The following is a 72,089-nucleotide window of genomic DNA, read 5'->3' as shown; positions in this document are numbered from 1 at the left end:
TTGCTTCTGAGTTGCTTAGATTTTGTGTTACTTGGACAGATGTTGACCACTTTCCCCTGGCAGCTTATGTAGGGCCTTCCAGCATGAGATGGGCTAATTGTCTAGGGACTGGCTGTCTTCCAGATTCCAATCAGGTCCTCTCCATGGTCTGTGCAAACAGGCATATTGTGGCTTTAGCAGTAGGATCTTACCATTAACCTCTGGTGGGTAATCAAGTGCTCTGACAGAAGTCTGTTTGAGGAGATCTAGTAGTTCTCTCTGATCAACAGCTCATTGTACATGTAAACTACATCCTGGTATAGGGAATTACAGGCCAGCACCAGGGCAAAGAAAAAAGAAAAAGACAGAGAGGAAAGGGAAACAGGAGAAATTTAAGGTTTGCTTTCATCTCACACTCTCCAGGGCCCTTCGATCCAGGTGCTCCCCCTAAGGTCCTCTTGAAGGTCCCACCTTTTAGTCTAACTTCCAAGATACAGGATTTTATGGCAGCAGTTCAACTTGGGCTCAGTTTTGTGTCCCCAGCCTTCCCCTTCCCCCAAGCCCTACCCTCCCTATTGTCCAAGCATCAAGATGCTATTTGGGTATATCAGCAACTCTGGCTGATCCAGGTTCGGAACCACAGATGAATGAGACTATGGGACAGTTTTCTTCCTGTGATTGTGTGAGTTCACTTAGAATGATCTGTTCCAAGTCTGACCATTTTTCTACAAATTTCAATGTGTCAATTTTTTATTACTGCTGAGGAGAATTGCATCATGTAGATATACATTATCTTGGTTATCCATTCATACAATGATGGGCAACTAGGTTGATTCCAGTTTTTGTCTATTATGAATTGAGCAGCTATAAACATGGTTGAAAAAATATCTCTGAACTGGGATGTGTAGCCTTCAGGGTAAATGTCCAGTAAGTGAATAGCAGGGTCTGTTGATAACTCTATATTCATTCTCTTCAGGAGTCTCCATATTTATTTATATAGTGGCTGTACCAATTTACATTTCTACCAATAGTAAATGAATCTTCCTATTTCTCCACATTCTTGCCAACATTTGCTTTCATTTGATGTTTTAATGTTTTCTATCCTTACTGGGGTAAGGTAAAATCTCATAGCTGTTTTAATTTGCATTTCCCTAGTGGTTAGGGATGTTGAACATTTTCTTAAGTGTGTGTTAGCAATTTGTAATTCCCTCCTTTGAGAACTTCCTATTTAGTTCTCCGCCCCACTTTTGGAGTGGGTTGATTGATGTTTTTCTTTTCTTTTGTTTCTTTGTTTCCTTTTTTTTTTTGCTTTGTTGTTTTGAGGTAAATTCACACTCTAGCTCAGGCTGACCTGGAATTCACTATGTAGTATCAGGATCAGGCTGGCATTGAACTTATGGCTATCCTCCTACCTTTGACCTTTGCCTCCTGCGTGCTGGAGTTAAAGGCATGCACTACAATGCCTGGCTCAATTGTTTGATTTTTTTTATTATTATTTAGTTGGTTTTTTTTAGTTCTTTGTAGAGTATAGTTGGAAAAGGTTTTCTCCCACTCAATGGGTAATATATTGGGTCTACCTGTGGTATGTTTGTCTGTGCAAAAGCTTTTTAGCTTCATTAGAATCCATTAATTGAGTATTTGTTTAATTTCCTGGGCTACTGGATTTTGTTCAGTAAGTCTTTTTCTAATCCTGTATCATGGAGAGTACCGTTTATTTTTTCTTCCAGTAGTTGAAGACTTTTAGGTCTTATATTGAGGTCTTTAATCCATTTGGGTTTGATTTTTGTGATGGCAAAATGAGTGGGTCTAATCTTATTTCTCTATATATGGTCATCCAATTTGTACAGCAACATTTGTTGAAGATGTTATCTTTTCCCCAGTCTACATTATTGACACCCTTGTCAAAAATCAAGCAGCTGTAGTTACTTGACCTAAGGACTGGGTCTTCAATTCTGTTCCATTGGTTCATGTTTCCAGGTTTTTTTCTCAATTTTTATTAACATTTTCCATGATTATAAAATATATCCCATGGTAATACCCTCCCTCGCCCCCCACTTTCCCCTTTGAAATTCCATTCTCCTTCATATCCCCTCCCCATCTCAATCATTCTACTTATATATATACAATACCAACCTATTAAGTACCCTCCTCCCTTCCTTTCTCTTCCCTTTATATCTCCTTTTTAACTTACTAGCCACTGCTACCGAGTTTTTTCCCTCTCACACAGAAGCCCTATCATCTGTAGCTAGGATCCACATATAAGGGAGAAAATATGACTTTTGGCTTTCTGGGACTGGGTTACGTACCTTAGTATAATCCTTTCCAGATCCATCAATTTTTCTGCAAATTTCATAGCTTCGTTTTTCTTTAGTGCTGAATAGAACTCCATTGTATAAATGTGCCATATCTTCATTATCCACTCATCAGTTGAGGGACATCTAGGCTGGTTCCATTTCCCAGATATTATAAACTGAGCAGCAATAAACATGGTTGAGCATGTACGTCTAAGGAAATGAGATGAGTCCTTAGGATATATGCTTAGGAGTGCTATAGCTGGGTCATTACCTGTTTTAGGAACCTCCACACTGATTTCCACAATGGCTGGACTAGATTGCATTCCCACCAACAGTGTAGAAGGGCTCCTCTTTTTCCACATCCTAGGCAGCATTTATGATCATTTGTTTTCATCATGGTAGCCAATGTGACAGGAGTGAGATGGAATCTCAATGTAGTTTTAATCTGCATTTCCCTGATGACTAGTGATATAGAACATTATTTTTAGATGCTTATATGCCATTCATATTTTTTCCTTTGAGAACTCTCTATTTAGCTGCTCCATAGCCCATTTTTGATTGGCTTATTTGATTTCTTAATGTTTAAGTTTTTGAGTTCTTTGCATATCCTAGATATTAATCCTCTATCAGATATATAGCTGGTGAAGATTTTTTCCCGTTATATAGGTTGCCTCTTTGCTTTATTCACAGTGTCCTTTGCGGTGCAAAATCTTTGTAATTGCATGCAGTCCCAGTGATTAATCTGTGGTTTTATTGCCTGAGCAATTGGGGTTGTAGTCAAAAAGTCTTTGCCAAGACCAATATGTTGAATGGTTTCCCCTACTTTTTCCTCTACCAGTTTTAGTGTTTCTGGTCTGATGTTAAGGTATTTAATCCATTTGGACTTAATTCTTGTGCACGGAGAGAGAGAAGGATCTATTTTCATCCTTCTACAGATACATATCCAGTTTTCCCAACACCATTTGCTGAAGAGGCTGTCTTTTCTCCAAAGAGTATTTTTGGCACTTTTATTGAATATCAGGTGGCTAAAGCTACCTGGATTTACATCTGGGTCCTCTATTCTGTTCCATTGATCTACATGTCTGCTTTTGTGCCAGTACCACACTGTTTTTGTTAGTATGGCTCTGTAGTATAGGTTAAAATCAGGTATGGTGATACCACCAGCCTTATTTTTGTTGCTCAGAATTATTTTAGATATTCAAGGTTTTTTGTGATTCCAAATGAATTTTTGGATTGTTTTTTCTATTTCCATGAAGAATGCCTTTGGAATTTTGATGGGGATTGCATTAAATGTGTAGATTGCTTTTGGTAAGATTACCATTTCCGCAATATTGACTCTTCCAATCCAGGAACAAGGGGTGTTTTTCCACTTCCTAATGTCTTCTGCAATTTCTTGCTTCAGTGTTTTAAAGTTCTCATTGTAGACATTCTATACTTCCTTGGTTAGGTTTATTCCAAGCTACTTTATATTTTTTTTGAGGCAGTTGTGAATGGGAGTGATTTTCTGATTTCATCCTCTGTGTGTTTGTTGTTAGCATATATGAAGGCTACTGATTTCTCTGTATTTATTTTGTATCCTGCTACAAAATGGCTATAGGTTTTTATCAGCTCTAGTAGAGACTTTAGGGTCCTTTATATACATAATCATGTCATCTGCAAATAATGATAATTTAATCTCTTCCTTTCCAATTTGTATCCCTTTTATGTGTGTCTCTTGCCTTATTGCTATGGCTAAGACTTCTAGTACTATATTAAATAACTTGGGGACAGTGGACACCCTTGTCTTGGTCCTTATTTTAGTTGAAAAGCTTCCAGTTTTTCCCCATTTATTAATATGTTGGCTGTAGGCTTATCATAAATAGCCTTTATTATATTGAGATATGTTCCTTCTATTCCCAGTCTCTGTAGGACTTTTATCATGAAGGGATGTTGGATTTTGTCAAACACTTTCTCTGCATCTAATGAGGTGATCATGTGATTTTTGTCTTTCAATCCATTTATATAATATATTACATTTGTAAATGTTTTACAGTTCACAGAAAGCTTTTATGTAACATCTCACTAAATTTTTCCAGTTATAATACATCATTGTGTGGTATTATTATGTTATTAGTACTCTACATAACATATATTGTATAATTATTATATGCGTGTTATTTTATTTTTGTTTTTTGGTTTTTCAAGCTAGGGTCTGATTCTAGCCCAAGCTGACCTGGAACTCATTATGTAGTCTCAGGGTGGCCTTGAACTCATAGCGATCCTCCCACCTCTGCCTCCCAAGTGCTGGGATTAAAGGCGTGCGCCATCATGCCTGGTTTATATGCATGTTATTTTATATATGTATATAAATGATCAGAAGATAATGAAGTTGAGACTTATGTGACTAAAGCTACATCCTCAGGAATGCACAGCATATTTTGCTCAGTGGTTAAAGGCATTTGCTTGAAAAGCCTGATGTCTCACAGTTAGATCTCCCAGTAACCACATAAAAGCAAATGAACAAATTGGCACATGTGTCTGGAGTTTGTTTGTAGTGGCAAGGCCCTGCTGCAGTGATACTCACTGTCGCTGTCTGTGTCTCCCAAACAATAAATAAGAATTTTTTTTTTAAAGAGTGTACCATTAGTAAATGAGATAAAAAAGGAGAACAGAGGCTGGAGAGAAGGCTTAGTGATTAAGCGCTTGCCTGTGAAGCCTAAGGACCCCAGTTCAAGGCTTGATTCCCCAGGACCCACATTAACCAGATGCACAAAGGGTGCATGTGTCTGGAGTTCATTTGCAGTGGCTGGAAGCCCTGGCGCGCCCATTCTCTCTCTCGCTCTCTGCCTCTTTCTCCCTCTCCCTCCCTCTCTCTCTCTCTCTCTCTCTCTCTCAATCGCTCTCAAATAAAAATAAACAATAAAAAGTTTTTTAATAAAAAGGAGAACAGTTAGTACTTACTCAATTCTTTGGCTCTTGTTAATCACACAAAGCTTTGAATATGAAGCCAGAGGAACTGAGACATTGAATGGGGTCAAAAGCAGGGTTATCAGCAGCAGTGTGATGTGCATAAGACTGGCCATTGATAAACTTTTCTGCAATCAATGTCAAAGATAGATTACAATCAGAATTTGTAGAGACATGGATTACTCTTCTTATGGAATTCATATCAGAGGTAAGGAGCCCCTGATACGGTTTTCATGAAGGAGGAAATAGGTGCATTTGGAAGCATTGTGTGGTATAATTGACCACATCTGGACAAGAAATGACAGATTTTAAAGCTACAGACAAGATTGTAAATATAAGTGAATATAACATTGACATTAACAGTGGGGAAGGTTACAGCACCACCACAGTGAGAAATAACAGAAGAAGACAAGGAGGAAGAGGGGAAGGAGAAGGAGGAGGGAGAGGAAGAATAACAAGGAGGAGAATGTGTGTGTGTGTGTGTGTGTGTGTGTGTGTGTGTGTGTGTGTGTGTGTAGGGTTATGTAGTTGGTTTATTTCTTTATAGCATATTCTTTTAAGTTTTGGGAACTATTAGCAAAAAAGTTAGGATACTTTAGTGTGTTGGGGATGGTGGTGAGGCCATGAGTTTTTTATTTCATTACCTGTGTTCTTCATTGCTAGTAATTCTGACTGTTTTGTCTTTATTATTTCTATTTCCTTATTTATGTCTTGTATTGACTTCTTTATTTCACTATATTGATGTCCTGTGTCTTCTTTGATTCCTTTGATTTCCTCTTTGATTCCTTTGATTTCTTCTTTGACTTCTTTGAACATATTTAGAATCATTTTTTTTAAATCTTTCTTATGCATTTCCTCTAACTTGTTCTCACTGGAGGTCATTTCTGATGCATTAATACTTTTTGGTGGATTTATATTGTCTTGATTTTTGTGTTTCTTGTGTTATAATGTATATATTTTTGCATCTTGAATTAAGTTAATGCTTAGATTTTCTAGTTAGCTGGGTATTGTTAGCTGTATCAATTGATCTGATGTTATATATCTTCAGTGTAGGAGAGTAAGATATTAGGTGTGGCTCTTAACACTCTTAGAGTATCTATAAAAGTGTTCCTAGGTGTATAGGTTGCCTGCTATGGGAGTATTCAAGTATACTGAATGCAACAAAATACAGGTAGATTCTAAAATTTAACTAAACACTGTACACGTTCAATCAACAACAGCACCAAGTATTTATGCAAGAGTAGGTATTACAACAACCAGATCCTCTATCAACAAAGGGATTAAGATTTCTGGTCTGTTGAGGGTTCTAAGTCAGCTTGTGACCAAGTGAGACCCTTCCCTGGTGCAATCCCAGTTACATTTTTGGCTGATTTTGGTCTCAGTCAAGTAGGCTGGACTGCTGTTCTGTTTTCTGGAGCTGGGTACTGGGTTTTCCTGCAGGGAAAACTAAGCCTGGCAACTGTGGCCCTGCAGATCGACACCCCAACTCCTGGAACTGCCGCTGCTGCTGCTGAGGCTGCCGCTGCTGGATCTGCTGCTACTGCTGCTGAAGCTGCTGCTGCTGGGTCCACCACTGCTGGAGCCGCTGCTGTTGCTGCCAGAGCTGGAGCTGTGGCTTCCACCCAGCTGCTTCAGCCTGCCTGTGTGGGCTCTGGATGCTCTGGGTCTTATTCTATGGTATTTAAATTTTTTGTTGCTATTGAAAACGGAACAGCCTCACTGATTTCCTTCTATGTATATATCCTTTGCATATAGAAAAGCTACTGATTTTGTGCATTGATTTTTTTATCCTTCCACTCTGATGAAGGAATTTATCACCTTTATATGGAGACTTTCAGGTCATTTATATATAGGATCATGTCATCTGCAAATAGGGCTAACTTGATTTCTTCCTTTCCAGTTTGAATCCCTTTTATTTCTTTCTCCTGTCTTATTTTTTGGGCTAGTACTTCTAGTACTATGTTGCAGAGCAGTGGTGAGAGTGGGCACCCCTATCTTGGTCCTGATCTCAGTGTGAACTCCTTGAGTTTTATCCCTTTAAGTATTATTTGAGCTTTAGTAGCTTTATATGTAGCCTTTATTGTGTTGTAATATAAATTCTCCATGACTCTTCTTTTCAGTGCTTTGATCATGAAGTGGTGTATTTTGTCAAAGGCCTTCTCTGTATCAATGGAGAAGATCATGTGGTTCTTACGACTAACTTTATTTATGTGATGTATTATATTGACCAACTTCCATATATTAAACCATCCCTGCATCTCTGGAATGAAGCTACTTGATCAAGGTGAATATTGCTTTTGATGTGTTGTTGAATTTGGTTTGCAAGGAATTTGTTCAGGATCTTTGCATCTAAGTTCATTAGGAACAGAGGCTTATAGTTTTCTTTCCTTGTTGCATCTCTATCTGGTTTTCATATTAGGGTGATGCTAGCTTTAAAAAAAGAGTTGGGAATGATTACCTGGTCCCTGATTATGTGGAACAGTTTGAGATAAAATGGTTTTAGTTCTTCAATGAAGGTTTGATAAATTCAGCTAAGAAGTCATCCAGTCCTGGACTTTTCATTTGGAGGCGGTTTGTGATTACCTTTTCAATCTCTGTGGATGTACTAGGTTTGTTTAGGAGTTTAATCTGCTCGGAGTTTAGTTTGGTAGGTGGTATGTGTCTAGGAATTCACCCATTTCTTCCATATTATTTAATTTTGTGGAGTAAAGTTTTTGGAAGTATGCCCTAGTTTTCCATCTTCGTTGATGTCTGTTGTGACCTCTCCTTTTTCATTTCCAATGTTGTTAATTTGAGACCTCTCCTTTTTTTTGTTTGATCACTTTGCCCTGGCATTTGTCAATATTGTTTATTTTTGCAAATAACCAGCTCTTCATTTCACTGGTTTTTTAAAATTGTTTCTTAGTTTCCAATTAATTAATGTATGCTCTAATCTTGATTATTTCTTTCCATCTGGAGCTCTTGGGTTGGGTTCTTCTTGTTTTTCCAGTGCTTTAGGTTGGCAGTCAGGTTATTGATTTGGGATCTCTCTGTCTTTGTAATGAAGGCATTATGAATTTTTCCATTATGACTGCCTTGATTGTGTCCCATAAGTTTTGGTAGGTTGAGTTTTCATTATCATTCAATTCTAAGAATTTTAGAATTTATTTTTTGATTTCTTCCACAACCCATTCATTGTTTAGAAGTATGTTGTTTCAGTATCCAGGAGCTGGTGGAGTTCTTGATGTGTCTCTTGTTAATTTCTAGCTTTAAAGCATTGTGATCTGACATGATGCAGAAAGTTACTTCAATTTTCCTGACTTTATGAAGGCATGCTTTATGGCCTAATATATAGTCAATTTTGGAGAAGGTTCCATGGGCTGCTGAGAAGAATGTGTATTCTGTAGAGTTGGGATTGAAAGTTCTGTAGGTATCTGTTAGGTATAGTTGATTTGTGATGTTGTTGTGCTCTATTATTTCCCTGTTGAGTTTTTGCTTGGAAGGTCTGTCTATTGATGATAGTAGAGTATTTAAGTCTCCAATTATGATGGTGTTGGTGTTTATTTCTGCTTTATTGTTGGATAGATTCCGTTTTATTAACTGTGGTACCCCTGTGTTTGGTGCATATAGATTTCTGATCGTGATGTGCTCATGTTGGATCATTCCCCTGATAAGTAATAAGTGGCCTTCTTTTTCCTTTTTGATAATTTTGGTTTGAAGGTTATTTTATTAGATATTAATATAGCAACACCCACCTTTTTATTTCCATTTGCTTGGAATATCATTTTCCAACCTTTCACCCTGAGGAGGTGTCTGTCTTTAGTGGTAAGGTAGATTTCTTGAAGACAGAAGATAGGAGGGTCCAGTTTTTTGATCCATCCTGATATCCTGTATGTCTTTTGATGTGTGAGTTAAGACCATTACTATTTAAGTTTATTACTGTGAGGTTTGAATTAATCCCTGTCATGAAGAGGTGTTTTATGGGGTTTGGTGCTTTCTTGTTTTTTGCATGATTTTGAGCCTGATCTACTAACTCACATTCTTAAAAAACCTCTTCCCACACAGAAAACTCCAATCTCAAGTGGCTTCACTGATAAATTCTATCAAATAATTAAAGAAGAGATAGTTGTATACATTGTAAACTCGTTTAAAAATATAAAGGAATAGAACATTACCTAATCTTTTTTAATAAACCAAAGTTATCTTGATTACATAACATTAAAATATTACAAAACTTAAAACATTACAAAAAGAATTAAAATGTCTGCCGTTCACACAGATACAGCAATCATGAAGAAATTATTAGCAACTTCAGCAAGATATAAAAAAGCTAATGCAATATGATCTAGGGCTTATCCCAGAAATGCACAATTGTTTCAACATTAAAAATAATATCATTATATTTCTACATATTGATATAAAAAAATGAAAATTATTTTATTGTCTTGTTAGTTGAAGAAGCATTTTACTAAAATTTGCACCTAATTGCAACTATAATCATAAGAACATTAATATAAATGCCAATAAATAAACTTCAATCTAATAAAAAGTATTTATTGGGCTGGAGAGATGGCTTAGCGGTTAAGCGCTTGCCTGTAAAGCCTAAGGACCCCGGTTCAAGGCTCGATTCCCCAGGACCCATGTTAGCCAGATGCACAAGGGGGCGCACGCGTCTGGAGTTTGTTTGCAGTGGCTAGAAGCCCTGGCGTGCCTATTCTCTCTCTCTCTCTCTCTCTACCTATCTACCTCTCTCTCTCTCTCTCTCTCTCTCTCTCTCTCTCTCTGTCACTCTCAATAAATAAAAATGAACAAAAAAGTATTTATTTTCTAGTGTATAGATGATTATTTAATAAGAAAATATTGAATGCATTCCCCTTCCTTAGGAAACAAAGCAGTGCTGAGTGGTTATACCCCCCACTTTTACATCATTGTCCCGGAGATCCTAGTCAGTGCAACAAGCAATGGAAAGAAAAAAAAAGGATAACAACTGAACAGAGAAAATTCAATACTGTCTTGAAATGTGCACAGTACATGTAGAAAACTATAAGCAATTGACCAAAATTTCTAATGCTAATAAATGCATTTATCATTATTATAAAATACGCAGAAGTCAATTGATTATCCTTATATTGACAAGGAATTTTGCATTGAAAATCAAATTTTAATCATGCTCATTTACAATAACACAAGATGAAAGAATATAAAATGAGGACAGCTTGGTATTCATGTCATAATTAATGAATATACTTGTGAAGCAGAACTAGGAGTAGAAAGTAGATCCATATTTACATGTTTTAATTTTGAAAAAGGTATGGAAATAATTGAATAGAAAAGGAAATTATTCTCAGTGAATAGTACCCAAATAAATAGCTATCTATATAGGGAAGGGATAAAACCAAAACACAGACCTCATGCAAGATACAAAATTTATATTGATTACAGACAAAACCAATACAAGTCTATTTGCTCTAAACCTTGTTTAGAGAACACACTCATGAATTGTGGATAAATATTTCTTAGCTTGAACTCAAAAATATAAATTGTAAATAAAGATATTTCAAAAAACAAAATGAAAGCAAAATACCTCACAATGTGGATGAGAAGTTGGCACATAAAAGTGTTCAATGTCATTATAAGGAATGCAAATTATCATCACAATGAAGATCCCCTGTATACTTAGTTGAGGGTCTAGAAGATCAGTCACACTCACCATTGCTGGTGGGGTACCCAGAGACTCATGTATTATTGGTGGAGGTATAAAATGATACAATTTAAAATTCATCTCTTGGCTTTCACAAAATTATGCATCTATTCACTCTATGATTCAACAGTTTTACTCCTGGGAATTTACCTAAGAGAAATAAAAGCATATATGTACAAACATATTTGTGCAAAATGTTCATAAGAGCTTTAGAGAGGATAGTACCAAACTGGTATCAACATAATGAATAACAAGAAATATAGAATCACAGCGTATTGTATATTTGCGTAATGGATTATTCCTCAGTTGTAAAAGGAATGAGCTATTCAAAACAGCAGCAGGACTGAACCTTAAAGTCCTTTTAGTTAAAGAAGCCATGTTCAAACAGACAGACTGCAGAATTGCTTAGAGCATGTGAGGGCCCGAAAGAAGAGTAGTCTATGGGGATAGAAAATGGACTGGTGGTTGCCTCTTGGAGTAGGCATTGGAGATTGGGGCAGAAGCATGAGGATCTTGGGAGCTTATCAAAATACTCTAGAGTTAGTTCTGATATATTTGTTTTGAAAATGCCAACTTGTTTCCATGCAATTGATATACTAGGGAGAAATTTGGGCAGGATACAGATTTTTCATTTGCTTATGCATGACTTTTGTCTGCTGGAAACATTTGATGAATACAAAAGACTTCATTCAGCTGAACACAACTGTACAGAATACAAAAATATCTCTCACACACTCTGCAAACATGTGCTGGCTACCTGACCTCATCTCTGATTTTATGCAGTTTCTATCCCACTTCAGATGATACCCTTGCTCCATTTTAAGACAACACATGTTGCAACCATCCGGTGCCCACTTTGGCACAAGCCAATGTTAGGTCTTTTCAAGACAAGGGGCATACTAAGTATTTGAAAACTTGTTAATTACCAAATGTATAAAGCTCACTTCTCTTTTTACTCATAATTTTATACATTGATGAAGTGCTTTGCCCATTGTTTTTTGTACAAACCTTATGATGTGATGTTTATTATAAAATTTTACATGGCAATGGAGATTTTAAAGAATGTATATGCACTTCAGAGAACAACTGACTGATCTTATCAGGATGTAAGTTATGTAAGCGAGCTCATTTGTCAAATTTAGTAAAGCTGTAACTTAAAATTTGTTATAGGTGAAAGTAAATAGTGACATGACATCAATATTGACACTTTTTGTGAAATGGAATTGTAATTTATTGAAAGGCATTTATTTTTAGAATCCTTTTTATTAGTGGGGCATAAGCAAGCCCCCTTTAAGCTCTTAAGTGCCTTCCTTTAGGGTAACAGGCCAATTTCCTCACCAGGATTCTTTTTTTCTTTTTTAAATAGTGTCAACTAGTTTTCTTTTTTTTTTCTCAATTTTTATTAAGATTTTCCACGATTATAAAAAAATCCAATGGTAATACCCTCCCCCCTCCCCATTTTCCACTTTGAAATTCTATTCTCCATCATATCCCCTCTCCATCTCAATCTTTCTACATACATATCTACAATACCAACCTATTAAGTACCCTCCTCCCTTCCTTTCTCTTCCCTTTATGTCTCCTTTTTATCTTACTGGCTTCTGCTACTGAGTTTTTCCTTCTCACACAGAAGCCCAATCATCTGTAGCTAGGATCCACATATGAGGGAGAACATGTGGCGCTTGGCTTTCTGGGCCTGGGTTACCTCACTTAGTGTAATCCTTTCCAGATCCATTAGACCGGAAACTCTAAAACTGCTAGAGGAAAACATAGGGGAAACCCTTCAACATATTGGTCTTGGCAAAGACTCTGAATACAACCTCAATTGCTCAGGCAATAAAACCACAGATTAATCATTGGGACCACATGAAATTACAAAGATTTTGCATTGCAAAGGACTCTGTGAATAAAGCAAAGAGGCAACCTACAGAATGGGAAAAAATCTTCGCCAGCTATATATCTGATAGAGGATTAATATCTAAGACATACAAAGAACTCAAAAAGTTAAATAATAAATCAAAAAAGCCAATCAAAAAATTGGCTATAGAGCTAAATAGAGAGTTCTCAAAGGAAGAAATACAAATGGCACATAAGCATCTGAAAAATATGTTCTACATCACTAGTCATCAGGGAAATGTAGATTAAAACTACATTGAGATTCCATCTCACTCCTGTCACATTGGCTACCATCATGAAAACAAATGATCATAAATGCTGCCTGGGATGTGGGAAAAGAGGAGCCCTTCTACACTGTTGGTGGGAATGCAATATGGTCCAGACATTGTGGAAATCAGTGTGGAGGTTCCTAAAACAGGTAATGACCCAGCTATAGCACTCCTAGGCATATATCCTAAGGACTCATCTCATTTCCTTAGAAGTACATGCTCAACCATGTTTATTGCTGCTCAATTTATAATATCTGGGAAATGGAACCAGCCTAGATGTCCCTCAACTGATGAGTGGATAATGAAGATATGGCACATTTATACAATGGAGTTCTATTCAGCACTAAAGAAAAACGAAGCTATGAAATTTGCAGAAAAATGGATGGATTTGAAATGCATTTTTAATAGATTTTACCACAGATGTTAATAGAGAGGAACTTGGGGAAAGAATGGTGACCCCAAGTATGAGCATTGTTTTAGACCACTATGTTTATATTTGTTAGTGTATTCATTGGTGATAGAAAATTAGAAAACTAGGCAAGTATCCATATACACATCCAGACAGTGAGGTCATTTTCAGGTAATGTTATACTTTGTGGATAATGCCAGGTGAGTAGCAAACTACTCAGTTCTCTGGATATGTCTTTTGCTCATGAATCCCTGACCTTACATTGTTCACATTATTTGTCTTTGTCAAATAAATTGTTAATAGCCATTTAGATTTTACTTAAAATGTCCTTCTAGTCCCTCCTCAATCTGACTAAATGTCCTTCATGATGTGATTTCAGAGCATTTTTTACATAGTTAAGTCATAGATGTTTGCCACAATTTGAAGGAACTAAATGATTAGATATTTCTTTGAGAGCATTCAAATACTGTGCTTGGTCCTGAGTGCCTGCCCAGTGCCTGGCACATATTAACTACATAGTATAACATTATCTGAAAACTTACCTGACTACCTGAACATATATACTGCTTCTTGACTAGCTTACTAGTTTTCTATTACTAATGAATGAAATAACATTTCCATGCAGAGGCTTAAACTCACACTTATTACCTTGCTTCTCAGAGGTCAGAAATCTTACTTGGGTCTCTGTGGACAACTGGGGTATTAGCAGGGCTGTTCTGTAGGCAGAAATCTGGGTGAGAAATTATCTTCTTTGCTTTCACTGGTTTATAAAGGCTACCCTACTCCTTTGTTCACAGTCCTTTTCCATCTTCAAAGATGACAGCCACATTGGTTCATCTTCTTTAAGCTTCCATTCTTGCTCTCCAGAGAACGGGGTGCAGCAGTGATATCTGGGGGCAGGGTGAAGTGGCTAGGGAGGGAGACTTGGAGCTGAGCAAGCTGATGACTCCAAACTGACCTTTGTGGATTTTATCTTCAGACACTGTACCTGCTGAGTAACCAGTGTTGCTCTTTTGTTAAGGTGAAGGAGTCAGATCTCTCACTTTATCTACATCCCTAAGCATAAAGATGCTTGTGATTACCTGGATGATCCAGAATAATCCCCCCATAGCAGGATCTTTCAACAAATCCCCATCTGCATAGCTCCTTTGCAAGGCAGCATGCACAAATTCTAGGAATTAGGATATGACCACTCTCCTTTGGGCCATGCCACGGCTATTCCAGCATCCTGGAATACCCTCTCCTGTGATTTCATGAATCTAACTCTACTCAGAAGCTGTGTAATCTCATTTAAAATTATAGCCTCTGCCCTTCTTTGTGATGACAGTTTTAAATTCTTTTATTTTCTTATTTGTTTTTATTTGAGACAGAGAGAAAGGGAGAGAGAGAGAGAATGGGGACACCAGATCCCCTAGCCACTGCAAATGAATTCCAGATGCATGTGCCACCTTGTGCATCTGGCTTGCATGGGTCCTAGAGAATCGAACCTGGACCCTTAGGCTTCACAGGCAAGTGCATTAACTACTAAGCCATCTCTCTAGTCCTGTGATGACACTCTTTAAATATGCTTAGTTTGATCTTTTACCCCTTCTTCCATACCTCATTATTACCTTTCTCATGTTCTTTGCATTGCTAAATAGATTACATGAACACTTCATGTATTTGTATGTACCAAGCCCCTATTCAGTGGTGATTTGAATCAGATTCCTCCTATAAACACATGTGCTCTGTATGCTTGGTCCTTAGCTGGTAGCAATTTGGAAAGTAGAGGCTTGCTGGAGGAGGTGTATTTTTTTGTGGGCAGGCTTTGGAGTATTATAGACAGCTCCCCCTTGTCAGAATTAACTCACTCTGCTGCTGCTATTTTCCACCTGCTGTGGCAAGAAGGTGAAGTCAAGCTTTTGCTCACGCCATGCTTTCTCCTGCCATCATAAAGCCTCTCCTCAAGACTAAAAGATAAAATAAAAATCTTTCCTCCCAGGTGAGGTATTTCGTCCCAGCAGTAAGAAGCTAGAGACCACATAAACTATAAACAGGAACATAATAATGACTAGGGAAACACTTGATGAAGGATTGTGTGGAACAAGGCATGCATGATTGGTTAAGACTCTGTTTCATTACAGATCATGGGAGAAGCAGACAAACAAGGGTGAGAGCTTCACACATACCCAGAGAAGAGTTCTTTGGCAGAATTAAAAATGATATACTTTTTGCAGAGACTTTCAAAAGAAAGTTAGTTCCTCAGAAGTCAAATAGTTATGACATTGTATTGACAATATCTGTGCATTGAAAAATTGCAGACCCACAGATGGAAACTTACTTGAAATGTTCTGATAAAGGAGCTGTCTTGGCATGGACTGTCCAGGGTCATATGCAACAAGAGACACCAAAGAAGAGCATCATTGATACAAGCCAACTACTTCAGACTAGATCAAACAGTGGTGTAACTACTCAGCTAATATTTTTTGTTTGTTTGTTTTTTCAAGGTAGGGTCTCACTCTAGCCCAGGCTGACCTGGAACTCGCTATGGAGTCTCAGGGTGGCCTCAAATTCATGGCAATCCTCCTACCTCTGCCTCCCGAGGGCTGGGATTAAAGGCGTGCACCACCATGCCCGGCTCTAAGCTAGTATTTTTGAGACAAAGCCTAGATAGATCTGGAATTTAATGATCATATTCATGGGTTTGATTAACTATAATTTAAAGAATAAAATTAAAATTTTTAACACTTGTACTTAAACTGTGTATTAACTGAGGGTGGTTTTCATGTTAATATTACATGTCTCAGCATTGTCAAATAGTCTGTTTGCTGTACTTGTACATTCTCATGTCAAAGAAAACTTTGAACTTCCACTAAAGATACAGACAGCGTTCTTGTCCTGAGTGGCCACTTAAGCAGTATTTATGAGGAGCATACTATTTTGGGACTAGAGAGATGGCTTAGTTGTTAAGGTACTGGCTAGGAAAGCCAAAGGATTCAGGTTTGATTTCCCAGTGCCCACATGCATAAGATGGTACCTGCATCTGGAGTTTGTTTATAGTGACTAGAGGCCATTTCTCTATCTGCCACACTCTCTCAAATAAATAATTTAATTAAACTAAAAAACAACCAAAAAGGTATACTCTTTATAATGTGAATTCCACATAGTATAAGTGGTGTGTGTATAGTCATACATTTGTGCAGCTCATATATGTAATCATATATTTAGGTCTCCTTGGTTCTGATCATTGTATTTTGAAAAAAAAAACCCTGAATCTTACTAAAATTTTAAAACCTAAACATCCAGCATCATATTATTATTGGAAGTTAAAATGTGAATGGAACTGTTATCATCAGGCATAGTGGTGTGCTTTATCCTCTCCTATCTTGGCAGCAAGAAGGTAAACCTTTTCCTTGATTTCATCATTGCAATCCTGAGCCAAGCACCCACTATGTGTCTTCATACAATGAGAGATGGCAAAAAGATAATTCAAAATAGGGGGATATAACCAATGTGGCTTAAAAAATTAGAGGGCTGAGATCCTACCCATAGCTGCATTGTGTTTATTCCAAATACTGGTTTTAAAATAATTGCATCCTATTGGATCAAGGGTAAGCAGAACTGTACAGGCACCTGACTGGCTCCCTTATCTCTCTGGTTCCAATTCATTGCTTTGAAACTTTTCTGGCATCTGTGCTCTGTATTGCTGTCTGAAGTTAAGTTTCATCCTCTATTCTAAGGGAGATACTTTTTCCTTAGTTGAATAATGCTTGTCAGATGAGACCTTATTTTATATCTGCAGAAATGGGGACAGATCCTGTCAAATAACAAAGAAACACTAATCTGGTAGTTGAGTAACCTAAATTCTTGCCCTGGTTTTCTCATCAGCTTAAAGTTTGAAATCTCATCTGTGAAACTAAAGTGAATGACCCTGTATGTCTTTAAGGTCCCTTCCAGTTCTATGCTTCTAGGACTATCATTAACAAACATTATTGAGATCCCTCTGATGTAGAATACTTAATATCAATGACTATCTCTGAGTCAGGTTCTCACATAGTCCACACTGGCCTGGAACTCTCTATATATCTCAGGCTGGCCTCTAACTCATGATCCTCAAGAATCAGCCTCCCAAGTGCTGGGTTTACAGGTGTGCACCAACATACCTGGTTCTGTCTTGATCTTGTTGTTATTGTTGCTGTTTTGTTTTTTAGCACTGGACACTAAGCCCAGAGCCTCACATGTTCTAGGCAAGCACACTACCACTGGAATATATCTCCAGCCCTTTCTATCTACATTTTTTTGAAGTAAGATAAGGAGACTCAGGAAGGTCAAGTGACTTGCTAATATCACACCTTCCATAAATCACAAAGCACAAAGTTACTTGCAAATCTTTTCCTCTAAACAAATATCTTTGAAATGACATATTGCTGTCCTTAAGAAAAATAGCTCTCTGGGGCTGGAGTGATGGTTTAGCAGTTAAGGCACTTGTTTTCGTAGCCTAAGGATCCAGGTTCCATTCCCTAGCACCCATGTAAGCCAGATGCCCAAGGTGACAAATGTGTCTGGAGTTCGTTTGCAGTGACACTAGAGGCCCTGGCGTGCCCATTCTCTCTCTATGTGCCTCTCTCTCGCTCTCTCTCTCTGGCCCTCTCTCTCTCTCTTAAGTAAATAAATAAAATATTAAAAGAAAGAAAAGCAGCTCTAGTGTTATACATTGCAACGGTCTCAGACCACCCATACCTGGTGGCCCACCTCAAATGTTCCCAGTTTCCTTGGGAGTGGCCATACTTGATAACATCCTGGCAGCTTAACTTCTGCTGAATAGTTCAGGTGCAGAAAAGACCCCAAGGATTTAGAACTATGAAAGAAAGTACAGCTTGATGAACCTGAGTGAACCTATAAAGTAGAAAACTTGGGAGATATCATTGGCAAATTTTTGTTGCCAAGTGCAGAAAGCTAGTTTTCTCAAGCTAATGTTTTCTCAAACTAATGAGGGTTGGTAAGGTAGGTCGGGAAGAAGGTTGTTACTGCAGAAATTGAGTTTTTGTTGTTAGTGAGATAAAGTCACATGTGGACTGTATGTACCCTTGAATTCTGTCTGCTAATATGCCTCTTTTGCCTTAATTATTGAATGATCCTATCTTTGTTCCTAGGGCTATTACAGCCAGTTGCCATAGACTGATGTCTTTTTATTTTTTATTTTTATTTTTTGGTTTTTCAAGGTAGGGTCTCACTCTGATCCAGGCTGACCTGGAAGTAACCATGTAGTCTCAGGGTGTCCCTTGAACTCATGGCTATCCTCCTAGCTCTGCCTCCCAAGTAATGGGATTAAAGGTGTGCACCACCGTGCCCGGCCAGACTGATGTCTTGAAACAAGAGTAATGTATTTTCAATAGTTCTGGAGGCCCAAAGTACAAAACCAAGATCATAGCAAGTTCAGCTCATGCTAAAGGCTCTTACAGAGAACCCATTCCATCTCTCCCAGCCTCTTGTAGCTATTTATATTAGCAGACTTTTCCACTGAAGTTTGTTACCTCAGCCTCTTTTCTGTACCCCCATAGCCTTCGCTATGTTCCCATGTACCTTCTCCCTGCCCCCCCTCTTAAGATGAGTGGGCTCATGCTTACCAAGGATGATCTTCTCTTGGGACATGATTAGCATAAAATCCAAATATTCTCTTTCCCAACAAGGGCCCCTCAGAAGTATGGGTAGTTCTTTAAGGGAGTCACAATGGACCTGTAGGTTTGGCAAACCCTACTTCTATATATGTTTTCATATATTGAATAACACTTTCCCTGCTGCTACCATGTCTCCTCACCCTCTCCTTTTACTTTCTGAAGATCATGTTGATGCTTAACAAATATAGCACTCTAACTTGAAAAAAATAATAAAATTGTGCTAAAACATAGATTCAAAATATTTGAGATTTACCTTAGTGTTTGTGTTAGAAAGACAAGCAAAATGATCAAGTGGGGCTGGAGAGATGGCTTAGCGGTTAAGCGCTTGCCTGTGAAGCCTAAGGACCCCGGTTCGAGGCTCGGTTCCCCAGGTCCCACGTTAGCCAGATGCACAAGGGGGCGCACGTGTCTGGAGTTCTTTTGCAGAGGCTGGAAGCCCCGGCTCGCCCATTCTCTCTCTCTCCCTCTATCTGTCTTTCTGTCTGTGTCTGTCGCTCTCAAATAAATAAATTAAAAAAAAAAAATGATCAAGTGATCTTAATCTGCCGAGTAGAAAGTCCTATTTTGCTTAAGTTCTCCATGGGAAACTGAAAACTCGTTTATTTAAATGTTTCGGGATTGGTCTTATAAAATCTGGAAGAATGACTTATGGGAGTGCTACATGTCTAGACATAGGTGTTTTTGTTTGTGAGCTAAAAATAAGTGAACAACTGAGAAAGGAAATATGTTGGAATTTGCTCTTTTAACTCATATAAATTGCCTTCTTTTCCAAGGAAATGCACCCTGTTATGTGAAGTCAATTCACATAGAACCAGCCATTTGGTAGGGTAACAAATTTACCCCATCCTGGAATCTCAAATAAAAAATCCATTGTAATGCTATTATATAGCTGGTTTTATGTTTACTAGCAGCCGTCTTCAAATCTTCACTATTGCAGCATAAAACTGTTCTACTGGTATTAAAAATATATTCCCATACCAACCACAACAACAAAAACACAAAGACCCAGGTTTATGAGAGGTGTTTTATTGGGAAAATACTAAGGGATGGATTCAATAAAGAAAGGAAACCATGCCTTCTGTTCAGTATATTCTAATGGATGCCTTCCATCATCTGGATTCATGGCAGACATGTCATTTTGCTACAGAGGATAGACACAAAGTTTAAGTTTTGTTATTTCTGTGTTCCAGGTTAATCCAAGGCAACTTTCCATTGCATATAGTCTTTAGAAATGAAGTTGAATTCACACTGAACCAACCTTGAATTAGTTCCTCAGTTATTTGATCAGTTCATGATACAGGGACTTCCAGAATGTATTCAATGAGACCTCATCCGCATATCCTCCACCTTGCTAAGTTGTAATCAGTCTCTTGGGTGTTACAGAACACTATTTTAACAAAGTAAATCTAAAAATAGGAATGCCGAGCTCCTGCCACGTAAATGTTTCAATGTGGCACTAAAAAAGAAGATACAGCTTTCATAGAGTGACACAAATGCTGTAAACATGTGATGGCAGATTTGTTTGGGGGAGAGCTAATTACCTCCTTGTTAATTTCTGATAGAACTTAGAAGGCTCTTTAACAGCTTACATTTGGCTGTTGACATATCTTTTTTCATAAGTTTTTTTTTTTTGTTTTTTTTTTATCTGCACTTTTCTTTGTAGGTAACAGTTCTACCTGGTCTTCAAAATTTTCCATCCTTAAACTGACTTGATCCTTTTTAACAATCTTCATGTGCTTAATCAAAGCTATATAAACAATCCATGTTGCAAATATCATAAAGACATATGTGAGCATTTAGCAGGCTTTGGGAGACATGTGCAGTTTAAAATATCTAGATGGATTTTCTTTCTTGGAGATTATCCTGTACTAGTAGCAGGCAGAGAAAATATTTCCCATCCCTGGGACTATTGAGGAGTTTCTTTGTGCGCCTAGATCTTTTTCTTTCAGAAAGGGGAAGTGGTGGGCACTGGGGGTGGGCAAAAGAAAAAAAATGACAAGGCTGAAACACTCTGCTGCTGGAGGGTCAGATTCCAAGCAGAATTCCTCCATACACTTCCATGTCTGTGAAAGTGCAATGTGGTGTTCGCTTTCACTGTATCTGCTCCCTTAATTGTTTCTGCCTGTTCATTTCATTCTTCAGTGAAAACATTAGCCTAAGGGACATTTGAAAATCAAAAGGTAGGTTTGAAGTTTAACAGGAAATGAACAGTGGTGTTACTGCTATATTAAAGTTAAAGTTTAGAACCAGAAAGAAATAACCACAATTCTAAACCCTACAAGCCTTCTCTCTTTTCTGTTGTTTCCTTTTGCTCTCCGAAATGTCAAGATTAAAAGAAAACATCCCATGGCTTCGGCATGTTGACACGGCAGGGTATATAAAGGATACTGCAAGGTATGCAGTAATGAACTTAGCTTATAGGCGATGAAAACCAGGATATTTTGAATTATTATGCAAGAATTTATAATATCTAGCATGGATTTCCTGACAGCTATAATTATTCGATTCCTTTAGAATTATCCTTTTCCACCCCCAAACCTCCTCTTGCCAAAATTATCCAGATAATTAAGGAAGTGGTGGGAAGGTTAGAATCTAAACCATCTTAAAACCCAGACTGACCAGATAATTGTCCCACTTTCTGCTTCCCTTGTTAGGTAGGAATAGCAATTCTGTGTTTCCATGTGTGTTCTTAGTAAGTTTGACCTCTAGCAGGAAATTGTCTTCAGACAGAACAGAACTTAAACTTCAGAAGTTCATTTCTCTTCATTCTAGTTGGCAATGAAAGACTTAATCCCAACAATCACTAGCTACACTAAATGTAGTGAGATCACCAAGCGCAGATGCAATGGGGACATTTTCCATCTCCTTCCCATCACAGGAATGGAAGACAAGATGGTCAACAGCTACTCTCAGAGATCCCAGCTTTGAATCCTACCCACTTTATAACTACATCAAGGAAATCAAACCATCCCATTTGCACAGAGCAAAGTGGTCAGCCAACTTGTTTAACATGGCCCAGCTGGATAAGGCATCTGAAGAGTTGAATAATGAGGTGGAAAATATCAGACTTTAAAAAAATAAACAAAAGCCTAGGTGTTTGAACATACAAAAGTTATGAGACTGTTTTTGAATTTTTTGAGGGGGGGCAATTCAAATGGAAAATAATGAGGAATGAAGAATATTCAGATAATAAATAATCACCTTTTTCCTACCTTTGAGAAACAGTGGATTTAGTATGGATGCAAATAAATAAAAAGCAATCATGATTTTTATTTCCAAGTGTCTAGTGCAGCAATCATCATCACTTTGTGTTGGCTTGCTACTACTCTGTTTCATAGATATTGTCCACTTTGGAAAAATAATTTCATCACTAGATGCACATATTCATGGATTATGTATTGCCTTCAGTTTTAAGAACAGCACAACAGAACTGTTGACTACCAGACACCATTTTAGGAGAAGAGCTAGCTCCACTCGCCACCCTCACAGTGATCACCCTGCATGGAGAATGCAGTCCTTCGGCTGTTTCTATTCCTGGAGCAGACACAGCATTTGTGGCAGCAGAGTGGGGGCACGACACTAGGTATAGATCTGAAATGGGAAAGCCAAGAAAACGGACAAATTGCAAGTTAAATACTTTGAAGGGAGGGGATGAATTTTTACAGGTATCAATTATCACTGTTACAAGTAATAAATAATGCTAAATAAAACATGCAACTAAATGGGCATTAAAGGCCCTTTACATACACAGAAGACAAGAAAAGATTTCCCCCCTCCACCCATGCTGCAGACTGCAGGCATTTTCCTCTGCCTCTGTCAAGTGCAATTCTTTCTTGATGAATGACAAGGCAGGATAATAGGCTATGGTCGTCATGGCGACCAGACAGCAGCCGCTGTGTGCCTAGCATTTTTTCATCTGAAAATGAAACCAGAAGCAAAGAAAAGCTGAACATGTAACCAACAGATTCACTGATACAAAAAAAGAAAAGAAAGGAAGGAAGAAAAAAGGAACACAAAGGCAAGTTAGATTACAAGCAATTAAAATTACAGTACCTAGTTTTTCTCTCCTTTCTGTGTCTCTCACAACACACCGACTAGATATTTTAAAATACTATTTGATAAACATGAAACAATCACATTTTTTCTTTATTTTCCAAAAGGCTTTTCTCTCTAAAATCTAGAATTAACTGAGTTTTGTTTTTAAACAGGCAGTTAATTTCATTAAGCACTGCAGTTTATTAAGCTTTAAGCATTGTGCTTGTACTAGCATTTCTAAATTCCTTTCCTCTCTGGTGCCCTTCCCTGAACTCTCCGGAGACCATGAGCTTGATGTGCAACAGTTTTATCTGGGGGCTGGGTGGGATGAAGTGGGGAGGGAGAACTGGAGCTAAGCAATCAGAGGGCAATTCTATATTAACCCTCAAAGATTCTATAGGATCTACCACTGTGTATGTGCAGGAACCTCTGTTGCTCTTCCACTGAGTTAAAAGAAAGAGGCAGTTCTTTTGTTCTATCTCCATTCCTAAGCATTAGTTGCTGAACCCCTTTCAGAATGTTGTATATTCTGACCATTCACTTGATTGCCAAAAACCTTTGTCACCGTTTTCCTCAGAAATGTTGTCTGTCTCTATTGAATACAAATAAAAAGACCTGACAGCAATAGCCCCTGCATTGGAAACCTGGGACAAGCAAGGAACCTTGAGCTGGAAGTTAGAGGACAAATGACCCCTCAGCTCAGCCTTGCAGATTCACATAGATGAGTACAGGAGAACAAGGTTAACAAGTCTTGTAACTAAAATACTTGAATTGTAGTTATGTCTCAGTTCTCCCCTTTGATAATATGATAATAGATATCAATGTTTATTATGAATGAACCAGACAGTTTCTGGGCTTCAGTATTGTTTGCTTCTAAAATGAGTAAGTTTTGCCTCTCACTTCATGTGAGTGAGAGGTCATCTGTTGAAAGTGTCTGGTATATAGGAGAAGGCAGTTAAAGATTCTTCCTCCCTGTGATCAGAGTGCACACTGTGCATAGTGTGCACAAGGGCAATGAAGGAGACGAGGTCTATATAACCTCTTGCTTCAGAAGGCTATGGTTCAAATAAAGTATTCTACATGAGGTGCTTTGTTTTGTGCATATATGTGTAATATTGTGATGTAGTAGGTATGGTGTGTATATGGTATGAGTGTGTGTTTGTGTGTGTATGTTTGTGTGTGTGTGGACATGCTTGTGCCCTGTGTGAACTGTTGTGCAAGTCACAGGAAGACTTAAAGTATCATCCTCCTTCTCTATCACTCTTTCATCTTCTTTCCTTGAGATAGTCTGCTTTTTAATTTTTTTTTTCTACTAGATCACCTGACCATCAAGCCCCAGAGATTCTCCCTCTGCCTCATTTCTGGAGTTACTGATGTACAGTTTTTAATTTGGCTTCTTGTGATCAAATCCATGCCCTCATACTTGCTAAGCAACTGCCCAGCCCATGGGGCACTTTGAAAGTGTGATAGTTCTCATAGAAAGAAAAGATGTAGGAAAACTTCTTTACTAGAGAAACAGAACAATGGCTACCACTTGTCCTGGGGCACAAGAAAGGACTGACCAGCTCAGGACTTGCCTTAGGAGCTTGGGGACATGGAGATCATGATAAAAACGAGGCCTTTAGAGCAAGTTCACAGACACTGGCCAGAGCACAGGACATCTGAATGCTGACAAGTGTCCAATATGTGTCAGTCCACAGCCCTCCCAATTTTCCTCTCACATGCCCAGTGGTTGCACTGGCCACCCACAGCAAGGCCTAATAAATCCTTCCTTTGTCCCCATTTCCCCAACACACACAAATGCAAAGTAAACACTTGGATCAAAGCTTTTAATGTGCTTTGTACTGTTTTATTTGAAAAGATCAGGTCTGATATTTGAGAGGAAGAGTCCATCTGGCTGGGCTGAGCTCATGAAGCCTCAGACAAACTGTAAACAAGACCAAGGGCACAAAATCCTAAAGGCCCACAGCCTGCTGCTGCTGCTGCGGTCAGAGCACCATTCCTGCTAACCAGGCTTTCCTGACCATGAGTGCTAAGGGAGTTTAGTGGACTGAAATCAACCCTCTCCCGAGCTTTTTCTAGAATTTGCCACATAATCTATTGCTGGTTACCATTGCCACTTGGTTTCAGTTTCTGTTGGCCTAAGACTGGACCTGTTCATATCTTTTAAGTTTCTAGGATTTGCTTTGCATACCATGAAGCTTCAGTTGTTCAGATAAACTCCTTACTAGCTGAGAGGAAAAAGATGATGATGGAGATGAAGACAAAGAATCATTGTTTCATTAAGTCATGATATGTATCTTACACACACGTGTGTGTGTGTGTGTGTGTGTGTGTGTGTGTGTGTGTGTGTGTGCGCGTGCGCACGCTTGCTTGCTTGCTTGTATAAGCATAGACATGCAGGTTTATAGGCCAGAAGTTGATATCAGGAATCTTCCTCAATTATTCTGCACCTTTTTTTGAGACAAAGTCTTTCATGGGACTGAGAGCTCACTGATTCTGCTAGCGAGCAAGCCCAGACATCTTCTTGCCTTTGAGTCTACAGTGCTGAGATGAGAGGCACACTCCACCAGTCCTGGATGCTAGTGATCCAAACCCAGGTCCTCATGTTAGTGCAGCAAGCACTTTACCCACTAGGCCATCTTTCTAGCCCTATGATAGATATATTAAAGCTTTTTCCCGGCCTTGAGATGTAGAGAAGGAATGTAGTGATCCTGACTCCATCTTGACATTGATCATGCTTGGTGTTCTCACTGATCACATATCTGTTCTTATTGCACTATGAGCTCTTTGCAGGCAAGAGGTGCAGCCATCTTTCTATTTTGGCACCATCCCCAGGCAATAATAGAATGTTTGGTTCTTGGTAGGCATTTAAAATATGTGTCAATTAATGATGAGCTTTGAAGTCAGACACATGTGAATTCATATTGAAGTTGTCCCTGTACCACTTCTGATTGGGAACAACTTTCCTGTTTTTGAGCCCAATATTTCCTCTGTAAAATGGGGAGAAAATTATTTTACTAGATTGGTGTGGCTCCTAAAGAAAACATTTGTGAGAAGGCATAGTGTGTGGCATAACACAGTCCATATGCAATAGCTATTAGTTTTATCTTTTGAAATTCAATGTCTTTCAGTAATACTTAGGATGTATGTATGCTATCTATAATCACCTAGATCAAGGTAGGTATAACATGATGAGAAACCCAGAACAGGAAATGGGCATTGAACCTAGCATTGCAGGGGGTGGAACAAATGGAAGTGTGTAGTAGTAGAGTCATCAATCTTCAGATGATTTCCTGAGTTGAGCATATGATGAACAAGTCACAGATGGCAAAAATGGTGTGCATAACAGTAGTTAAGATCAGAGAATGAACCAATATGTGAACACTTATTGAATACCTATTATATATGAGATAGTGAATGAGGTCATCTTATACTCATCTGTATCTTAGCTGGGAGACTGTGACACACAAGTTCAGCTCAGACTTGAGTCAGACTGTCAGTGTTTCTATTCAGCCTCTTCTGCTTAATGGCTGCATGAGTATACACTACTTAAGATTCCTATCACAGTTTTCTCACCTGTAAATGGGGATTAACCATAGACCAACTTCACCAATGGTTGTGGCTTCCAACGTGTTCAATGTATATAGAAGTCTTTGGAGTATGCACACTATGGAAGACTCCTTACATATTTTAACTGGTATAGCTTAAGTTGTAATTTTTTTTAAAGGTAAGAGAGTTAAGAAACTTCTGACAACAATGAACTAGGTTTGGAAATCAATCTACCATTTGTTTTCCTCGCATGAAAATGGAAGTAGAAGACCAAGTTCAAAAGATGTGTGATAAGGGCTGGAGAGATGGCTTAGTAGTATGCATGCTTGTGAAGCCAAAGGACCCAGGTTCTATTTCCCTATACCCATGTAAGCCAGATGCAAAGGTGGTACATGCTTTTGGAGTTTGTTTGCAGTGGCTAGAGGCCCTGGCCCACTCATTCTCTCTCTCTTTATATGTCCCATCAAATAAATTAATAAACAAAATACTTGAAAAAAAACATAAAAAGATGGATGATGAGCCACCCCATTTTTTTAAAGAGACCAAGAGTAAATGTCAACAGGGACCATGCAAATGTGTATCAAAGTTTCAAACTGTCAGCAATGAGAATCAGGCTGATTCAGCAGCTGACTCTAAGCTAGGGCAGCAGGACTTACAGCCTCGGAGATGACAAAAACTAGGATCCACTCTACAGTCATGCTACCATGAATGCATCCAATCTCATCAAAATAGGGACCTAAATATCCCTGATGGAGATCATCATGACCAACCCAAAGGAGAACTTCATGCTGAGGTACAGAAAGGCTGAGTGAATCTTCCACATTCATAATTTATTCTCACAGGCCTCCAGTGACTACCCTCGCCTAAGAGTAAACACCTGAGCTCCTACACAGGATCTACCTTCTTCAAGTGTCTGCTTTCTTTCTTTACTTCTTCACTTTCAGAACTCTCTTCCAATCAAGGTCACTGAGGCAAAGCTCTTTCCTGGGCATGCACATAGCAGTCTGGGAGAGAAACATCAACCATTTGTCTCATGCCTTCCTTCACCTAGAACACTACTACTTCTCACCTCTGCCTGTCCAAGTTGCCTATATCTTTCATATCTCGGCTATAGAATGCTTCCTCTGTGAATATTTCTGTGCACAACCCATAGGGAACAGTTTCTACATTGAATTAGAACCACACATTGTCTTTTCTTCCCCAAACAGTGACAGTTTGTTCAAGCATAATTCTTAACTATTTTATTTTGTGGGATATATATGTATGTGTATGTATACATGTATATGTATATATGTGCATGTATTTGTACATATGTAGTGTATATATCCATGTTAGTATGTCAGTGTGAACATGTGTGTAAGGGAGTGAGTATGCATGAAGACTTGAAGACCAGAAGTCAATATGTTGTCTTTCTTGGTCACTTTTCCCCATATTCTTCAGGACAGGGTCTGTATCTCCCTCTCTCTACCCAGTCAGAGCAGGGAGTAGAGGTCTGTGTGCATGTCATGTCACCATTCCCAGCATTTTGTGTGTGTACCAGGGACCTGAACTCAGATCCTTATGCTAGTGCAACAAGCACTTTACCCACTGAACCATCTCCTTAGCTACTATTTTCTTAGACATAGTAGTCATACAATATGTATTCGTTGTTTGTTTGACAGCTGTATAGAGTAAATGCATGAAAGAAAGAAGGAATGAAAAAGGAATTCTATATACTTCAAAATATAAATTTACATACCTCTTACCTACAACCAGATTTGGCTCTACAATGATGACCAGGCTGACCATAAATGTTTGCATTAGCAAAGATGAATGTGATTCAGCATCTACCAACACCAGCTGTACATCAGGAATGCACTACAATTTAGCAAGACCTTGGTAAGCAAAAGACTCATATCTGTCCTGTCTGGATCCCAGAGCCCTATGGACAGGTCACTTATTTATCAATTCACAACCTAGATTAAAAAGTTACCAGTCATAAATGGTAGAGAAGAAAATATCACAGTATGATATGAGAACAAAAACAAAGGGACAAGATCTAATTGAGATCGGGTCATGGGAGGCTCCCTTGGGGAGTTAATGTTTCTATTCAGAAATGAAATAATGATAGCAGCTTCTCATGGCAGCACTGTGGCTTGATGGCAGGGGACTGAATGGAGTGGCCATTAATGACATCCTGCCCTGTAATCAGTTTCCAGGATGGTGTGAAGATGAGAAGTAGCTTGGCATCCATGCTAGTAATTTTGAATGTTTTTGAAGGCAATTTTGAAGGAAAGCTAGCCATAAGAAGGATGGTTGAGAGAGGAACATGATAAAGGAGAGAGGTAAAGCTTAGGGGGAAAATAGCTCAATGAATAAACAATAAGCCTGAACAAATAGAGGAAAAGTACATGGGCAAAAATGGGAAAATGTTGAATATATCAATATCCATCTTGGTTATCACAAATAAATTCTTTGAACCTTTTTTTTTAATTTAATTTATTAGTTTTCTTTTCAGTAAATACAGGCAGTTTGGTACCATTATTTAGGCTCATCTGTGATCTACCCCCTCCCATTAGACCCTCCTTGTTAATGAAAATGGGTCGTGCATTGTGGAGTTAGCCCCCAGTTATTGGTATGATAAATGTCTCTGCAAATCATGACCCAACATGTGACTCTGACATTCTTTCCGCCCCCTCTTCTGCAAGATTTCCCTGAGCCATGTTGGGTTCATTTTTGGTCTGCTTCAGTGCTGAGGTGTTGGGGGCCTCTGAGGCTCTGGCTCTCTGATTTGGTAGGATCTTTGAACCTTTTGAACTATAAGTACATTTTACAGTTAAGCCATTTGCATTTGGACTTGAAAGAAAGATTTAACGAAAAGGAAATCCTAATATGCCTCATATGATAACATGCTCATCTGTGTCTAGATCCCGGGCCACTGTGATGCGTGGTGGGATGCGGATGCCTGGGATGATGGAAGTGGAGAAGAGCAGAGCAGGGCAGAATGAAAGAAGTTAAGCCAGTGTCTCTATGTCTTTGGCCCAAGCTGGATTCTATCTTCCAACATAATTGTTGTTTGCCCTTATGAAAGTAATTGTGTTGCCCATGGAGGAGGAAAAGACAAGTGGCATTGTACAGATGGCAGCAAGGCTCTTTTTCTGGACGTTAATATATTCAGAGTTGAAATAGGAGACCTCTGTAAGGCTTGTCAAGAATTTTGACATAGGCCATCAACAGCTTCATATCCATGGTGAATGGTTTCCTGAGTGGTGGTTGGGCTTCAAGATGCTTCTTTTATATTTTAAAGAAGTAGCATATTTTCTGTTCCTTCCTGTAAGTTTTGCATAAGTTCATGTGTAAGTTTAATGAAATCAGCCAGATTACTGGCAGCACAGTTATGGAGATGCTTACAGGAAAAAGAATGCCTGATTATGGGATCCATGTGGATTTAAACTTCAGCGAGTTTGAACTTGAGGAAATAGGAAAAACAGATGGAAGAGACCACAAGTGCTGCGTGTCTAGATTACTGAGAATAAAGCATGGAGAAAGTCAAACCTGTGAGTACAAAAGATAAGTTTTCCCATTTTATTCATTTTTCCACGATAAATGATGTTGAGAAATACTAGTCGCAGTGACTTGGCTTGGACTGCACTCCTCACCATCACATGTCTGCTATGACGTCAGAAAGCTGCCTTGGGAGAATCCTTCTCTGTGCTGCTAAACCTTTCTCAGTCTGTAAGTCTCCTTTACTAGAACAAAAATATCCAAAACATGAAAATACCTTATTTAAATACGTGAAGGAAGGATTAGTCATCAGTTATTCTCAAATAACTGGTACAGAGAGGAACCCCAAGGCCTAAAGGGAGGAGACACATGAGAGGACTGAGGGATGGGCAGAGGCACTATGGAGTTGTAAGGATGCCAGGGGAAAATTTCACCCAACTCTTCATAATTGTGGAAGAGCTTCTGTTGGTATCTACTATCTAGTTCCCGATCTGACCCAAAGTCACTGTGCACACAAATATTTTATCATACAGGAGGCACTTGTATCACTTATACAATTAAAATACTCCACAATTTGAGACATTTGCTAGTTAGTATTCATGGAACTTCGCATGATTAGATATTTAACCAGATGCAAGAAAGGTCAGCCAGAATTTAGTAATGCCTTGATTTCCAAACCTCTCTCTCTCTCTCTCTCTCTCTCTCTCTCTCTCTCTCTCACACACACACACACACATACACACACACACTAGGATTCATAATTCATAGATTAAACTTTTCTTTCTTGATACTGCAAATTTATAAGTAACAACAACAAACATACATTTGGAAAAAATGTATTAATTACTCAACTGAGGATAAGACTATAATTGTTTTGTTTTGTTTATTTATTTGAGAGTGAAAGAGAGAGAGAGAGAGAGAGAGAGAATGGGTGTGCCAGGGCCTCCAGCCACTGCAAACGAACTCCAGATGCACCCTGTGCGTCTGGCTAACGTGGGGAATTGAGCCTCGAACTGGAGTCCTTAGGCTTCACAGGCAAGAGCTTAACCACTAAGCCATCTCTCCAGTCCAAGACTATAATTGTTGTAAAACCTCCTTGTAGGGTACCTGTAGATAGGGAATCTTAAAATTAATTTAAATGGCATATTAGATTTAGGGGTGCCTTTTATCTATTTAATTGGTGTACATTTTCTTTAGAGACAAGGTCTCATTAAGCAGGCCTTAAACTCATAACATTCTTCTTCTTTCAACCTCACAAAAGCTGCAATTTCAGGTGTGAGTCCCCATGGCCAGGATGGGGTTATGTCTTTAAAATAAGACACTGAAAATTTAAAACCAAGAAGATAATTCTCTCAGTCTTTATGGGAGTCTATGATCACCTGATCTAACCTTGGTGTTTGTGTGGTCATGTTCAAGCCCTACATCACCGAATAGTTTCTACTGTACAGGTATCTCTTGTCTGTCTTCACAACATATTGTGATTGTGAGCTCAGAGCATTCAACAAAAAGCCAAGGAGTCACCTAGCAAATGCCACTGATTTTAAAAAGCATGGGTCTTAGTACTTAGGTTTGTACTATAACTGAACATGTACATCTTTGGATAAGTGTAGATCAGCCAGGCCATTTTGACATGTCAAAGAATGAGCTTACCTACATGAGTAGATGTTCATAGGGAAGAAGCTTGACTCAAAGATTGAGAATGTTTCTTCCTCACCAATAATTCTTTTGCAAATATGTTTTTAATGCATTTGACATAATAAGCCACAAGAACAGATGGAATGGAGTCAGAGGTGACTCAGATTTCTAGAGTCTGAGAGCCAGGTCCATTTGTCTTTAGAGTACAGTGTTCCTTATTCCTACAGGAGCTCACCGCTCTCATTAAAAACCTGCAAGTACTAGCGAAGCTTATTAGAATACATTGGAGATACCCCTCTTATATGTAGGCTCTGGCAAATTTCACCTTTTACTGTCCTTTACATATGTCCCCCATCACTTCACATTTTCATCCCCATTTCACAATGAGGTAGAAACCTGCATCCTTGGCTTTTCATCTGGATGCTCTTGAGGAGCACCATGGCTTGACATTCCTGCCACTATCTGCTCACTGGGTGAGAGCTTTGAGGACCAGGAGTACACATTATTCATTCATGTATTCTCAGCATGTAATAGGTCCTCAGCTAATGTTTATTGGATGAATTACATAGAAAAGATGGAACAATCCATCAAATATCTTGCCTGTTGATTTGTGATTTTTTTCAACTGTTGATCTACCAAAAAGCATGTCATTGCTTTGGGCAAGCAGGCTACTTACAAGGCAGATTTATATATAATGGTTATAATGTATTCTGATGACTTAAATTGATTTTGTTAGTTTACTTTGGATAAAAGACACTGTAGTCCACTGGCATTATTCGTTTCCTTGGTGGTAATAAACGAGGTTCCTTCTAACACCTTGCCTATGGCACTTTGTATACCAATCAGACAGTCAAAACCTTTAACTTCTTAATTTATATTATTTTGTTATCTGTATCTGAGGTAGAGAGAAGGGGAGGGAGAGAGAGAATGTGCACACCAGGGCCTCTAGTCACTGTAAACGAACTCCAGACCCATGTGCCTTCTTTTGCATCTGGTTCATGTGGGATCTGGAGAATTGAATTTGGGTCCTTAGGCTTTGCAGGCAAGTGCCTTAACTGTTAAGCCATCTCTCCAGCCCAAAGCCTTTAACTTTTGCAACAATTGTTTAGGAGCAAATAATAAAACCCTTAAAATCAAATTCGAGTTTATGGTTTCATAAGATGTTACACTATTCATTTTGTTTGTCATGATGGGAACATAAGAAGGCATATGAAAAACATATAGAGGGGCTAGGGAGATAGCTCCATTGGTGAAGTCTGCCTTGCAAGCATAAGTCCAGTAAAAAGGCTAGGCATGGTGGTGAGCATTTGGAATCCCATTACTGGGAAGGCAGATTCTGAGGGCTCACTGCCCTCCCATTGTAGCCTAATTGGCAAGCTCAAAGCTAATGAGAGACTCTATTTTAATAAAATTGGACAGCATTCCTGAGGAACTACACCCAAGGTCACCCTCTAGTCTACACACACACATGCATGTGTGTGTGTGTATAAAAAATCAGAGAAAAAGAAACATGGATCCCATGGGGTTAACGACTTTGAAAGCACATAAAGAAAAAAAAAATGCCCTACAAATCCTTCTTTGCCACCATCAGTGGTGGAAGAATGTACATAAGAAAATCTCAATTCTTAGAGTCCAATTTTCAAATGAACATTATAAATAGGCTTTTTGGAAAAATAAAAAAAAATATCATAATCAATTTGCATAAAGCTATTTTCCTAATGGAGATAAAATCTGGGGATAGACTGCACCCTAACTAATGTCTAGTAAACAAAAGCCAAGGATGGGATGATAATTAAAAACAAAATTCCTAGCTGAGTGTGGTGGTTCATTCCTTTAATCTCAGCACTTGGGAGGCAGAGGTAGGAGCATAACTGTGAGTTCAAGGCCACCTGAGACTACATAGTGAATCCTAGCTCAGCCTGGGCTTGAGTGAAACCCAAACTCAAAAAAAAAATAAATAAATAAATAAAAGATTTCTCAAAATTATAAAAATTCAGCTCAGGGATGGGCATGGTAAAGCATGCCTTTAACCCCAGAACTTGGGAGGCAGAGTTAGCAGGATCACTGTGTGTTCAAGACCAGTCTGAGACTACATAGTAAATTTCAGGTCAGCCTGTGCTAAAGCAAGACCCTACCATAAAGGGGGGGGGGGAAAAAGCTCAATGAAAAGTATTCAAATTTTTTATAGTGAGTGAAATTCTTTAAATGAGCCTTAGTTTGTGTCTGTACAACCAATAGCAATCTGAACTCAAAATTAAGCAATTTTCTATTTTCTTAATACTATATGAAGAGACCAAAACAGTTAACTTTGCTTCATTGACATATACTGGACTCTGGATTTTAGAAATTAAGAAAATTCCTCCAAGAACTCTGACAGAGCTGTGCACTAGGAGTTAGAGAGCTGGGTACAAGCGGGTTCTGCATGTATGCCTTCATGTTGCTGTTCAGTATCTCTCTCCAATGCCTCCTTCACCAAGATGAAGGAATACCTCAGATGTTGTGTGGGCAAGATACTGCATGGGAACAGTCCACTCTGATCCTCTGGGAGAAGTGGTTCCTAGGCATGCAAAGGGCTGTTCCTTCTCTTATGTGAGAATTAGCCACAGACCCATATCCAGTTCTAGTTATTAAGCTAAATAGCTTTAGAAATAGTCCAGGGAAGAGCTACTCCACTGATTAAAAGTTCTGCAAGCTGGCTGTGGTGACTCCTGTCTGCAAGCCTAGTACTTGGAACTGAGGCAGGATTGCTGCAAGTTCAAGGCAAGGCAAGCCTAACTATACAGTGAGACCTGTCTTAAAAATAAAAAAATAAAAATTCCAAGAAAAGAACCTTGTAAATAGCTGCTTTGCAAGTTTAAGGAGAGATGGCTCATCACTTAAGGGACTTGCCTCCCCCCGCCCCTCTCTCTCTCTCTCTCTCTCTCTCTCTGCTTGCAAATAAATAAAACTATTTTTAAAAATTAAGGGACATTTGCTTATTTGTCTTACTGAAGGAATGTTGAAGGAATATGAAAGTGGTCCTCATTGTGTATATCCAGGACTTATAGCTATTGACATCCTGGAAACTATTAGAAATGTCAACTCTGGTTTCCCCTCCCAGACACTCTGAATCAGGAAGTCCATGGTGAGGCCAGACAATTCCTAGTCTAGTAGGTCCTCAAGGTGATTTTGACACAAAGATCAGAGTACAAGTCACTATGACTCCAAGTGATGGTCCAGAGGAGAGTAATGACAGTGTGTGGTGCCAACTTGTGAGCAGAAAGTTTGCATCAGCCTGTATAATATTTATTCTTTTTCTATTAGATAACAGGGAGCAGAAGATGGAAGTGTGCAAAATAATTCAGGAGAAAAGACAGAATGGGATCATCTAGGAAAGGCTCTGTACTTTCTCTTTTCTTTCCTACTTCCCTCCTTTCCTTACTTCTTCCTTTTCTTATTTTTTTTTCTCTTTATTTTCTAGTAAACTACTATCTGACCCATATTGTACTTTCTATTTGTGGTTATATCTTCATATGAAATGTAAACATGGCTTTATTCAATGATGATGTCTTAAGAGAATAGTGGTAGCAAAAAAAAAAAAAAAGCCATAATAAATTTACACAAAACCTAAATGGAAATGGACTTTTTAGTGTGTCTGTGTATAGTCTGGAGGGTCAAACCCAGGGTCTTGCTTATGCTAGGCAAGGTTTCTACCATTTAGTTATATCTCCAGCCTTTGACTTTGACACAGGGTCTCACAATGTGGTCCTCAATTGGTGATAACCCCCTTGCGTTTGTTTTCTCAATGGAGGAATGAAAGGGGAACAATACCATGTCCATCTAGAAAAATGGTTCTTAAGTAATTCATAGAGAAGGTAATCAAACTTTACTGAATATCAATGAAAAGACAGAAACAAAATGACAATAAAACAAGAAAAGTTAGAAAAAAGGAAAAAGAGAGCAGAGAGGTGGATGGTAAGAGGAACTGAGAGAGAGGGAACCTGAAATAGCAACAATAGAGCACACAGCGAGCTCTGTACAGAGGTGCAGGAGAAAGAATGTTAGGGGAGCTTGTGATCCTTCTAGATTTAGCTGTCCTGGAGGCCAGGTCCACTGGAGTTCTGCAAAAGAATCTTATCCTCTGGGGAATGCTTGTGGAACTGCTTTTCCATGAAGTTCAATTTTAACAAAAAGGAGGAGGATTGGGGCTAAGACCAGAATCACTCATGACTAAACTGCATGCTACTATCTTTACTTTTAATTTCTTTTAATATTGCAAGAGATGATCTCATGGCTGCTCAAACTCGAACATCCCAAATCCATCCTGGTCAGCCCTCTGCTTCTGTTGCAGACGAGGAAGGCCCTATTGTGACCTGATAGAGCTTGAAGAAAATTTCCCATCAGAGTGAGGTGGTTCTATGTCAGGACAACCTGAAATCCTACTATTATGCTTGCATAAAAATGGCACCTGAACAAGAATTTGATCCCTGAGACTACATACTGAATTCCAGGTCAGGCTGGGCTAGAGGAGCAACTACCTTGAAAAAAACAAAACAAACAAAAAAAGTGAAGTGAAGCAAGGTCAGGTGTGGTGGTGCACACCTTTAATCTCAGCCCTTGGAAAGCTAGGAGGATTACTGTGAGTTTGAGGCCACTCTGAGACTACATAGTGAATTCCTGGTCAGCCTGGGCTAGAGCGAGATACTGCCTGAAAAAGCCAAAAATAAAATAGAAAACAAAATGTGAAGTGAAATGCCTTATTATGAGTTTCTTTGGGGCCTTTGTTAATCTCTTGGTTAAGTGCTAGACCATACCCACCTGACATAAAATCTCCTCCCCTCTCGGAGAATCATTACTACAGTGAGAAACCAGAAGGATATTTTACTTGATTGTTTGAGGACAAAGGGTTCTCAATACCACTTACACTGAGTCTCTTACATTCGAAACAGTCATTTATCCATCCAAAGAGAAAACAAGAAAAGCAAATCCAGTTACTTGGAAAGCAAATGCAGGCTGTAGTGGCCTCCATCACTGATTGATATGGGATGACTTGAAGCACACTTATCCCAGACCAACTCTTCCGTGTCCTTGCCATTTTCCTAGTTGTATACAAATGGCTGCTTCCTAGCATCAGTGTGTGTGTGTGTGTGTGTGTGTGTGTGTGTGTGTGTGTGTATGAAGCCTAATTGGACAAATACAATTAACCATGTTAGGGGAACTTCACTCCTCTGTGTTTGTGTGTGCAGTAGTAGTATGTGTGGTATGGTGTGTAAATGTGGTGTATAATAGTGTATGCCCTTGTATGTGTTCAAGATGCAACCTGAGCCCAGGTTGTACTGGCCTACCATGCCACATAGGCATGCCTGTGGATGATGGAAGACATCACATTTCCCTTTCTGTCACCACCTGCTTGTTTTTCCTTGCAATGGAGAGTCTCACTGATTCTGGGGCTTAGGTTTATGAGCACTAGCAATCCTCCAGTCTTGGCTTACCTATAGGACTAGGGTGGCCATACCTATCTCTTCTACATGGACTCTGGAATTCAGACTCAGAATGTTCCATGCTCTCTCACGACCTCATGATTGCTCAGAAAGCACACTTACCCTATCAGCCAACTCTCCAGTCCTAACTTCATTCTGTGGTAAGCCTTAAACTGATGCAGTTTGGAGGAAAAACATCTGGAATCCTAACTTCAACAAGTCACTTATTAGCCTTCTGTCTTCTTTTTTTTTTTTTTAAGTCAAACACATGAATTAGAAGACATTTAAAATATCAAAATTATTCTTAAAAGACACAGAGGAGGTGCTGGGGAGATGGCTCAACATTTAGGAGCTCTTGTCATGCATGAAGTTCTGAGACCACTTAGTTCAATTCCTCAGACCCATGTAAAGAAAATGAATATGGCCATGCATGTCTGTAACCCCAGTCCTGGGAGCAGGTCTGGAGGGCCGAGACTTGCTAGGGCTCACTGACCAGGAGAGAAGGAAGTACATGAATGAGCAATAGAGAAGGGAACCCAAAGGCCTCTTGTGATTTTCAGGAACACACCCATGGCATTCGGAGTACCTGTATATACACATGCATGTATACCACACATACTCCATACATACACAGACACACACACACACACGCGCGAGACAGAAACTGTGATCTAAATAATGGGGACTGAGTGAAAGAGTGAGGGGAAAGGTGTTTGACAGTGGCATGAGTAAAACAGACTTGGGTGCTATAGTAGGTAATATGAGCTAACACTGGTTACAGTAAAGATTCATAAAAATCCAGGACTCAGGAATTTTTCTTAATAGTAATCATCATACTCCCCTCCCCATTTGTCAATCAATTCCTCGAGAATTGTATTCAGTTCCGAGAAGCACATTTGATGAGGAAATTAGATAGGCAGGTACGTGACCCTCACAAGGGTGATAAAGGTGCTTGTATTTGTGTCAGAGGAGGCATGACTGAAGATGCAAGGTATATGTAGTCTAAGGAGAGAAAGACATTAGAATGAACATGATTTTTCTCCCTTTAAATATTTGCAGGATGAAAAAACAAAAATGATTAGACTTATAATGTGTGTCCTAAGAGCAACAAAAGGGACAATGGAAGAGGTCCTTGTGATTCTGTACAGTGAAACAGTATCCCATCTGAGTACTGCTGATCAAGGAGATGATTCCTTATAAACAAACAGAAAAATTCCAGAAAGACTTGAACTATGGACTTTATAACATCTTTGTCATTGTGCAGCTAGGAACCTAGAATTTAAATAATGGGTTGCCAGAGAGATGGCTTGGAGGTTAAGGCACTAGTCTGAGAAGCCTAAGGACCAATATTCAAGACTCCAGGTCCCATGTAAGCCAGATGCACAAGGTGTCAAAAGTGTGCAAGGTCGCACATACACAAGGTAGCACATGTGTCTGGAGTTTGACTGTAATGACTGCAGGCCCTAGCGTGCCAGTTTTCTCTTTCTCTCTCTAATAAGAAATACGGAGGACTTCCAGTTAAGGTGGCAGCATAGGTACCACGCCAAGGCAGCCTAGGGGAAAAAAGCCAAAAAAAAAAAAAAAACCTGGCAAAATACACACTTTTATTAAAAAGTGAGGTGCATAGGAAGTTGAAACAGCAGTGGAAAAGTAGGAGAGATCCAGAGCATCCAGAGCCTGCATGGGCCCACGGAAGCTGCTCCGGCAGGGTGGGTCTGCTTGTGAGAATGCAGCCGTGTGTGCCAGCCAGCCACCAGGCTTGGCTTGAGCTGCAGGAAAAGCCAGACACAGGGATTTTCCAGTTATACCAGATCTCTCCACAAACTCAAGAAGTGTGAAGGGAGAACAGCAGTGGAAAAATGGAGGAGCAGATCACAAGGTAGAAGAACATGTGGAACAGCAGGCAAACTAAAACAGCATTGGCTCCCTCCCCTCTATACTACCAGTACCCAGGCCCCAGGAACAGAGCAGTGGTCCAGTGACCTGGCCACACCTACTTAAACTGACAGAGCACCAAAGAGGGACCCAATCAAGAGTGTGGCTGAAACCAAAATCATCCCAAAAGGAAACTGGGATTACACCAGGTCAACACTCACCTAATAAACCTGGTATATATGCCTGAACCAGAAGTGTTAATTGCACCTTCCATATCAGGATAGATTATATGTTAAATCAGATGGATGGTCAAATATGCCATTCTTAAATATGCTCTATTTTGGGCTTGTTGTTTGTTGCTTCTTGAATTATAGTGACATTGTTTACTCTTCTGTTATACATTAGGAAAGGATCTCACCTGGTCACAAGCTGACTTGGAACCCTCTACAGACCAGAAATCTTAACTGCCTTGTTGTCAGGATTAAGGGAGTGGGTGAGGCACCACACAGCCTAAGGGACAGACAGAGGATCTGGTTGTCATAATACCTACTCTTGGATAAATACTCTGTGCTGTTTTTCATTGTAAGTGTACATTGTAGAGTTAAATTTTAGAATCTGCCTGTATTTTGTTCCACTTAGCCTGCTTGAATACTCTCATAGCAGGCACACCCAACACCTAGAGTCACTTTTGTACATACTCTGAGAGTCTTCAGAGCCACACCTAATGCCTTAAGCTCCTACCTTGAAGATATATAACATCATATTGATTGATACATTGCATAATACCCAGATAACTGGAAAATACAATCATTAAATAATCTAAAATGCAAAAATATATACATTATAACACAAGAAACACCAAAAATCAAGACAAAATAAATCCACCAAAAAGTATTAATTCATCAGAAATGACCTCCAGTGAGAACAAGTTAGAGGAAATGCCTGAGAAAGATTTCAAAAGAATGATTATAAATATGTTCAAAGAACTCAAAGTAGAAATCAAAGGAAGCAAAGAAGACACAGGATGCCAATTTAATGAAATAAAGAGGTCGATACTAGACAGAAAATAGAAAATAAAAGTAATAAAGAAAACCAGTAAGAATTACTAGCAATAAAGAACACAGTTAATGGAATAAAAAATTCTGTAGAAAATCTGACTAGTAGAATTGATGAAGGAGTGGAAAGAATTTCTAAGCTAGAAGACCAGGTGGCAGATCTAATACAGTCCAACAAAGAGAAAGACCAACATCTAGAAAAGTATGAGTGGGAATTTCAAGATATTTGGGAGACTATGAAATGATCAAACATAAGAATGCAGGACATAGTAGAAGGAGAAGAATTTCACTCCAAAGGCATAGTAGGCATCTTCAACAAAATCATAGCAGAAAATTTTCCTCAAATTGTGAAAGAGGTGGCAATGCAGATACAGGAATCCTTTAGAACACCAGCCAGACAAAACCTGGAAAGAACCTCTCCTCGCCATATTATAATCAAACTTCCAAACACACAAACAAAAGAAAAAAAATATTGAAAGCAGTCAGAGAGAAAAATCAAGTTACCTACAAAGGCAAGCCAATCAGGATTACAAGAGATTACTCAAAACAAACTTTAAAAGCCAGAAGGGCTTGGGGTGATGTATTCCAAGTCCTGAAAGATAACAACTGTCAACCAAGGTTACTTTATCCTGCAAAGCTATCCATTCAAATAGACAGAGAAATAAGGACATTCCATGACAAAAGTAGGCTAAAGGAGTACTTGAAGACAAAACCAGCTCTACAGAAAATACTTGAAGGAATACTCCATACTGAAGAGAAGGAAAAGCACACATATAAGGAACCTGGAAGAAACAAGCAATACTCAAATACTAGTTAACACAAGAGAGCAAAGGTAGAACCAGAACCACACACACAAAAAAAAGGCAAACATAAATACACACCTTTCAATAACATCTGTTAATATCAACTGCCTCAATGCCCCAACCAAAAGGCATAGGTTCACAGACGGGGTTAAAATGCAGGATCCTACAATTTATTGTCTCCAAGAAACTCACCTTTCTACAAAGGATGGACATTATCTTAGGGTGAAAGGTTGAAAGTCGGTGTCTCAAGCAAATGGGCCTAGAAAACAAGCAGGAGTTGCTATCCTAATATCTGACAAGGTAGACTTCAGTCTAATGTTAGTCAACAAAGATAAGGAAGTTCACTTTATATTGATTAAGAGCACCCTCCAAGAGGAGGACATTACAATCCTAAACATATATGCACCGAACATGGGGGGCCCCCAAATTGATCAGACAAACACTATTAGAACTAAGGTCATAGAAAACACCAAACACAGTGGTAGTGGGTGACTTCAACACCCCACTCTCATCAATTGACAGGTCATCCCGGGAACAAATTTATAAAAAAGGCATTTGGACTAAATGACATCATAGAAGGAATGAACCTAACATATATACAGGACATTTCATCCAAATGCTGCAGAATATACATTCTTTTCAGCAGCACATGGAACATTCTCTAAAATAGACCATATAATAGGACACAAAGCAAATCTTAACAAATTCAGGAAAATTGAAATAATTCCTTAAATTCTGTCAGACCACAATGGAATCAAACTATAAATCAATAGCAAGAATGGCTAAAGAGCATACACAAAATCATGAAAACTAACCAATACACTACTAAATGATAAATGGGTCAATGAAGAAATCAAGAAGGAAATCAAAAAATTTATACAGTCAAATGATAATGAGAACACAACATACCAAAATCTCTGGGACACAATGAAGGCAGTTCTAAGAGGTAAATTGATAACTTTAAGTGCCTATATTAAGAAACTAGAAAGGTCGAAAGTAAATGACCTAATGCTTCACCTTAAGGCCTTGGAGAAAAGAAAACAAGGCAAACCAAAAATCAGTAGACGGGAAGAAATAATAAAGATTAGTGCAGAAATTAATGAAATAGAAACAAACAAACAACAAAAAAAGCCAAAGAATTAATGAAACAAAGAGTTGCTTCTTTGAAAGGATAAACAAGATTTATAAACCCTTAGCAAATCTGACCAAAAGAAAGAGAAAAGAGACACAAATTAATAAAATTAGAGATGAAAAAGGTAACATCACAACAGATGCCATAGAAATTCAAAATATCATAAGGACATACTATAAAAGCATATACTCCACAAAGTATGAAAATCTGAAAGAAATGGATGATTTCATTGATTTATATGACCTATCTAAATTAAATCAAGATGAGATTAATTACTTAAATAGACCTTTAATAAGCATGGAGACCCAAACAGTTATCAAAAATCTCCCAACTAAAAAAAGCCCAGGACTAGATGGATTCACTGCTGAATTTTACCAGACCTTCAGGGAAGAGCTAACACCAGTGCTTCTTAAGCTTTTCCACAAAATAGAAAAAGAAGGAATCCTACCAAACTCCTTCTATAAAGCCAGCATCACCCTGATAACAAAACCAGGCAAAGACATAACAAAAAAAAGAAAATTACAGACAAATTTCCCTCATGGACATAGATGCAAAATTTCTTAACAGAATATTGGCAAACAGAACACAAAAACATATCAGAAAGATCATTCACCCTGACCAACTAGGCTTTATCACAGAGATGCTGAGATGGTTCAATATACACAAACCAATAAATGTAAAACATTATATGAATGTATTGAAGGACAAAAATCACATGATCATCTCATTAGACACAGAGAAAGCTGTTGACAACATACAACATCCCTTCATGATAAAAGTCCTACAGAGACTGGGAATAGAAGGAACATATCTCAATATAATAAAAGCTATTTATGACAAGCTTACAGCCAACATATTACTAAATGGTAAAAACAGGAAGCTTTTCTACTAAAATCAGGAACAAGACAAAGGTGTCCACTGTCTCCACTTTTATTTAATATAGTACTGAAAGTCTTAGCCATAGCAATAAGGCAAGAGACACACATAAAAGGGATACAAACCAGAAAGGTAGAGATCAAAGTATCATTATTAGCAGATGATATGATTCTATACATAAAGGACCCTAAAGACTGTACTAGCAAACTGTTAGAGCTGATAAAAACCTACAGCCGTGTAGCAGGATATAAAATAAATACACAGAAATCAGAAGCCTTTATATATGCTAAAAACAAACACACAGAGGATGAAATCAGAGAATCACTCCCATTCACAATTGCATCAAAGAATATAAAGTAGATTGGAATAAACCTAAGCAAGGACGTGAAGGATCTCTACAATGAAAACTTTAAAACACTCAAGTGAAAAATTGCAGAAGACACTAGGAAGTAGAAAAACATCCCTTGTTCCTGGATTGGAAGAATCAATATTGTGAAAAGGAAATCTTACCAAAATTAATCTATACATTTAATGCAATCCCCATCAAAATTCCAAAGGCATTATTCACAGAAATAGAAAAAACAACCCAAAATTTATCTGGAATCACAAAAAACCTTGAATATCTAAAATAATTCTAAGCAACAACAATAAGGCTGGTGGTATCACCATAACTAATTTTAACCTATACTACAGAGCCATAGTATCAAAAACAGCATGGTATTGTCACAAAAGCAGACATGTAGATCAATGGAACAGAATAGAGGACCCAGATGTAAATCCAGGTAGCTATAGCCATCGGATATTTGATAAAAATGCCCAAAATACTCATTGGAGAAAAGATAGCCTCTTCAGCAAATGGTGTTGGGAAAACTGGATAGGTATCTGTAGAAGGATGAAAATAGAATCTTTTCTCTCTCCATGCACAAGAATTAATCCCAAGTGGATTAAAGACCTTAACATCAGACCTGAAACTCTAAAACTAGAGGAAAATGTAGGGGAAACCCTTCAACACATTGGTCTTGGCAAAGACTTTCTGAATACAACCCCAATTACTCAGGCAATAACACCACAGATTAATCACTGGGACCTCATGAATTTACAAAGATTTCGTACTGCAAAGGACACTGTAAATAAAGCAAAGAGGTAACCTACAGAATGGGAAAATATCTTTGCCAGCTATATATCTGATAGAGAATTAATATATAGGATATACAAATAACTCAAAAAGTTAAATAATAAGAAATCAAACAAGCCAGTTAAAAAATGGGCTATGGAGCTAAATACAGAGTTCTCAAAGGAAGAAATGTGGATAGCGTATAAACACCTAAAAAAAATATTGTGTGTTCCTAGTCATCAGGGAAATGCAGATTAAAACTACATTGAGATTCATCTCACTCCTGTCAGATTGGCTACCATCATGAAAACAAATGATCATAAATGTTTGCAGGGATGTAGAAAAAGAGGAACCCTTCTACACTGTTGGAATGCAATCTGGTCCAGCCATTGTGGAAATCAGTGTGGAGGTTCCTAAAACAGCTAAAGATTGATCTACCATATGACCCAGCTATAGCACTTCTAGGCATATATCCTAAGGACTCATCTCATTTCCTTAGAAGTATGTGCTCACCCATCTTTATTGCTGCTCAATTTATAATAGCTGGGAAATGGAATCAGCCTAGATGTCCCTCAACTGATGAGTGGATAATGAAGATATGACACATTTATACAATAGTGGTCTACTCAGCGGTAAATAAAAATGAAGTTATGAAATTTGCAGAAGAATGGATGGACCTGGAAAGGATTATACTAAATGAGGTAACCCAGGCCCAGAAAGTCAAGCACCACATGTTCCCTCTCATATGTGGATCCTAGCTACAGATGATTGGGCTTCTGTGTGAGAAGGAAAAAACTCAGTAGCAGAGGCCAGTAAGCTAAAAAAAAATCAATACAAAGGGAAGAGAAAGGAAGGGAGGAGTGTTCTTAATAGGTTAGTATTGTATATATGTAAGTAGAAGAATAGATTAATGGGGATGAAAAGGCCCAAAGTGAGGTCAGGGGAGGAGACTGAGTAAAGGAAAGGTGGAGGGAGGGCTAATCAAAATCTAAGAGGATATAAATAAATCAAATGGAATCCTCCAGTTTTGGATAATGGAAAACTCAGGAGTCGTAGATTGTTACTAGAAAAATTTCAGTGTCAGGGATGGAATACCTTCCAGTGAGTTGTTGGCCAGGGAGGTCCCTGATGCCCCCAAAACATTATAGACCATTGCCAAGGCCCTTAATTTCCCACCAGGAATCAATGTAAAGACCCTATTGCTGAAGATTCCACATACCTGGGCTGCAAGGCCACTGAGAAATCCTGCTGGAACTGAGCTGATAAACTCCCCCATGTAGATCAGCTGACAGAAAGCTTGAAGAGGCCATTCTACATGCAGTTCAATGGGAGAAAGAGATACCACCAGTGAAGATACTCAGCAGTGGACACTGAAAACCTTATAATTGTCCAGCCAGGCCAAATGAGCCAGCAGGTGCAATATTGGCACATCTGTCATGGTAGAAACCAACTGCCCACCAATTTGACTGGAGGCCCGCTCCATGGGGGAAACACATTGCTGATACTGAAAACTTAAAACAGGGGTATTCATGAGTGCTAGGGGTGTAATTTCTGCTGATGACTGGATAAGTGTATATACCATGCTTATCAAACTGCCCAGTAAGCACTTCTCTTAATATTCATACCCTTATATTAACACTACTCTCACTTTGGGTAGAGAATCTTCTCTTTTCAGATTGCATTGACCTTGGGACTACTCAGAAGGTATCATGGTGCTGAAAAGAAGTGACTAGAATACAGAGTAACATCTCGATCACACTTTACAAGGCTCAGGGTCTAATGCAGAAGAGGTGGCAGAAAGAATGTAAGAGCCAAAGGGAGGGTAGAACTCCTTACAACGTGCTCTCTCCGGATATATAATGGCCTGGTTACCCATGACCTCATAGTGCCTGACACTACCTACACAAGACCATCATAAGAGGATGGAAAGATCATGACATCAAAAGAAAAGAGAGACTTACTGAGATGGGGAGAAGATATGATGGAGAATGGAATTTCAAAGAGGAAAAGGTGGGGAGGGTATTACCATGGGATATTTTTTATAATCATGGAAAATGTTTTAAAAAATTGAGAAAAAAATAAATTAAATTTCAAAAAAAGTGGTTAAGTATAAAGCCAATGGACCCAGTTTTGTTCCCCAGGACCCATGTAAGCCAGATGCACAAGGTGGCACATGTGTCTGGAGTTCATTCACAGTGGCTAAAGGCACTGGCTCACCTAGGCACTCTCTGTATCTCTTTCTCAAAATAAATAAAATATTTTTTAAAAAGAAATACAAAAAAATCCCTAGGGGGCTGGAGAGATGGCTCAATGTTTATGACACTTGCCTAAAATGTCTGAGGGCCTGGACTTGATTCCATGGTATCCACATAAAGCCAAGTCCACAAGGTGGCACATGTATCTAGTTTGTTTGCAGTGGCTAGGGGCCTTGGTGTGCCTATTTTTCTATCTGCCTCTCTCTCTAATAGATGAATTAATTAAATATTTTAAAAAAATAAAAATGGTCAAAGCAAACATCTAAAGCATGTTCTGGACCATCAAACCTATTTTCATACTATCTTTATCTTTCTTCATCTCTCTTAACCCAGGCAAATGATCTATGGACCTTCTCAAAACACTACCATATTTACTTTGACTATTTCCACAAATAAATATGTGAACTGCTGGCTTTCTTACTTTATATAAAAGGTAATTTAACTCCAAAACTTTAAAAAGAAAATAATTATAGAAAGGCATATTAGTTTATTTTGTAATCACAACTAAATATTTAAAGCAGATTAACTTTATGAAGAGAAGAGGATTATTTAGCTCAGTTGAGGAGAGTGAAGATTCAAGCTGAGTGGTTCAGGCTCTTGTGAGGATTTCTGCTTGGCTACTTTTCCTCATGGTGGAGGCACATGCAGAAAACTCAAGGCACAGCCCATGAAGTCAAAAAAAAACAGGTGGGGCCAGGCTCTGGCCTTTGTAACAACCCTGTCTTGTGAACTTACTCAGCTTGCACAATAAATAGCTTCATCCTGCTGAAGGTATGCCTCTACACACCTAAAGAATTGCAACCATTTTCAACTACTAGTCCCAATTTCTAAATGATTCCATGCCCCTCATAATGATGCCACCTTGGAGAGCACATGAACTCTGGGGGGAGAAACACACTCAAGCTATACAATGGAGTTAGATCTAGAACACAGGCCATTCATTCACAGAGGAAACTCTCACCATGTCTCTTGATCTTCTTTGTCTGACATGCTACTAAAAATCTCCCTAATGGAGATAATGGAGATTTATTAAGATAAATATTTGATATTTTCAAGTTCATTGAGTGCCATCAAATTCACTTTTTCTTCTTCTTTTTTTTTTTTTTTTTCTTTTTTATGTAGGGTCTCGCTCAAGCCCTGGCTGACCTGAAATTCACTCTATAGTCTCAGGCTGCCCTTGAAGTCACAGCGATCTTCTTACTTCTGCTTCCCAAGTGCTGGGATTAAAGGCGTGTACCATTTGAAGATTTTATACATATACAACAACAAAGTTCTATAGTGAAAAAGAAAAAATAGTAAGGAAATAATTGCTTCACATCAACCATATATCTGATGTAATATATTTAATATTTGGGAACAGATGAAAGATCCCTAGCCTCCATGTGTTATGAGCATGTTTATAATGAAAAATATGTTTAAAATCAAAACAAATCGCAAATTTTAGTAGGTTTGCTTTGCTACAAGTTCACTTATCTCCAAAGAAATCACATTCTTTTTATTATTCAAAAAAAAGTCATCACTCATTGTCCTATAGCCTTGGTGGTATGTTGTGAATGCACATGTTGGTGACATTCCAGGTATAGAAGGAAATGTCAGAGTATCTAAATATCTAGATAACTGAGGTAAATTTACCATCCATTAGTTCATACTTTTTCACTAACTCTACCAGTTTCAAGAAAATTAATTCTATAGATTACTTTTGGTCCTTGAGTTTATCATAAACTTAGCATTAATCAGGTAAATTGATGTTAGAAATAACCCTGACGGTTACTACCCCAAATCCTAATCAGAAAGCTTATAGGGAGAGCCTATAGTAAGACTTTGCTGGTGGGCTATATTAAATGATTAGGTAGAGAGGATATAACAATAACAAGTTTAAATCTCATGCCCCATGTGATTTTAATAGTAGAGAGTCCCATCTTTGAACATCCCCTTCCCCTGAGCACATACATCTTATTTAGGGATCCCAAACATCCTGAGGCTCACTCTGTCATCATAGGTCTGCCACATCATAAAAATTCACTAGGATCTTTAAAGCCTGAACAAAAAGTATCTTGAAGTATTGAAGCAACTGATGGATAATACATGCATGGATGAAGGTATGCATATAGAGTAATAAAAATAATGACACACACACATACATATCTGTTAGGGCTTGTTTGCATGGCATCATGGATGGCCAAACAATGTGAAAAATGTGATCATCTGAGCCTCTTAAGTAGAGAGACAGTAAATTGGCAAAAAATAGACACACATTTCACATTTTTTGCTAACTATGTATTGTATTGTTCTTGGAGTTAACAGATGCCAGCATTCTGAGAGTACCTAAGTAGAGCATCCCTTTCCCACACATTCTTTTATGAAAACTCAATATATAAACAGAATGTCAATTTTAGCAAAGATTTTGAAAAATAACAATTTTTAATTTTGAAGAGCATCTCTAATTACCATGTAAAGGCCTACAAAATATGCATAAACCACATGTTGATGCATTCTAGGAGTTGCATGTTTTGATTCCCTCATTGCATGTGGCAACTGCATGTTGTTACTGTATTTGGTATAACTCGGGACAGCTTGACATATTCTGAGATTCATTAAAATGTAAATGACAAATCAGAAAAGAATGTTCAGACAATTGGATTACTCCATTGACTGAACATCCCAATACTGTATCTATTTTTGTCAAAGCAATGGTGGCTCCTGCTGTAGAATGCCAAATGGATTATTCCATTACACAGCATGGGGAGAACTTGAATAAAGAAAATTAAAATCTAATCACTTAATTCTTAATCCACCTCTCCAAAGGCAACAGATTGTCAATACTTTGTATAAGAAATTATGATAATTTTAAGCAAATAATTATTGGAAGATTATCATTCTCAACAATTTGTTCAGAGCCTATGATTGGAACCATAACTTCATTCATAAAAACAATGATGCATTTGCTTGTTTCTGCACAGGGCCTTGGCTTGCTTGAGTTATGCACATGATGTGATGAGCATGAATATATGTGATATGGCAGCAAATATGCACAATCCAAGAGAGACAATTTCCTGATGGGAACTCATTATGCATTCCAGGGAAGAGAGGGCTGAGAGGTAGGTGTCTTTAAGGACATGAAGAGATTGAATTTAGAAAGAATGACAGCCAGCTGTTCTTTCACCCTGCAGAGAGCAAGAGAAAATGGGATTAGACAACAGCGTGAGGGATTTGGAATAGGAATAAGAATTTCTCAACTGTGTAGATGTTCAAAGACTGAAATATGCTTCGAAGGAAGTGTGTGGATATTTGCTTTATTTTGATGCCTTCACAGAATGGAAAAACACATTTTTACTATGTAATATTACATGGATAAACAGTAGACTATATACTACATTTTTGGGACTCTCTTCCTCTATGAGTAGAACATAAAAATGCTGTATGGTGGCAACTAACAGTAGCTATTTCCCACATGGTATTTTTTTTATTTTTAAAATTATTTTATTTTATGTAGATATTGGAGGGAGAGAGAAAGAGTGAGGCGGGGGTGGTGATGCAAGGCCTCTGGCCACTGCAAGTGAACTCCAGATTCATGTGCCACCTTGTGCATATAGGGTACATGGGTGGGGGGGATCAAACCTGGGTCCTAAGCCTTCACAGGTAAGTGCCTTAATCACTGAGCAATCTTTCCATCTTCCATGTGGTAGTTTATTTTATTTTATTTAAGAGAGAAAGATAGAGAGAGGAAGATAGAAAGAGAGAATGGACACACCATGGCCTCTAGTCACTACACACGAACTCCAGACACATGTGTCCCCTTGTGCATCTGACCTATGTGGGTCATGGGGAATTGAACCAGGGTCCTTAGGCTTCACAAGCAAATGCCTTAACTGTTAAGCTATTTCCCCAACCCTCCACATTGTAGTTCTTAATGCCAACTTTTCTCATGGGGACAAACTGGCAATTGTCACCTGCACTGTGAAATGTTAGTGAATGGAATGTCCTGTGATAAGATAGGTTTTGAGAGGGTGGAAGCACAATGTCCTCTTTCATACACTTTTCCCACTACCATTTCTGATAGTCAAAGGCAAAATGTCTTTCCTAGTTATATGTGGAGTTTAACATATGTATGTTGATCTTTGAATATATAAGAATTTTGTTAATGTTTTGAGATCATTCTTCAAAGAATAAATATATGGATAGATGACAGGTAGATGAAAACACATGTTGCATTTTAGCAAAAACAAATTTATAGTGATTGCATTTGATGGTTAGTAGAATTATTTGAATATGTCCCTTTCAAATTGTTCCAAATTCAGTTTTTGTTTTTAAAAATTATAATCTAGTTAACGTTGGTTTGTTTTGCTTCAAAGATAACTTTATTTCCCATCACCATGATACACTGGCAAAAAATTGAAATCAGAAACTGGGTTTAGGTCACATCTTAATTATGACCTTAGCAACTCAGTGACTATTGATTTGTATTTTGAGGTCTAAAACAATAAAATGAAGGGCTCCAGAGGTGGCTCAGTTCGCAAAGTCCTAGTTATACAAGTATGAGGACCCAAGTTTGAATCCCAATAACCCAAGTAAAAAGTCATACACCTGTAATCCTGCCACTAGGGGTTGAAGACAAGACCCTGGGCACCTGCATGATAGCTAGTATAGCAAATTGGTGAGCTCTAGGTTCCGTGAGAGATCCTATCTCAAAAATAAGGTGGGTAATGATTGAAGAGGACACACCTCATGTCATCCTCTGGCCTCCATACACACAAGAACATAAACATACAACACACACACAATATAAATGAAGACATGTTAGACAATGATTTTCAGGTTTCTCCTTTTGGTCCTAATTTTCTATCAAAGCTTGGTTTCCTTAGTTTTGTTTGGTTTTGTCTTTTTGTACAGGGAATTGAACCCAAGGCCTAGGGCATGCTACTCGGCAAGTACTCTATCACTGATATACATCCAATTCTGAGCCCCCCTCATTTTATGTATTATTTATTTATTTATTTTTGGTTTTTTGAGGTATGGTCTCACTCTAGCTCAGGCTGACCTGGAATTTGTTATACAGTCTCAGGGTGGCCTTGAACTCATGATGATCCTCCTACCTCTGCCTTCCACGTGCTGGGATTAAAGATGTGTGCTACCATACCCAACTTATGTTTTATTTTGAGACAGTCTTACTAAGTGCTTGCCCTTGAACTGACACTGTAACCCAGGCAAAGACTTGAACTTGCCATGCTCCCTCCTTAACCCTCCAAGTAGATGACATTACAGATCTGTGCCCCCAGTGGCTTCTGAGCTCATTTTAAAACTATATTTCAATAGATAACTAGTTTTCAGCATTGGTTGTACATTCCAACTTCCAAAGGAATGTTTAAAAAAATAATTCAATGTCTATGCCATACAAGCAACAATTAAAATCTTTGAGAAGAGGCTTAGATATCAGTATTTATTTTATTATTTTATTTGAAAACACACACACACACACACACACACACACACACACACACACACAAGGATAATGGGAGCTCTAGAGCTTCCTTCCACTGCAAATGAACTCCATATGCATGCTCCACTTGATGCATCTGGCTTTATGTAGGTACTGCAGAATTGAACCCAGGCCATCAGGCTGTATAAGCAAGCACCTTTAGCCACTGAACTATCTCTCCAGGCTGTTATCGGTATTTTAGAATCCCCTGGGTGGTCACCATGTGCATCCCAGGGTGAGAACTTCTGCTTTGGATTCAGTGCAGAGAAGAATTGAGATGAATATTTTGGAATTCATTATGGATGCAAGAATTTTCTCCATCCTGTCCCTAACTACATTTGTAAGACTTGATAAAAGTACCTGGAATAGGGCTGGAGAGATGGCTTAGCGGTTAAACGCTTGCCTGTGAAGCCTAAGGACCCCGGTTCAAGGCTCGGTTCCCCAGGTCCCACGTTAGCCAGATGCACAAGGGGGCGCACGCGTCTGGAGTTCGTTTGCAGAGGCTGGAAGCCCTGGCGCGCCCATTCTCTCTCTCTCCCTCTATCTGTCTTTCTCTCTGTGTCTGTCGCTCTCAAATAAATAAATAAAAAATATTAAAAAAAAAAAGTACCTGGAATATAGTAGATCCTCAATGAATAGTTAATCTTTTTTTTATTTTTTAAGTTATATTTTGGGTATGTATGCTTATGTGTGTATGTGTGCATCAGCCGCCACCAACATGTAGAAGTGAGAGGACAGCCTCAATATGTTGGACCTCTTCTTCCATGCTCTTTGGAGACAGATTCTCCCATTATTTTGCTTCTGGGAAAGCCAGACTAGCTGGCCTGCTAGCTTCAGGATTCTTTTGATTTCACCTCCCATTTCCATGGTGTGTTTGAATTGCAGATGCATGTTCTACTGGCATCCAGCTTTGTGTGGGTGCTGAAAATTCAAACTCCAGCTGGCAGGCTTGCAGAGCAAACACCTTTAACCACTGAGCATCTCACCAGCTTCATGATAACATTTTAAATAGACTTGAATAATCCTTAAAAGAAAGGCTAAGAAATCTTGTGTCTAATTGAATTATTGCCATTTTAACCTTACTCACTGAACAGGAGATCAATTTTCTTCTGTTTGCCTGTGCAAAGATAAATGTGAAACAGTTTGTAATCCTGTTTAGCCATACCATTCACTTATTCTTGGGATGAAAGTAAAAGATGTCATTTATGACTATATGTTCTCCAGACCAGGAGTCCTTTAGAATCTAAAGAAGCATGTCTCACATGGTACCACACATCCAGCTAAACATACATGTGACTACATACCTCTAATTATCCACGTGTTTCATTCATTCAGCAGATATTTAAGAAGGACATCTACCAAACTGTGATTGACTGCTATAGACTTTCTCAAGCAGAGTTTTGTGTTAGAAATGAATTATAATGCTCTGGGTATTTTTGCATATAATGAATTCGCTTCTTTTCTCTGCACACAGTACAGTACTTTTATATGTCATCCTGAGATAATTGAGGAAAGTCATTCAAATTGTGTTTTTGTGCTCTAATCGTGAAAGCTTCAAGCCTCCATGATAAAATAACCAACAGGAAACAGCACTTACCTTGTAGAACAGCACTGTCCAGCAAACAAGATTCCATGTGCTGCTCATGAAGATTCCACCCTGTACATGTGGCTATTGGGCATTTGAGATGTAGTCAGTATAGCTGAGGAACCAAAACTGATATTTATTTAAGTTGCAATAACTGCATAGGATGAATGTCTACCATATTGACCAATGCAGTGTTAGACTCTGTCATGGAAACAATGATGACTAGATTGGAATCATTGCAATGCTTGGTGATAAACAAGGAATGCCATGCACCATCTGGGTAGAGTAGCCAATTTTGGGGTGGATTTGGTTAGAATAAGAAGTGAGATAAAGATGATGATATCTGCAAGGAGTTTAGAGAGAAGACTAGGCTGAAGGGTGCATCTGTGAGAAATCTGAGAAGATAAGGAACTGTTGAGCAAATCAGGGATAAACAGGATATGCCTATAGCAGGAGAAAGAGGAAGGATGTGATGAATTCAGAGGGGATAACTGGAGCCAGCACCTAAGACATAAGGTTTTATGTATTATAACAGTGCTAGAGTAATGTGAAGCAGTTAAGAGTATGAAAGCTTGGAATGATGGATCATATTCGTGGTTGCCTCTTGGCAGTGTGGCCAGCAATACTGTAGGCATGGTGCAGTATTTCAGGTGAGAAGTATGAGCTGTCTAACACAGGAGACAGGAAGAAGTACACACAATTCAGAAACAGAAAGAAGGATCATCCATGACAGTTGGAAAGGGGAAAGCAGAACCTTGTTTCTGTCTTGGGTAGATGATCATACCATTTATTTAAAGGTTATGTGGGATTGTTTAGAAGTTGTTTCCAACTTTAAACTTTTTATGACATTAGATTATTTCATCCATATGGATCATGAAACTAGTTTTGATATGGACATGTACACATGACAACATATTATGGGAGTATTATTTTCCAAGAAATCAACACATGTTCACAGTTGATGCAACGATTATTTTATTTTGGGAGCTCAGGACATATGACAGTCTCATAAAATGTAAACAAAGTCATACTTTCTTTTGGCTACTAAAAAAAACACATTTTTATTTATGAATTCCCTTATGAGAACAATGTGGACCAACAATCATTTTGAAAACAAGATGGCCACAACCATGAAGGGACAGCAGGACAATGCCAGGTAGATAAGTGGAAGCTTAAAACAGCTGAATGTTTGGATATTTCCAACAATCTAGGTTAGATGTCTGTTCTTTAGTTCACCCAGACTGTGTGACTCCTTGAAGATACAATTGCATTTTAAATGTCTTGGTTATCCAGCTGATCACTTATTAATCATTGCTAAATGCCAACCAAATTCAAAGTGGCTGAAAAAAAAAGTGAGATTTCTTAGCTCTAATATTTTTAATGACCAAAACATTATTGTGTGAGTTACATGGATATGTGAGAGTTATTACAGAAAATGACTTGGTATTTTTAAAAAATATTGGTACTATTGAAACAGTCATGTGTAAACATTCACATAGAAGGGTTTAAAAATTTTTTTTTAATTTTTTATTTATTTATTTGAGAGCGACAGACACAGAGAGAAAGACAGATAGAGGAAGAGAGAATGGGCGCGCCAGGGCTTCCAGCCTCTGCAAACGAACTCCAGATGCATGCGCGCCCTTGTGCATCTGGCTAACGTGGGACCTGGGGAACCAAGCCTCGAACCGGGGTCCTTAGGCTTCACAGGCAAGCGCTTAACCGCTAAGCCATCTCTCCAGCCCCCCAAATTTTTTTTTTTACAAATGTTTGCTGTGCACAAAATGATTAAGATTTATATTGGTGGGTCCAATCTATGCAGGTTAAGTAAAAAATCTTTCATTAGATTAAAAATTTCATATCCATAAAATTCTGACCATTATATGTTCTTTGTGGAACAGGTCATCAACATCTTCTAGATCTAAAGGTATCAATTTAGTTATTTCACATTGAGATGGGGTGCCAAGAAGGCAGTCTAGAGGTGCATTGCTCCCCGATGCCCTAGATATGATGCTTCCTTTAATCAAGCTCAAGTTCACACATCTTTTTGGCAAGGCAGAGTATTTCCAGTACATTGAGAGGGAACTGAGGGCCTGGTTCTTGTCCTCGCGGGTTCACATAACAAATATGTGCGCTTCCTTCCGTCACTTTGTTTATGGGCAATGGATTTATCTTTCCTATCAAAAGGATACTGTTATACATGGCTAAAGGCCCTCTTCTTTTCTCTCAAAAATTTGAGAATAAAATATAGAAAATCTTATCACATCTGACCAACGCTAAAAATACCTAAAATGCTGACAAACTCTACTCCCCCAAATTTTCAATTTTCTATCACATTCTGCCATTCTAGTGTGATTTAACCATCAACATGAAAACGTTGAGGTGATCATGGATAGAATAGCTTCTCTATTTACTTGAGACAAATGTTAAGGAATATAAAAAAGTGCTATGTGGTTGGCATTGATCACAAAATTGCGACTTTTTGCTGAAGATTATGAGCTTTTCAATCATCACCCTGAATGTGAACCTTAGTGATGGCCTTTGGTCAGTTATTAAAACTCATCAAACCAAACTTTTATTGCCTCTAAAGAGAGGAAATACTGATTTTTCAAAGTTGTTGCAAGTAGTTTCATAGTTATAAAATGCTTTATTTACAGTGAGAACTTAATAAATACCAATTATTAATAGGACCAAAAAACTCCACTAGATCATCAGACAGAACCAACTTCCCTCACTTGAAATCATACTCTAATTCTAGATCACACCTGGGGTGAGAGAGGGAAGTTCTGTGTGTGGGAGGGGAGTGCTTACACATGAGAGTGTATGTGTGTGTGCACGAGCTTGTTTGTGTGTGTTTGTGTGTGGTCTTTAACAGACAGAGAGAGAGAAGTTATCAACACTGACATGTGTTCATAGTCTCCAAAACACAGTGAATGGGTTTCCTCTGACAAGGCTTTGCTCGCAATGTTGTGTCTATCCACAGGTCTCTATTTTCTCTTTCATTTCTGTTTATTTAACTTTTTGACTTCCTTCTGGGTTTATCTCATATTTCTCCCTTTGGGTAGCATTCTTCATTAAGAAAGCCAGTTTTGCCCATATGAAGAAAACCATTTTTGAGCTCTTTTTTTTTTTTGTTTTGTTTTTGCTACTATCATCTACTGGCCTGCACTATGACCTTTTCAAAAGCTGAAGTGCCTTTGTCCTACTAGATTTAAGCTCTTTAGAGGCAACAACCAACCATATGTCAGAAGTCAGCTTGCCTGACAAAACCAAAGGGTGATGATTGCTTGATGCCAGGTGGAATAATGAACTTTTTTTCTTTTCTGCCATTTCTTGATCCTGTGAATCATCTGTGACCACTTTGTTCCATCTCAATCTCTAGGTCACTTCAAAGAACAAATTCTGTGTATTGCTAAAAGCCATTCTTCTTATTGCATTAATCCTGTGTCTTAACATATTAATACATTTGTGTGAATTATATTTAAAGCTACAGGGGTAATAAGCACATCCATACTAGGAAAAAAAATGAATGTCACATGAATTTAAATACAAACAGAGGGAGACACATGAGGATGTGAACATCCTTGACCCATGAGAGCGTTAGATGTCATGTTTGGGCTTTTCTGTTTCTTGCAAAGATTGCCTCTTATTCTAAGAGTTTTGTTGGCTGAAACTGCACTAGTGGGTGTGCCGCTAGACAGGAAAGATGTCTTCAGATGGTCACTTTCTTTGTTTCAACATGGCGGTTGGCATGAGGGTCCATCAATATTGCAGTCTCTGAAGTCTGTGTCCTTCATTGGGAAGATAGTCCTGAGAAGGGGAGCTATGAGGACCAGCTGAAAGGAACATGAGCACAACTTTAAAAGACAGAGAGAGAGAAAATGTCTCAGAGATTTATCACATTGAATCTTTAATAAAAATGAATGTGTGTTACTTTAGGGGCCATGCTATTTCTAACTGGCCAGAGGTAGGCAGCTGTCTTTCACTGTTCACCTTATTTAAGAGTCAGTCAAGCCATGGCCTTACCCTGATGTGTGTGGAGAGCCCCACAGTGCAGACTCTGTAAGAAAAGCTTCAAGTGTATCCTTTCTGAGGCAGGACACAAAGGGAAAGCACAAAGACCACAGGACATAGAGCACCTTCATAAGAACCCAAGGACTAAAGCTAAGTTAATTTTAGGCACCTAACTGCTTGGTCAGTGAATGAATGAGACTGTTAGGTGTTATCACTCCTTGCATGTGGCTTGGTATTCCCGCTGCCTAACATGGAACTTGGCATATGGTAGTGAAAATGAAAAGGATGAAGTGGGAGGAGAGTGGGAGGATGGAGGGAGAATAAGTGGGAGGGTTGCTGAGACGCTGAGTCATGTACAGAAAGGAAACTCCCCAGATGTGAACATATCCAAGACATGGTGACTGGGAAAGGCATCTATGCCTCATACAGACATTCTACATTCTTAGTGGTTGTAGAAAACATGTAGAAAATCTCTAGGTAGCTCTGAGCATGGCAATGTTTCATTTGGAAAGGTTTTGTGTTGATGCGACTACTGTAGGTTCCAGAGGGGAGCATTACCACGATTCAAGTGAACAAAGCAGGAAACAAGAAAGTTAAAGGTGCTAATTCAAAGGAAGAAACAAGCCATCCTGTGAGAGATTACATAAAGACGGGCTAAAGAATAGGGAGGGTGTGGTTTAAAATAGAAAGGCAGGTGCTTGTCTGGGTTTCTTCCAAGTTAATGCTGACAGACATGGGCTTAGAACTCTGATCAAGAATTTGCTTCTCCCACTGGGTAGCTTTTATTTATTTAATTTTTTCACTTCTCAGCTGTTGTCATTTCTGTCCCTGTTCCTTCCTGAAAATGAAAATTAGTGTCTTTACATTGGGGAGAAATATTTTAGTAAACAGACAACCTGGAGGTGGAATCAAATATAACTGAAGGACAACTGTTGATACAAATGGACTCTGGACCGCAGGCCCTGGCATTGCTCCCATTGCCTCACACTATAAAGAGCCTCAACGATTCTTAGAGCTGTAAAATACCTGAGAGCTTAACTAACCCAACCCATTCATGTTAAAGATAACAATATTTGAGAAGAGCTAAATTAATATTTCTCTCTGACTCTACAAAAGTTGTGAATGATATGTATTTACAGATGGATTTTAATTTAACTAAAACCCTTAGTTTCAGCATCTTCATCATGCATGAGTTAGGCATACCAAAAAGGATATACTATGACATGTCACTGCTTGCTGCCCTAAATACTTTGAATCCACTAAGGATATTGGTTCCTCAGAGGTCAGGTGTAATATTTTTCTAAAACTTGCAAAATAATTTAGGATTAAATACTGCTACTGATATTGATAGGGAGGACAGGGTTTTAAACTCCTGATAAATGTGTAGGATTTATTTGTAAATAAAGTGTAACTGTATTAAAGAAAAGCATTCCGTATTATATTGTTATGTATTTGGATAGGTGATCATAGAAAGTCCTTAAGTATGTGGGCAGATAAAAAGTGATGCCATTGCATAGATAGAGTCCATGCAAAATGTCTCATCTAACATAAACTCCATTATTAAAAGGAATTTTGAGGAATGAATGGTGTATGAGTGATCATATTTCACATATTTAGTATGACTCATATGTCTTAGAGATCAGCTTTCTTCAAGTTGCATGCCCACTTCATTCCTACCTAATTGGACTAGTGAACTGAGTAATAATGTCTTACAAAACTGCAACAACAGCTTCCTTTTTGAACTTTCTTTTTTTTTTTTTGTCACCTGAATGCAGAAGCACAAACAGTCCCTTACATTGCAATGCTCATACTTCCTCCATAGTCAGACAATAACAGTTCTCCATGTTTGCATGAACAGTCTCTTGACCTAATGAGCACATGGTGAATGCCAAGTGCCAGGTTAACCAGCCAACTCACTGTGTGGTTCTTCCCAGGTTTTTTCTTAATAGGTAGATCCTCAGGGGGCCGCTGGCAGCAGGGGGCTCTTCTGGTGCAGCCATCAGCAGATCTCTGGCCTTCTGTTGAGCCACCCAAAGGGACCTGATGCTAGTGCATAAATGACCTGAAGCAGAGCTTTGGTTACTTATCAAGTGCCATGCAGAATGGAGGGGAGGGGGAAAGGAATTGTTTATTATTGTTTTGATTACATTAATTAAATTAAAATTAATTATCTCTGCCAAAGGTCATTTCTCTGATATATTGTCTTATATTTCCCACAAAGGAAATGGATTTTATGAATAATATTCACTATCCTAATTTTCTCCATACTTCAAGTTGTCCAGAGTCAAGATGAAGATCAAATCAATAAAACGTAGCAAATAGGTTACAAATCATGTTAGTGTCTACAGTGAAAACACTGAAAGATGATCCCTAGTTTAAGATATCTACATGGATAGTACAGTCTTTTTTCTTCTTATATTAACTAACAAGAATATTTTGTTTAAAAATAAGCTGACTTAAAAAGCATTCAACTCAGGAGCCATTGCCACTGGTGAGATGTGCCTGCGGGTGGGGGTGGGTAGGAAACTCAAGTAGGCAGCATGTAAAGCAACACACAACTTCATGCGCATTAGTATAATTACACATTGCAAATTATATCGGATGTATCTAATATCTAATTTTTTGAATGCCAATTCCACTTGAGACTTCAATAACAGCATCAACATTTTGCAGGTGGCTCCTTCTGTACAGTATCCAAAGGGAATTATGCCTGTAATGCGCAAGTCCTCAAGTAAAACCTGGAGCTCCCTCTTAAAGGACCAATGAACAAAGAACACTGGGAGTAACACCTTGAGAAGGAAAAGGGAGTGTTCTACCCTAGATAAATGTGAGCAGGGTTGCTATTCTGTTCCTTCTATGTATATAACACTCACTTGCTACAAGCAGTAAGGAGACAAACATGTGCTTTTAGAAAATGTGGGAGAGGTTGCATGTACATTCTGAGGCAGCTATATGGAAAACCAAATTGCTGGTCTTTATTTTAATGGGCAGAAAAGAAAATTGTGCAAAAGAATGGTGTATTATAGCTTTGATAGAAAACAGAAAGCTTTCTGTTTCAGCTTCTCTAAATAAATAGTTAATATGTCCTACAGAGGAAGCTAGATCTAAGCTCTGCTTTGAGGAATAGGCTTTTGTCCTTGCTCAGTATGAATCAATCACCAAATAACTGAAATATATTTGTGGTCCTGGAGAATGAAGCATAGTCATCAAGTTGATTGGATCCATTTTCTTGATTTCTTTGTAAAGATCTTTCTGCTAATTAGTCAGGGTTACTATTGAATTATTTAATTATCTGCACTTTTGTGCAGTGAAATATGTTGTCATATCACATACTTCATCATGCAGTTGCTGTTCACACTTAATGATGTCTCTATAGTTAGCAGTTTCCTTTGTTCTGCTCAGTAAGTGATTTTAGAAAAGGGGTGGGCCAGGAAGGAGGAGCCTTGGGGTTTATAAAATAAAATCATACATTCCTGGTGCACACACAGAACTTGATGCATTTACATGAATTCTGTTTGAGAAATTAACTTGAATTCCATTTGGAATATGCTGATGCACATGGTGGTGACTTCAAATGCAGCCACAAGGCTCTATGTATACTTTGAACATCCCTGTAGTGTATGTCCACTGCCATGTACCAGTAAAGGGACTTCATTAAAAAAAAAAAAAATCAGCAAAGAATGTCTTTAACAAGGAAGAAGTAAATTATGATAATTACTTGGAATGGTCGGATCCTTGAGCATTACTAATTAGCATTTATTGCCTGGATTATAGAACAATACATGTGAAACCAAACTGCGATTGCTCTTTTACCTTGAAGACTTGCAAAGGCAATGGGGCAAAGAGTCAGCAGCCACATCCCTGGGGCAGCCTGAACTCTACCTCTCCTCACCATGGGTGCGATCTCTCGCTCTGGAAATAACCCAGTGTGACCCTCAGTACCACAGCCCATTCATCTTTTTGTACCAGACACAAGTGTGCATAAGAACTTGTAGTTATAGGAGACTAATGGCAGGAGAAGCATTTCGGCTCTAATGTCATCTGGGCATGGTATTATCAATTGTGAGAGCTTAACAAAACTTACAGTTTCATCAAAGTATGGAATTTTCCTGGAGAAATTTTGACTTCAAAATAGAACAAAGAACTCAGGTCTTGGTGAATAAAAATATACATTTACTTCCTCACCTTCTCGTAGGACATGGTTCAAAATAACTGAGAAAAAGGCAATAGGTTTCTAGTGTAAGGACCTTTATTGATTTATTTTTTCATTAGAAATTTGCAATCAAATATGTTCTAAAATTTGAAAAAATAGATGTTAATGAACAGACTGACACCAATCATGTAAATAAATGGCACTCATATAATTTGGCAACTGGGATTCTTTAAAAAAAAAAAAAGCCAGCAGGTAGAAGGAGAGAAAGAGAAAAAAAATAGCCATTTATCATTCTCACTGCAGTCTCCCAGTTTTCCTCCACGCCCCATTCTAGTGAATGAAGAGAAAGAACATCCTAGAATATAAAGCCAGTACTAAACACAGTCACTTGGCTTCCCAATACCTTCCGTGGTTTCCTCACCCTGATCCTTTTGAGTTTGAAAGAATAAGTTTGACTAAATCTGTGAGGAGATTAAATAGGCTGGGGATAAAAAATTAATTCTGCTGAATGAGCAAATGCATTCGGATGGCAGAGATGCAAATAAGATAATACTTTTCTTTTCCTTTGACATGCTAGGCGGATTAGTTTAGAATGTTAAATTTGATTTTATTAGAATATATTAGCAGTGTTTTAATTAATACCAATCAAACGTTTTCTTTCCCTGAGGCTTGATATGTTCCTAACACTTTCTAAATCATTTGTGGTCCCCTCCATCCCTGGGGGAGGGAGGGGACTATCAAATCACCAAAGCCTTTTGTTATGCCTTCATAATTTTACTGTATTCAATGGAAATCTATAAACTCTTTATGTATAAAAAAGTATTTAGCCTTGTAAATTTGTTCCAGGTGCCAGATTTAAAATGAGTACTATTCACTTATTCACAAATACGCTTCCTTTTTTTCCCTTTTAAGTAGAAGAATTAGAAACTTGAAAATAAACATCTATATTTTCTTGGGGGGACATGCTGCACAAGGGGTGTAGTATAGCCCTTATTCTCACTGGCACTTTGTAAAGGAGTGACATTTCCAACTGCATTGGTTTTGAACTGCCATTTCTCTGGACACAGAGGCAAAAAAAGATTTCTTTTTAAGTTAAGTGGTGATGATAGTGGGGTGGGGAGGGGTTCTAGTTAAAAATTCGGTGAGCCAGCACTCCCGTGAAATGAATTGTAACTGTGTTTCAAGGAGGTACGCCACCACGACATTCCACTCATTATCCCTCCCTTTCTCTCTAGCTTCCTGTCTTTCTGTGTCCCAAAGCTCCAGTTCACTTCGTTCTCTTTTCTTCCCAATGCACCCCCACACTAGTTCCCCCCACCTTATTTTTTTTTAATCTGCCAAGCTGGATTTGCACTTTTCAAGATCAGTATCAATAATGCCCTGCTTGTTTCGGTTACACTCTCCCTTTAAAAGACAGTCCCCTCTAATTGATGCGTCTGGACTAGTCTAGACTGGTAGTGATTGAACCAACCACCAATTATGTTATTCATTTCACTGAACTCCACCGATGGGCTCAGCGAGGAAGACAGGGTGTGGAGAAACCTGCCCCTTGCACTGAAGCAGTTTCCTGCTGGAATATAAAATCTATGTGTTGTGCACACTCCTGAATGCCGGGGTGATCAGGGTACATGAGAGCAGGCTGGAAACATGAGCAATCCACTTGAAAACATGTAATAAACCCAAGGAGTGCCTTGGAATACAAAGTGAACACTTGTATTAAATTTCTCCTGTTATCATTTGAAATCACAGAAAAATTCCATCCAGCATGTTTTTATTGATCCGTGTACACATTTTCTGTAGGATAAGCTGCAGACATATGTTGACTTCAAAAAGCACAAAATACTTGCAGATATTTCATACATGTATCATGTGGCAACATATAACCACAAGTTACGTAGGTGCTTTGCTATTAATTTCCAAATAGCTATGCATGCACATTAGTTAATAATTTTATATAACCTAAAGATGACTCAAAAATTATTTCACTCCTTTCCTTGCATCACATCCTCTCAAAGGCTGCAAGGTGATGGTTAAATATGAGTTACAAAAGTGGGTTCAACAAAAGACAGGGAGCATTTTCTGCACAGTCCTTCCCAATTCAGTTTTTTATACCAAATGGTTTCTTGAGGGAAATTTGGAATCAATGACTAAAACTGCAATGAACCTAAAACAGGAAAAGAACAGTTTTCTTGACCTTCGACTACATATGTACAATGAGGTTATAACCAGCATAAACTCTTCTGTCAGGTTTGATTTAGGTATTTTCCAAAAATGGGAGAAAAAGGTTGGCCAAAGAATACTAAAATTGTTTAAAGGAAACTGTACATTGGAATTTTTCACAACAAAGAAAGGTAAATTACTGTTTTTCTTTCCCAACAATGAGACAGACCTTAATCCCGGAAATTATCCTGTTAGCAAAAGTTATAGCTTTATAGAACCACAGACTAGGAAATGATAACAATTGCCTCAAGAGAGGATAATTTTAAATGTAGTTTGGTGTTAGGAGTAACTTTGGTGGATTGAATTGAAATCCTGATAATTTTTTTGCAGTTTCTAAATGAGTCACAGGCATTTATTACTTCTTAAGAATTCAATAACTATGTATGTGCTCTTGTTAGGTCTTTCATTTCATACATTTAAAAATGCTTTCCAGTCCTTACACAAATTTCAAGTATAACGTGGTTAAAGTACCAAACCAAGAAAGCAGTATTTCTCCTTTGATTTTTTTTTTAATCCTGCAAAGTAATACAAATATAATCTGTACTAGTACTCTAATTTCCATCTTTTTTGTAGAATGGCAAGATTTGGTCATTTAGCCCATGAATAATTTAGTCCAAACTACTGGTCCACAGGTACCTGTGCCAGTGTAACTACTGCCTAGCCATACATGACACATACGTAGACAATGCCTATATAATATATTTTCATACCCATTTGAATTGGGAACTGTTTTGAGAATTCACTGCTGAGTTTAAAAGTTGGAGGCATGGGGCATGCTGGGACTTTGGCTGAGATGTTCTGAGGTCAAGCACCAGGTACTGAGCGGTTGTAGATACGCTCTGGTAGTACTGCGTGCTGCTCTCAAGGAATGGACCCTGCATGCCTTCCAGCAGCCCCAGGGCTCGGGGTACACCCAGGCGCCCATCGCAGTCACACGCCTAAGCCGTCGGCTCAGGCGGCACCTACTTTCACCGAGAGCAGCCACCACGCTCTGGTCACCTGATCCCATCTAACAATGAAAACCTCAGAGGTGTGCTCCATCACTTCAGACAAACTTTCTTTCCTTTCTTTCTCTTCTCTCTCTCTCTCTCTCTGTCTTTCTTCTTTCTTTTTTTTTTCTTTTTCCTTTTCTTATCTGTTTTTGCTTAAAAGAAAAAAAGTTCACCAAATGTTCAGGATGCAAAGGCACGACTCGCAGCTCCCAAGAGCCTAACCCGTGGATTTAAACGGTAAACATCACAAGTTAGGGTCTCAGGGACTGAGAGGAGCGCCACACAGTTTTCTTTCTTGAGACAAAGCAGAGCAAAACAAGAATGACAGGCGATTTCTGCAACAAACAGGTGGGACTGCGTGCACAGGTCCACATTTCTAAGCCTCGCCCGTTTACACAATCTAGATCATTTCCATATCTACCCAGCCAGCGTAGGCGATATCTGAGGCTCATATACATACCTGAGCAGACCACTGCGAGTCTATCAGAGAAAGCTCTTGCAAGCTTTGTGCAAAACGCTTTACTAAAGTGGAAAATCCTACGAGCACAGTCCGCGTTTGGAAGAAGAAAAAAAAAGAGCATGCTCTGCCATCATATTAAAATGTCTCTTCAATGCTTTCATTTGCAACTGGCACAAATAGACTGAGAAGAAAATACAAAGTCTTTCCCCTAGGGCAAGCATGGCGCATGCAAAAAAAAAAAAAAAAAAAAAAAAAAAAAAAAAAATCAGAGAGTCTGGTTTGGGGAGCAGGCTTCGGGAGGGAATCGCTGCGGCGCGGCGCAGGGACTCACCCATCCGGAGCGGAGCAGGGCGGAGCGGGGCGCGCGGCTCCCGGAGTCCGGAGCCCCGGAAAGCGAGCTCGCAGTGCGCCGCCGGCCGGGCTGGGCGAGGTTCCCGTGCCCAGCGAGCCAGAGAGCCAGCGAGCGGGGCGGGGAGGGAGGCGGGCGCAGGAAGCGATCCTCCAAAATCCACACTCCCTAACTCTGTGGCTGATGCTTTGGGAAAGGGGGGAGGGGGAAGTTGGGTGGGAGTGGAGGGAGGGGCTGAGGCTGATCAAATTTGGAAAATATTCAGTTAAATTTTAAAAAAATAAATAAATAAAGAGAGAAATCTCCCCAGGGCTGCTTAATTTAAAAATAATAATAATAAATCCTTTTCTTTTCTCTAGCGTGCACTTCGCCAGTTCTGCAAACCCGGCCCTCCTCTGCACCAGCTGCCTGGCTAAGGCCAAGGCCAAAATCACCCCAGAGCTAGCACCGACCAGCCTGTCACTCGGACGACATGGAGCGGGAAGGGTGGGTGCTGGCTGGGGAGACGCACCCTCCACCTCCCGCGGCGGAGCCTTGGACACCTTGGGCCAATGTTTCCGAGGAATCGGGTCATAATCTGCTCCGTCGTTGCCTGCGGCCCCTGATCTGTACCTGAAAGCCGCTTTCCCCCTCTGCCTGGAATCGGCGTTTTCCTGTGCCCACTCCAAAAAAAAAAAAAAAAAAAAAAAAAAAAGCCGAGAGGGCGGGGAAGCGGACGGGAAGATGCTCTTTATTTTTTCCTCCCCCCCCAACCCCCCACTTCTTTTATGCCAGGCCTGAGCAAAGTAGATGGCTGGCTGGTCAAAGAATGACAAAGCAGCCGTGGTCAGGACGGCGCTGGAGGGGGGCCTGGGCACGAAACACACATGCTAAATATTTTTAATGTATTTCCATAGGCAACTAGGAACAGTTAGAGCTCCAGGCTTGCCGCCTCCCCCTTGAAGAAATAGGATCGTGCCAGATAGCTAAAATGTGCCTTTTTCCCTCTGTTGAGCACCCTCACCCACCCAGACAACTTTTTTATTTTATTTTTCTCACCTCTGTAGGTTTTCTTCTTATGCACAATCCGTTCAGCTCAAGGTTTCTCCGTTTTTTGTCCCTTCCCCTTTCCTTTTCCTCTCAGAAAAGCTGGTCGTCGTCATCATACCTAGTTCGTTCCCTCTCTCTCTCTCTCAAAAATATTAATAATAGTCCATTCCACATAGCAGCATGAAGTGGCTGCCTTTGAGAAAGCACATTTAATCTTTACTGGCTCTCCTAGGCTTCAGCGAAGAAGGAGAAGCAAGGGGGGGGGGGGGAAGGAGAGAGAGAAAGAAAAAAAAAGATTGTAAGGGAGGCTGATGACGGACAGCAAGCATCAGGCACAAATCAGCGACAAGTTGAATTTTCCTAGACCACACTGCCCCCTTTCTTCTCGGCTCTCTCCCTGGGCTCCTGGAAAGCCCCAGTGTCTGGTTACAGGAGGCAGCGGGTCTCCTTTTGCCAACCATGGTGCGGATTCCTCGCATGCCTGTTTAAATCTCTGGCAGAATAAGGAATCAATATCCCCCTCTAAGCACCTTTAGCTCTTTCTGGCTTCCCCCCCTTTTTCTGAGAATCCACTTACTTGCCTCTCCTCCCAGCTCCCCCGCCCTGCCAGCTTCGGCATACAAAGCTTGCAGGGCTCACTGCCATTTCTCACTTCTTTGCACGTCTTGGAGACAAGCCTCTCTTCAAATATTACTCTTGTTTGCTCTCTCTCTCTCTCTCTCTCTCTCTCTCTCTCTCTCTCTCTCTCTCGTGTGTGTGTGTGTGTGTGTGTGTGTGTGTGTGTGTCCTCCAGAACTGGAAGCACCGGATGTACCAAGACATCTCCCTGACTACTAATGAGACCAAAGATACACCAGCAGGTCAGGGGGAAGCCACACTATCATTGTATTCTACAATTTTATTTAAAAAAAAAAAAAAAAAAAAAAAAAAAAAAGCTCTGCCCTCTGCCTGATAGACCCATACATCGGATAGCATGTTTTCTAAAAGGCGGAGGAAAATCGAGGTGGAGGTGAGGGTAGTTAGCCTAAGTGCAGTTCTCTGCTCAATTGTACGACATCCAAGGGGAGCTGAAAACACACGTGTACATGAATCCAGGGGATGTGATGTGTCTTGTGAATCTTGGTGGGCTTTCTTCATGGACAGAAAGTCAACAATGCCCAACACCTCTTTGAAATCAGTGTGTAGAGGAATAAATGAGCAGTGACTCAAATCTATGTTTAAGATACAGAGACACTCTTCAGGCATGTAGTGACTACAATGCTAAAGATCTCCTTCCTTTCAACGGCTGGGTTTTGCTCCAGTTGCAATATGTACTAATTTACCACTTATGTACTAATTTACCACTGTGTCCCCTTGGGTTTTTGAAATGCATTCAATCAGTCTCTGCAGTTCAGCCTAACCCTGGGCTTCCACTGCAGGCATTTTCTTGATGGCTGAAGCATTTTCAGTCCTCCTACGTACATCACTTACATGCATATTTTATTGATCAGCCTAACACCCCTTAATAATAAGTAATCTTTCAGGTGACAAAAAAAGAAGTAAAAGCAAAAAGGAAGCCAACGCGAGCGAAGGGATCATGGAACATTATTTCCGTTGGCACCATTTTAAACACTGAGCACCACAGTGATCCTGGAAAGGAGGCATCTCTCCAAAATTAGGTCTCTACCTATCTATAAACACAGTGGGTATACTGCCTTTGTAACCTGATTTTCCCTGTGAGGCTAGAATCATGCAGACAACAGACAGCGCTGTATTAAATAGAATGCAGGCTTCTGTAAATAGCAAGAAAGGGAGGAAGGTAATCCAAGAATGTAGGTGTCCTCCAAGTCCATGTTTTAAAAGGTAGCCTCTTTGTACTCACTTCAGACACACACTGTGCTTTGTCTCTGATGCTGAGGCTTGCAGAAGTGCGGCTGGATGCCAAAAGAGGGAAGGAATATCACAAGTGAGAAGGATGAACTGAGAAGAAGAGGGGAGAAAGGAGGAAGAAAGGGAAGGGGCAAAAAGAGGAGAGAAGATGCAGGGAGAGGGAAGAGAAGGCAAGGAAAGGAGAACAAATCGAGGCATAAGAGAAGTTATTGAGCATTTGGCTAGCCTTGTTTAATACTTTTATTTTTCTTATTGTTGGGAAGAAGAAGTGGTTGCCAGGGGTTGGTGACTGGGTCAGAATTTCTTTCAAATTTGCCCAACAGGGTGTTCGCACTAGACTGATAGAGGGAAAAAAAGAAAGAAAGAAAGAAGAAAGGAACTGAAAAAAAAAAAAATCCCAAAGGGTGGAGCTGTCAAAAACATACCAAAAACAAAACAAAACAAAAACCTTTGACTCAGTGGGTGCCTCCCTGTACAGCCAAAATGAATCATTCCTAAGTAGGATCGTCAATTGTCTTGGACACGGGGAACTGAGCATAGGTCACTGCACCCACTTCCAATAAGGAAAGGTAAATGGAAAGGAGATTTTTTGGGATTCTCTTAAACCTCTCTGTATTTGCAACAATAGTTTAGTCTGATTTTCACACATTAAGCTAATTTTCCCTTGTCTATAGTCACTCTGCCTACAAAGATATACAAACGTATGACTTTATGAAAGTTTTGCTATGAACACATCATTTTCTCTATACAACTCAAGGATGTCTTTAGAGGATACTTATTTCAAGCAGCTAACACCTGACCCCAATTTCTGTGGGTAATTAGTGAACTAGATAACCATACAAAGTGGGTAATTATTTAGTACCCAAGGGTACTCTAGAAGTGGGTAGTGGCTTTGTTAACAAAAGCATATCTCTAATAATTGTATCTATGATGGGTGTTTTAAAAATACCAGTTACTATATCAAGTGAACCATGATAAATAAGTCAACCCTTTTGCTGTCCTTAGCATATTCATATGTACCTTCACCATGGTTAAGAATATTTACCTGTGATATGTGGAGTGTGGTGAAGATTAATTAGTTAACGTATCTATAAGACTCTCAGAAGAACTCTAGAGCTTCTAAATACAGTATTGTTATTGTTATCCTTATCTGGCTGACAATGCCTGGCTGGGAGAAGCAGGAGGGACAGGTACTATTGCACAGTCTGCTACAGCTTAGTCTGCAGACACTGTGAGATCACAAATGCAGAGTGTGATTGTGGGGAGTGGTTGCCTTCCTGAGTCTAACAAGGCTGTCACAGAGAGGTGGATGATACCTTCAGTTAGGTCTGAGGAGCTGCTGGTAGGAGGTGGAGAGAGGGAGGAGCAGAAGGAAAGAGTTAGTGATGAGGCCAGGAAGGGAGCGGAATCAGCTGGACCACACCCTCCTTCCAAAGTCTGTGCCCTTCCCTCTCAGAAATGGCAAAAATCCCCAGAGAAGTCTTCTATGCAAGTCCAGGGACTAATTCTGTCCAATGACAATTCACCGGTCAGTTACATAGTATTTATTCTGAAGACGAATCATCAGAACACTAACTAGTTAACAAATGCAGACGCATTTTAAAATATTACAGTGTTGAGAAGAGGTGCACACACATGAACCCCAGGTATCTTTCACCTAGGAGCAGAGCAAGGATGAAGAAATACTTTCTAGTCCACAGCTTTTATGAGTCACTCAGGAGGACAAAGAGTTATTTATTTTTACTGAGAAGGAAAGAAGGAGAAAGAAGACAGAGAGAGGAAGGGGAGAAAAAAGAAAAACATGTTTTCCGAGACCCTAACTAAGGAGACATCCAAGCCTTGAAAATAACCAGGAGAACTTACTGTTTTCTCTGAGAAAGTCCATCTCCTTGAGCCTTTGTCTGGGTCTCTGGGGTCCAAATCTTCAAGTAGGCTCACAAAGCAAGGTTGTCCTGGAGATTAACCCTAGGGGTCTGGGAGAAGCAAGCACGTGGGAAGGGTGAAGAAAAATATGCAAAAATGTTGTATTCCGCTCTGTTGATGCTTCTATGGTACAAGAAAGGGAGCTGACCTAATCAGTCAGCCAACAGGTACCACTGCGAAAACCTCTGCTGGTATCAGCCTCCAAGACACGTGCTTAGGCTGTGATGGGAGGCTCATGTTGTGATGAACACATTTTGAGAGTTTGGGAACCCAGAGGAAATGTCTCCAAAAACCATCCAAGCCAGGCTTGTGACCTGAAGCCCAGTGTCTGTCACCCCCTCTCTAGGCTCAGAACTACAAAGGCTAACTGGCATTCCCCAACCCGCCCAGCTCCTTTCAAACCCACACACTGTGCCAGACTGGCCCCGCCTCCCACTGCAGCAGCTTCTGTAGCCCGCTCCATGCTGTGCTGCAAGGAGCCAGACTTCCGTTTTAATTGTCCTACCTGGCCTCGCCTCTGCTCCTGGCCCTGGCTCTTGATTCGTGGCAAGGTTTCAAATGCCCAGTCAATTATTTTCCCTCCCCCATCATATTTATTAACATCACCAGTTTTTCCTTCACCAAACTTTACCCGTTTAAAATGAAGTGCTTTTCCATTTTGCAGTTTCTTACATGTCTGCACACCATCACCTCTTTGCTTTGGCCTCTCACTCTTGTTATACATGATTTTGCCACATTCTGACCGTGTTCTGGACCAGCCCAAAAGTCACCGGCTAGCATTTTTGCCTTCCTCCTCCCTGTACTATCCTAGTTTATCTGACTACCCAATGCATCTCAGGGCATTTCCTAAAAGGTTACCTAAATAGAACTGGAGGCAACAGAGAACAGGTGTGCTGTGTACATGTCTACACATACATGCATGTGTGTATGTATGTGTGCATGTATCATGTATACTTCTGTGAAGTGATGTAACAATATGAATGCAGTAGGGAAAGCCCTCATAGAAATGAGTCAAAGGAAGAACAGAAGAAAGGAATCTGGTATAGTTGTGGATATTTAATATAAAAGCAATGGAAGTTAACTGTGGCAAGAAATTATAAAGATACTAGACAGACATGCACGTACAGAATCTCTGTCAAGCATCTACACAGAATGGTTACATCCTAACATTCTGAGATTGGATGACTATCTGATAGTAACTATTCTGTGAACAGGTAGGGCCAGGCCACGAGTTAGAATGACTCAGCTTGCGTGAAGCACTGCCTGGTCTGTCTATTTACGTGTGGTATTTTCTTTGCATGGATATACCTTTGGTCCTGCCTCAGTGTAAATAACACTTGTTGTTGTTGGTCCCCTCAAAGTAGTTTACTTTCTCTTTCGCATCTTCTACCCAACTGTGTCTTAAAATTGATTTAATTGTTTTCATTTCACTGACTTTATCTGATACATCCTTATCTAGTACTTCAGTATATGCCAGGCACTGTCCCCAGCAGAGTGATCTTCTTAGCTAGAGGATAGAAAATGCACACCATTAATGCCTACATGCAATTTCCATCACTGGGCTCTTTTAGGGCTATGAAGAGGGAGGCTGTGACTAGGTCCTCTCTGAATCCTCAGA

General features: G+C 39.2%; 1 long non-coding RNA gene across 5 annotated transcripts; it reads right to left on the bottom strand.

Moving 5' to 3' along the window:
• Window positions 1–56,535: 56,535 nt before the first annotated feature.
• LOC123459333 lies at window positions 56,536–70,847 on the bottom strand. 5 transcript variants are annotated; one of them, XR_006636218.1, is made up of 4 exons: window positions 70,412–70,847; window positions 66,689–66,912; window positions 59,394–59,558; window positions 56,536–57,298 (listed from the first exon to the last, which is right to left on the bottom strand). It is a non-coding gene; the product is annotated as an uncharacterized LOC123459333 (long non-coding RNA). The 5 variants fall into 5 exon arrangements; XR_006636217.1 differs by having other exon boundaries at window positions 59,394–59,538; window positions 70,412–70,845; XR_006636219.1 differs by having other exon boundaries at window positions 59,394–59,538; window positions 66,689–66,907; window positions 70,412–70,845.
• Window positions 70,848–72,089: the final 1,242 nt, after the last annotated feature.

This window comes from Jaculus jaculus, chromosome 3 (assembly GCF_020740685.1).
Source record: "Jaculus jaculus isolate mJacJac1 chromosome 3, mJacJac1.mat.Y.cur, whole genome shotgun sequence".
NCBI lineage: Eukaryota > Metazoa > Chordata > Mammalia > Rodentia > Dipodidae > Jaculus > Jaculus jaculus.
This window is presented reverse-complemented; position numbering and strand designations above follow the sequence as displayed.